The sequence below is a fragment of the Chenopodium album genome, chromosome 15 (assembly GCF_948465745.1).
Source record: "Chenopodium album chromosome 15, dcCheAlbu1.1, whole genome shotgun sequence".
In the NCBI taxonomy this organism is placed as follows: domain Eukaryota; kingdom Viridiplantae; phylum Streptophyta; class Magnoliopsida; order Caryophyllales; family Amaranthaceae; genus Chenopodium; species Chenopodium album.
Genome location: NC_137848.1, coordinates 30,295,873 through 30,367,961, shown reverse-complemented (window position 1 = coordinate 30,367,961; position 72,089 = coordinate 30,295,873). Strand labels below are relative to the sequence as shown.

At 38.1% G+C, this 72,089-nt stretch overlaps 1 protein-coding gene and 1 pseudogene across 3 annotated transcripts; one reads left to right on the top strand and one right to left on the bottom strand.

Moving 5' to 3' along the window:
• The first annotated feature begins 33,441 nt into the window (after positions 1 to 33,441).
• Positions 33,442 to 38,339, top strand: LOC145581044 (heat stress transcription factor A-6b pseudogene; annotated as a pseudogene). Its single transcript, XR_014099602.1, has 3 exons — positions 33,442 to 33,598; positions 33,972 to 34,266; positions 37,518 to 38,339. The product of XR_014099602.1 is annotated as a heat stress transcription factor A-6b pseudogene (transcript).
• Positions 38,340 to 44,475: 6,136 nt separating this feature from the next.
• Positions 44,476 to 63,080, bottom strand: LOC145583085 (uncharacterized). 2 transcript variants are annotated; one of them, XM_081640212.1, is made up of 12 exons: positions 62,363 to 63,080; positions 59,574 to 59,838; positions 58,480 to 58,636; positions 57,576 to 58,335; positions 57,032 to 57,461; positions 56,769 to 56,950; positions 56,472 to 56,628; positions 55,077 to 55,313; positions 54,633 to 54,983; positions 47,257 to 47,358; positions 46,428 to 46,667; positions 44,476 to 45,859 (listed from the first exon to the last, which is right to left on the bottom strand). In XM_081640212.1, exons 1-11 carry the CDS (start codon positions 62,869 to 62,871, stop codon positions 46,428 to 46,430), a joined length of 3,390 nt encoding a protein of 1,129 aa, XP_081496338.1. In that variant the 5' UTR covers positions 62,872 to 63,080; the 3' UTR covers positions 44,476 to 45,859. The 2 variants fall into 2 exon arrangements, with proteins under 2 accessions (XP_081496338.1, XP_081496337.1); XM_081640211.1 differs by lacking the exon at positions 44,476 to 45,859 and having other exon boundaries at positions 46,051 to 46,667.
• Positions 63,081 to 72,089: the final 9,009 nt, after the last annotated feature.

The window sequence follows — 72,089 nt, the reverse complement described above, 5'->3', positions numbered from 1 at the left end:
AATGGTGGGAGTGAGGTGCAGCAGGCTCGTTTCAACGTCTTTTAGGCTAAGGTTGAGGCTGCTGGGGAAGCTAGCCTTTTTTATCTACTTGCTGATCATCCTCGTGTTGCTAACTGCCAAGTTCCCAACCACGCTGTGCTGAACCTGGAGGTATCTTTATGCACTAACATTGCTGCTTCCATTAGAGTGGAGACTCTGGCTAATGAGCAATAAAGGTTTTGGCGGCTGTCTCCCCCTTCATCCAGCGGTTCCTCGAAATTTCCCTCACCTAGGTCTGTAGTCACTAGGTAGCTTTTGCTATTATCTTTGGGGTGTATAGCCGCCAAAGATTGTATTTTCAATGTGCTTTCCCATGACACTTTATTTTCTGACTGTTGGGACTATCCAGCTTAACTTGAATTCTATGTTTTTCTAACTATTTTGCTGAGTGTTCATCCTGGTGGATGGGGGTTCAGCTTTGTAAATGTTGTAACTTTCCTGCTGAATGTTTACTCTATCGTGGACAGAGGTTCAGCTTGTTAGTATATGCGATTGATAACTTCTCTATTATTTTGCTTATTGCTTATCTTGTTGCCTGTATGCTTGCTCAGACATGCTGCTGGGCCATGGTGTAGTTGCACCTAAACCTTAACTTAGAATCCCCTTTATTGTACCAAGTGAAGCCTCGTAGGTTGGGCTTTCCTATTGCTCTTACTCTTACTGTTTTGACCTTGTTCCCTGACTTGGCAGTATAGGGCCTTCCTATCTTTTGGCCTTTTATTGCGCTTAGTGGAAACTTGCCAAATTTTATGCCTTTCATCTTGTTTATGATGAAGGCTTATACGCTGTGTCTTTTACTTAGTTTTTGTAGAGACTTGCTTGCATACCATTTAGCTTGCTTGGCTGTATCCTGTTTGTATGTCGTTCAGCCTATACTGCTGTGACTTATTCATGTCATCCAGCTTGTTTTTCTGTGACTTATTTATGTCGTTCAGCTTTTCAGCTTGTTTTGCTGCAACTTACTTATGTTATTCAGCTAGTTCTGCTACGACTTATTTATGTTATTTAGCTTGTTCTGCGGCGACTTATTATGTCATTCAGCTTGTTCTGCTGCGACTTATTTATGTCATTTAGCTTGTTCTGCTATGACTTATTTATGTCATTCAGCTTGTTCTGCTGCAACTTATTTATGTCATTCAGCTTGTTCTGCTGCGACTTATTATTTTATGCATCTTACTTATCTTTGTAAGATCTTATTGCTGGTCCATCTCCTCTCTCCCCCACAAAAGAGGTGAGCTGGGTGGGACCAAGAGAACCTTAGTGATGCCCGCTCATCCTACCCCTTTGCTTTTTGTTCGCCTTTCCCTGCTCAAGTTGAACGCGCCAAGCCTCCCCCTCAGGCGTCCCCGAGGTGGTTCCCTGTTTTACTTTGAGCAGGCAAGTTGAACTTAGGGAAATTTGCTTTCTTTTGCCTAATGATGTCTTGCTGCACCTTGTTGTGATGTTTTCTACCTTTAATATTTCTATGCCATTTTCTGCATAAAGCATAACTCAACAAATAAACATGTTTAAACAAGATCATATGGTATACTTGCTCATGGATGATGAAAGGGCCTTCCTTGATTAACGTAACATAATCTTAAACAAAGTTCTTGCATAAATTAAACAAAGTTCTTTTATTTCTACTTAGTCATTTGCCTTTTAAACAAAATATTTCTTTAGCACATCTGCGTTAAAACTATTCCTTAAGATCTAACCTTCTTGATCTGCGAGGAGGAAGGCGCCTGGCCCTACTTGCTCATGGATGATGAAAGGGCCTTCCCAGTTGGCTGACAGCTTTCCATGCTGGTTTCCTCTCCCTACTGTTGTTGCCCTTCTGAGAACCAGGTCTCCAGGAAGCTATTCTCGGTGCTTAACTCTCTTGTTGAAAGCCTTTGAGATTCTGCTTTTTTACGCTGCTAGCTTAAGGGTTGCTTTTAGCCGCATCTCTGGCAGGAAATCTAGCTCCTCTCGCAGGCGCTTCTCATTTCCTTGCTGCTCATAGTACTAGATTCTCAGGCTGGGGATTTACACCTCTACTCAAACTACTGCGTCTGCCCTATAAGCTAGGGTGAAAGGACTTTTTCCAGTAGACTCCTTCTCTTTTGTTCTATTATCCCATAATACCTCTAGGACTAGGTCAAGTCAGAGGCCTTTATGTTCTTCTAACTTCCTTTGCAAGGCTGTTAGGATCAGCTTGTTTGCTGCTTCTGCTTGGCCATTGCTCTGCGTGTGGCAGACTAAGGCGCTTGCATATTTGGTGCCCATCTTTTCCAAGTAATCTTTGATGGTGTCACAGTCAAACTGGCACCCATGATCAAAGACTATGCACTGTGGCACCCCGAATCTTGTTATGATGTTCTTCCATATGAACGTTCTCACTTGGACTGCTTTTATGTACTTGGTAGGCTCAGCTTCAATCCACTTGGTGAAATAGTCTACTGCAACTATGAGATACTTTCTGCCCGCTGACCCAGTGGTGAAGGGTCCTAATATGTTCATTCCCCACTTAGCGAACGGGATCGGGCTGAGAATTGGGGTCAGATCGTTTGCTGGCTGGTTTATGAATGGAGCATACTTTTGGCACTTTTCACACTTTTTGACGTATGCTAAGGCATACTGCGTCAGAGTTAGCCAGTATGCTCCCCTTCTAAGCACTTCAACCCCAGGGCTTTTCCGCCAATGAGGTTGGCACAGATTTTTGAGTATGCTTCTTCCATGATTTTTTCCTGCTCCCATTCTGGAATACACCTCAACAGTGGTTTCGAGAAGCCCTTTTTGTTGAGCTCCCCGTTCATCACAACATACTAGTTGGCGTACTTTTTTACTTTCTTGGCTTGTGCCTCATCATCTGGCAACGAGCCATGTACCTTATAGGTCAGTATGTCTGTGAACCATGCTCGTTGCTGCCTGGTGCAATTCATCTGTTTGCTTTCTGCGCTGCTGCTCTCTTCTAGTACTTCCACCATGACTGTCCTTATGAGGCTTTGCATGGTGGAACTGGCTAACTTTGATAATGCATCAACTTGTGAATTTTCTACTCTAGGGACCAGGTCTATCTGAAGATGCATTAGCTGAGCCACCAGCTCTTTCATCTTGGTTGTGTACTTTAGCATTGTAGGCTCTCTAACCTCAAACTCCCCCTTCAGCTAGCTAGCTACCAGGTGGGAGTCAGTCTGCAGGTGCACTTTTCTAGCTCCTGCTGCAATACTCATTCTCAAGCCTGCTAGAGTTGCTTCATACTCTGCTTCGTTGTTTGATGCCTTGAACTTGAATTTAATGGCATACTCAAATATATTGCCTTCTGGCGATATTACTATTATTCCTGCTCTGCTTCTTGTTTGGGCTGAAGATCCATCCACTGCCACCTTCCAAACTCCAATTTCATTTTCTTTTTCTTCGTAAAAGGCTTCCACTATGAAGTCTGCTAAGGCTTGAGCTTTAATAGCTGCCCTAGGCTTGACCTCAAACTCATATTCAGAGAGCACTATCGCCCACTTCAGGAGCCTACCTGAGGCGTCCATTTTCTACAGGGCCTTCTCCAACGGGTGATTTGTAAGGATTTGAGTTGTGTGCGCATCGAAATAGGGTTTCAACTTCCTTGCTGTTGTTACCACTTCGAAGGCCAGCTTTTCTACCAATGGGTATCTCTGCTCAACCTCTATCAGCACGTGGCTTACAAAGTATACTAGTTTCTGTTGTTTTTGCCTTTCAACCAGGAGAGCTGACGCGATTGTTTGTATTGAGGCAGAGATGTACAGCTGTAGCTTTTCACTTAGCTCTAGGCTGATCATGGTTGGGAGCTTGGTCAGATGCTCCTTGATCCCCTCGAAAGCTTCTTTTTCCTACTACACCCCACTTAAATTCTCTGTTTCCTTTCAACAGCTGGTAGAATGGTAGGGCTTTATCAGCTGACTTGCTGATGAATCGAGTCAATGCCGCCATTCTTCCTGTCAGCCGCATGATATCTTTAGTGCACTTTGGCTCTGGGAGGCTTGGAACCGCCTCCACTTTCTCCGAGTTGTCATCGATTCCCCTTTCACTGACCAGAAACTAGGAATTTTCCAATCTCACCCCGAAAACGCATTTCTTTGGGTTGAGATTGATATTGTACTTATTCAACGTGGCAAATGTTTATTCTAGGTTCATGATATGCCCTGCTTGCTTGACGCTCTTGACGATTGAGTCGTCAACGTACACTTCAACATTTCTCCCCTTCTGGTGCACGAACACTCTATCCATTGTCTTCTGAAAAGTAGCCCCCACGTTCTTCAGCCCGAAAGGCATAGCTACGTAATTGTACACTCCCCCTTCAGTGATGAACCTGATTTTCTGCCTGTCTGGCGTGCAGGTTGATCTGGCGATACCCTTAAAAGGCATCCATGAAGCTTAGCAAGGCATGACCGCTGGTTGAGTCTACCAGCTGGTCGATCCGTGGCAGCGGATAGCAATCTTTTGGACATGCTTTGTTGAGATCTGTGAAATCAACACATATCCCCCACTGGACATTCACTTTCTTTACCATGACCACGTTGGCCAACCACTCTGGATAATCACAAGGCTCTATGAATCCAGCCTCTAGGAGCTTGTCTACCTCTCCCTAGATTGCCTGATTTTTCTCCGTGGAGAAGCTTCACTTTTTCTGCCTAACTGGCTTGATGTCCTCTTTCACATTCAGCCTGTGAACCATAACTGTAGGGTCAATTACTGGCATCTCGTCTGCTGAAAATGCGAAAATGTCTTTATTCGCTCTCAGTAGCTATATGAGGTGAACTCCCACTCCAGGGTCAATATCTTTCCCAATTTTTACCGTTCTAGAGTTGTCGCCCTCTATAAGCTCAACAGTTATGTGCTCCCCGCTGGGCAGTGGCCTGGCTGCCTCTTCTTTTGCGGGCTCAAAGTTTTCCATTGCTAACTTTTGCTTATCCTTTTCTTTGTGATACTCTTCTCGATTCCTCTTTCTTGATTTACTTTCAGCTTGCTCACTGGACCTTTGCTCTGAGCCTTGTTGTTGCCTGTTCCTAGTTGGCTGCATCAGGGCTGTAATATAGCATTGTTGGGCTGTCTTTTGGCTTCCCCTAAGCTTTGCAAATCGCCCATCATTGGTTGTGTATGCCATGGCAAGGTGATAGGTTAATACCACCCCACCTATTTTGTGAATGAGCGGTCTTCCCACGATCACATTGTACGGTGATGGGGAGTCTATTACCAAGAACTCTGGTCGAATATCTCGTCGCCTTTTCCTCTCTCCAACTCGAACTGAGAGCTCAATTATGCCCTCCGAAATCAGTCTAGACCCATTCAACCCGGTAACTTCATAGCTCACCCTTTTTAGGTCTTTTCTATCCAGCTTTAGCTCTTTGAATGCACTAATCTATATGATGTTAGCTGAGCTGCCACCATCTATTAGTACTATGTCTACCTCCCAGTTTGCAATTCTCATTGTCACTACCAGAGGGTCATCATGAGGGTAAATTATGCCTTTCTGGTCATACTCATCAAATGTAGCTCGTGGCTGCGGGGGAAGTGGCAGCCATCTGCACTTCTCATTGTAATTTATCTGGTGGATCATTGCTCGCAAGTCAGCCCTTGCTCTGTTCACAGTTCCACCGTGCACTGGTCCACCATTGATTACATACACCCTGCCCTCTGGTTTGATGTCTCGATCTCTGCCCTCAGTCGGGCCTCTATGACCTCCTTTGCGGTCATGGCCAAACATGTCCTCCTCTCTTCTCCTGGAGGAGTCAGAATATTGCTTGAACTGGTTCAGGTATCCTCTCCGAACTAAGTCCTCTATGTTGTTTTTCAAATGTGTACATTCGTCAGTGGTATGCCCATGGTCCTTGTGGAAGTCACACCACTTACTAGGATCACGGTTTCTATTCACCATTCTAGGTGGTCTCTACCACTTATCATTAGCCTTGTTCACGCTAAAGATATGGGGCCTCGAATGAGTGAGCGGAGTGTATTGATCAAACCTTCCAGGCCTGCCTCCTCGTTTCTGGTCTAATCTTCTTACTCCCACCGCCCTGTCTGCATCCCTGCAACCTTTTCAGTTCTGCTGGGCTGATTCACCCTGGCTGTATTTTCTGCCCGGGTGACTTAAGCCTGCTTAACTGGGTCACCAGGTGCTTTTCTATTCAGCATTGCCCTGTCGGTCTCATCTGCTTTTATGAACTCGTACGTTTTCCTAGCGCTTCAACCAGCGTTTTAAGACTCTTTCGTCCCACATACGCTCTGAACAGTGAGCCCGGCAACAGGCCGCTCTGCATTGCTAGCAGCGCTACCTCCTGGCTCATATGTGGGATGGTTGTTGCTTCTTTGTTGAATCTGGTGATGAACTCTCTTTAGGGTTCATCTTTTCCTTGCACCAGTGACATCAGCTCGGCGGTCATTTTTGTACGATCCACCAGGGTGATAAAGTGCTCCATGAACATTCTCTTCAGCTGATTATAGGAGTAAACGGATCCTTTTGAGATGGCACTGTACCACTCAGTCGCCAGCCCTTCCAAGGTCGGTGGAAATTCCTTACACCAGGCTAAGTTTGTCATGGTGTACAGCACCATGTGATTCTCAAACGCCGAAACATGGTTCTTAAGTGTTGTGGTTCCATTGTACTTGCAGCTGGGCATCTTTATTTTCTCCATCGGCTCCTCCAGAATCGCCCTGCAAAATGGGGAATCATCTGGAATAACCTAGTTTTGTGCTCGCTTCTCCCAGTCCAGACTTGGTCCTCGCTCAGAGGCTGATGACCCGTTGCGAGCGACTCGAGCCTTCAGGCTGCCCTTTTCTTAGGCTACCTCATCTACACTCCACTCTCGATTCAGGTTTCAAGCTTTTAGTTCCAGCACCTTCTTCCTCAGCTGGACCAGCTCTGTCTGCTTCGGGGTGAGAGTTATGGGTTTCGCCTTCTTTATGGATGACTTTGTAGCTGTAGCTACTGGTGGGGAGCTTGTCCTTTTACCGAAGTTGGTAAGGACTGTTGTTATGGCTGCCAACTACTCTTTATTGCACTTAGAGAGGTTCTGCAAAATGGTTGGCATATTGACGGGCTGCGATTTCTAAGTTACTAGTGTTGAAATGATGGATTCATTGTTCGCGCCTGTCAATGGCATTCTGAACTTAAAAGAAGAACTAGACCCTATCGGATCTATTGGCTTTGCCGCCGCTTTGGTTGCAGCAGACGTCGATCTAGTGGGATTAGATTTCTAGGAGATATTGGATTTGGGTTTTTAAGTTGATCCTTTTGGATCGAGAGTTATTGATGCTGTTTTTTATGGTGTTTGTTTGGATTCGTTGGTCTTAGAGACTAGTGTTTGTGTAGATTCCTCTTAAGCCATGGCGGTCTGTCATCTAGTCCTTTGCTCAGCTGGTGAACCTCAGGTTAAATTATCATACCCCTCCTTCTAGCGCCAATTGTTCCAAGTGTGGATCCAAGGGTTCTGTTGGCCTGAGTAGGGTCTCATCGACGACCTGCGCAAGGTAACACACGTAAACTGCCCTCGGGGTGGCTCGAGGAACCCCCCTCCGACGCTTGAGTTAGAATGTGTTTAGAGAGAGAAAATGTACTTAGAGAGATATAGAGAGTATAATAACTTGTGTGTCTAACTTCTTTTCCGTTGTACTTTGCCCTCTATTTATAGGCGTACGATCTCCTTTGTGGAGAGTCACACTTCCTCAGCCTGCGGGCTGACTATATCGGGCTGAGGAGCCCCTTCGACTATTCTTCCAGTCGGTGAGTGTGCACCCCGGGGCTAGTCTAGAAGCCTGGTGATAGCTTAACAGGAGCTATCCTATACAGTTATAAGTGTAACATTCAAACCAGAACGTCTGAACGTGAACTCTCCATTCTCATACCAAAAGAGAATGAAGGCTTCACCGCTTATCTGAACAGGTAGAGGGAAACAGCTACACTCTTGGTAGATCTCCCCAAAGAAAGAGAGATGGTTCGCCTCTTTATCCAGAATCTAACTTATAAGTATAGGCAACATCTCAAATTTCTCCCCTTGAACACTTTTGAAGCTGTATATGACATTGGTATCAATATTGAGGATGAGCTAATAAAGACTGCTGGTGGTAACAATAATAACACTTGGAAAAACAAGAAGAATGACCTTCCTTCTTCTTCGTCTTCTAAGCACGAAAATACTACCAACAATATAAGTCAAGTCGATCTCAATGAAGTGTTAGCTCTTGATGCTCCATTGCCGAAGAAAAGGAGAACTTACAATCCTTTAGGAATGACTTATGATGTAGCCTTTGATCGCCTTCACGGTCAAGGCTTGATCACACCTATTGGGCCATTTCCAAAGCCAAAACCTGAAGAAAGGAGCACCAAGTGGAATCCCAATGCCCATTGCAAGTACCATCAAGGAAAGGGTCACTCTACCGAACACTATTGGAATTTGAAGGACGTTATTCAAGATCTTGTTGATGCCAACAAACTTCCTGTCCCTCCAGGCGCACGGCGAGCCCTTCGTGTAGGATTTCATGATCTTTTTTCATTTCCTTATCCCCAATTCAAGTCTAGCATAGATTTCCATTTCTGTTATTTGATCATTGTGTTTGTTTATTCACCACTTCCATCAATAATATGAGCAGTATTCCTCTATATCTCGATCATGTCTTTCTTATGAAAAAAAAAATCAATTGCCGAACCAAACACAAGGTACACCAATGACTTAATGCACCTTTGCAACCCTTTATTCCCATTAACCATTCAAACTTACATTCCATTTCTTCATCAACCACTTTGAGCCTCGTCTAATGATTAGCCTTATTTATTCAACCCACATTCACCTAACCCTGGGATGGGGAGGTGTGTATTTTGTATAACATTCAAAAAGCAAGTTTAAAAAAAAAAGGCAACAAGGTAATAATAAAACAATGTCTAAGGGCAAGTGTTCCAATGTCTTTGATATGAACACGTCTCAAACTGCGTCTCTCATCGAGTGCTTGGTATTGTGCCTGAAAAACAAGAATGCTAAGTGAGTGATGGACCGCATGATCTGAGACTGCCCACATTGATTCAAAAGAATGAAAAAAAATAATAAAAATAAATATTGAAAATAAACTTGCAAAATTCAAAATTACACATCTTGGGGATTCTCTTGGGTCTTGAGCCTTTTACCCTTTCCTTCTTTTCACCTATTAGCTTAACCACATTAAAACCCTCAAAAGACCTCGTGAAAGCGTACATACACTTGGGCAAAGTTCGGCTAGAACTACGTTCGGTCTGATTCCTAACGGATACGTAGGCAACCTCACATCGAGGTGCGGCCACATTAATATTCACATGACCCTATCCATCTAGAGCTAGACTTGGGGGGCTTGAACCCACGTCACTTAGCCTACCAACACCACAGGCTTTGTAGCCAGCCTTAGTATCACTTTTACACACTTCTTTCACACATACATAGCCATATCATCTTTCCCTTAGGAACCCTTTATCATGAAATCTTGTTTCTACCGCGCATGCTTCATCATCTTTCAAGACATCATTCATTAGAAGAAACATTGTATACTTTCTTAGCTTCCTAACCTAAGCAGTATTCATTGTTTTATGCATCGCATTTTGTGCTTATCTCCTTGACCTAAGAATCATTCAGTACTTGGCATTTAGCAATCACCTCATCTATATGATGCTTAGCTCCCAGACCTAAGCAACATCCATCGTCGATTCTACTGTGCTTAGCTTCATGAACTAAATGCATTCATTGATCGTGTCACATGATGTAATTGTCCTTAGCCTCCTTGCCTAAGAACATTCATCATGCATACATTATCTTCAAGAGAAGAAATTCAATTCGACAAATAGAATATTCATGAGATTTACCTTGCTTTTCTCTATTTTCTCAACAAGGAAGTTTAAAACTTCTTCCCTTTTTCATGTTTTTTCTGTTGGGGAAGTTCAAAAACTTTTACATTTGCTTTTACATTTTCATTTTCTTGTGTTTACACACACACTCAAATCATACACATACACACACACACACAATCACAAGTCATACACATGTCATGCACTACAAGAATAATGCACTATTACGACTGACCTAATTAGTTGCAAAATGCCTTTAATTAGTCGCTAAAATTATTTAGCGACTATCAGCAACCGAAATTGTGTCAGTCGCTAAAACCTTATTAGCAAATACATATCTGCGACCATTATTTTATTGGTCACTAAAACAACGACTATTTAGCAACTACATAGCGACCAACGTTGTAGTGACCACGTATTAATTATTGCGACTGAATAGTAACTTAGTCTTTATTTATTTGTGTCTGCACAGCGACTATGGCAACCAACATTTTAGCGACTACCAATTTAAATTTGCGACCATGGTCAAGGACGGTCAATTTTTCTTTTGCGACTAAGTAGCAACTATGGAGACCGTTATTTTAGCGACTACAAATTAAAATTTGCGACTAATGATAAAGGCGGTCGCATTAGTTGCGACTTAGTAGCAACTATGGATACCAAATTTTTTGAGACTATATATGACTTTTTACGACCAATTTGAATGTAAGTCGCATTATTTTGCAACTACATTGAGACTATAGAGACTAACAATAAGAGACTACAAGTTGGTCGCTAACTTTAAGGAGTCTATTCATCAACATTCTAAATTAATATAGCTCCCGCAATGAGATTACAACGCACATTAATTTAATACTTCATTAAAAAAATCACCAATGTTACATTCACCAAATAAAATTAAATCTATTGATAAATCCAAGTAAAACTTCCTAAACCAAATCATTAATAAATTCATAATAATCATTAACATCTTTATTCTAAATATGCAAAAACCATTTCCATCTAGACATGATTCAGTAGGAGATGATTCAGTTGGAGGAGAAAGAAGATTATTCTTGAAGAACATTTTCGAAGCACTCCCCAAACCATAAACATTACCTTTCTTTCCCACCAACAGCCTCCAAGTACACTTCGTTTGGATTTTTTGCGATTCCTTTTTTTTATAGTCCTCAAGTTTCTCATTATATTCCGTAAATAATTATATAATAAGTAAATATCTCAATATCACAACATATAAAATATAAAAATAAATTATTTCAAATCAAACCACACATAATTTAACATAAATTGAAAAATTATATAATGAAAATTTTGACAGAGTATCCTTTCTATATTGGAGTATACCTCCAATAGTAGAGTGTGGCTTCAAACAAAAGTTGCATTAAATCACAAATTAAAATTGATATCATTCAATACCAAAATAACTTTATCTTGATAACCAAATTAGCTAAATACTTTAAAAGAGAACATAAGTTAATTAGTTTCATTTTATATCATAACACTCCACTAAGCTCAAATTAAGCACTTTCTTAGGCAAGTAGCTAGCAGGTCACATGTACTTAACACTTTTGTCCAATATACAATACAATCTTTTTTTGTCCTATTAGTTCAATTACATACTAGTATAAATTTAATCTCAATCAACCAATAATACAACAAAATGCTCATTATAAGGTTCTGATTATAACTTTGCTTTCGCTCGTACTTATTTAATTTTCATAGAAAAATTCGTCACATTCTAAGTAACTTTCTATCTTAAATTGATTATTCTTAATAAGATAGCCATGAGTTTTAACATTTAAATGTCTACCTAATAATATAGTACTAGGTGCACTATCTCATTCAAGAAAGCAAAAGAGAAAAATAGAATTGTTCGTATATTAAGAGGGCATAGATAATAATACACCCCAAGCCTTAAAAAAAACTTTCTGATAGCCTAAAAAAAATTTGTACTACTCATAATCAATTACACCAAAGTTACAAGATTTACTCTTCAAAAAGTTTATATATATATATATTTTGAAACAATTCAAAAAGTTAATATCATATTACTAACATGTGTACAAGACAACCTATATGCTTATAGTGAAATAAGGTGGACTATATGCTTATAGTGAAATAAGATAACATGTCAATTAGTTACAATAAATAACCCTCAAAAATTAGTTGAAGCAAAAACATATAAAATGTCAATTTTACGTTGGATTTAACGCAAAATCAAAAACCCACTAGACAAACATATCCTAAGAGAAAAATCTTTATACTTATAGTTGTTAGGCACTTACCAAGGTGACATTTCCTTTGTCACCTATCAGCAATGTGTCTCCATCAGCTAGTTCAACTGAATGTGTCTTCTCATAGACATCAGCAGTAGTAGGTAAAACTCCATCATTAATACTTGCCATCAATTAAATATAATCATTAGAATTCAAAATTATTATTAGAATGTAAATGTTAAAGAGGAAATCAAAGTGGAGAAGGGGAATACATATTAAACTTACCAATCTTTCGGCAAACTCAACTGTGGAAATGCTACCTTGGCGATGGCCAGGGTCGAACTGTTCTAGAGTTTGCCCAGATAAACGATTAGCCCTAGCTTGATCAGAACGAAGCACAAACTCCTTGTCTTTACGCTTATTGATAAAATCAGCCCGAACGGTGTCAGACGTCCATTTGATTTTCTTATGAGGAGGTATCTTGGCAGCCTTGTTCAATGTGTCCTTAAGTCGAGACATATCTTTCTTTTCAAAATCTATCCTTGCCTTAGAATCATACTCTTTTTTCCATGTAAATATACGCTGCACATAATCATACAATTACAAATTTTATAAAAATCTCTACAACTTGTTTTTGTACATAAGTTAATAGATAAAGACATTATAGTTAGCAATATCATAAAAATAGTTACACTTATAACCAAAATTAATAAACAAATTTCTGTCAAAAAAAATAACATGAATAAACAACAAAGCGATTTAAAATGAAAAGTTACCTTGAATTCTGTGAACCAACGGTCCCTTACAGCAATTGGCACTTCGGACCAATTCATGTGAGGGTGGTTATAGTGAGCCTTAAAAGATTTCGAGACATATTTAACCACCTCATGATTACTAAACCTGGTGCATGTAAAGAAGATTTAAAAATTCTCGGTGGTAACCAATAAAAATCATAATAAGTTAATTCACATAGAACAAATTATGACTCACCATAATACACCAGGTTTAAGCTCGACCTTTCCTGAGCTTGAGGAAGCACTACCATCCTGATGCGGTTGCGCTTGCACTTGTTCATCTTGAATAGGTAGATCTTAGGTCATGTCTTGATCAACTTCTACGTGATTCTCATCTACACGTGGGACACTAGATGTGGGTTATGTAGCACCACGACCAATACCGCGACCATTGCCTTTTGCATTTCTCATGAACCCTTTCATTTTTAAAAGAACTAAACATTTATTTGCTACACAGTCATGTTAGAGCTGACAATACAATTTCTTAATGCCAAATAAGGATAATAATATTAAAGTAAGAAATATAAAGTTTTAATTTATTAACAACAAAGTTAAACCAGTGGAAAAAGAAAATCAATCCATAATAAAAATTAAAAAAATAAAAAACTCATATGAAGCACACATTATAAACTACAATAAAAACATGGTAAATCCTTTAAAAAAATAAAATTAAAAAAGGTAAATTGGCTTTTTCATCATCTCTGTGTTTCTTTATCATAACCATCATCGTCATCTCCTAACTCTTCATTGTCTTCTTCTGATGATTCACTCTCTTCCCACTCTTCTTCTACTTCTTCCTCCTCTTCCTCCTCCTCCTCCTCCTCTTCCTCTTCTCCTAAATTATCCTCCTCCTCCTCCTCCTCTTCCTCTCCTAAATTGTCCTCCTCCATGTCATTCTCATCTTTGTCCTTATCGTCATCTGGATCACAAAGTGTGGGGGTCTCAACATCTTCAACCTGATAATATGACTCGTCAATTGTATCATCCACACTTGATCGAGCTTTAGTCTTAAAAACAGCCACCACTGACTTTTATCATTTTTTAAGCTAGGATATGAGGTAAAATACACATGATAAACTAGGTGTGCTAGCACAAAAGGATCATAAATGGGGTATTTCTTTGTATGGTTAACTTCAATCAGCCTATATTGTTCATGGATGTTCATACCATTCCATGAATCCATCCATTTACATTAAAAAAAAAAAATTGTTTTATAGACATTTTGGGTGCTTAAGTATACTAATTCAATAACTTCCTCTAGGATGCCAAAATAGTAATCTTCTCCTCACTTTGAACACCTACCCCATAATTCTAGTAGCCTTGTGCTTTCCATACTCAAAGGTGTGAAACCTGAAGCCGTTGATATGAAATTGTCTCCATGTTTTAACTTGCCTCGACGGACCCATGGCAAGTGCACGAACTACTTCATCGGTTTCATTAGAATCAATAACCTAATTTGAAAATTAGAGATTTAGTAAACTATTTTATACAATTGTACATTAATATAAGAATAAATATCAAAATGTTACATTACCTTATAACCACTTGGAAAACTGAAGTGCATGCCTGTTCCATATATCATGTAGGTCGATACCAGGATAGGTTTGCATCATCACCTCCTCAAACTTCCTATAAACCTCCTAATATTAATTACATCATTTAATTAAATATAAAATAATATCACTAGTTAATACTAATTGTATAAATATTTACCTTTCATACTCTCCTAGCACCCCAGAATTCGAAAGAACATAATGGTGGGCATGCTTAATTTCATTGTCATCCAGATACCTCATATGACCACCTATGCCACGACTTTCATTAAATTTGAATAATTCGGGTAGAGTTGGATCTAGTTCAACATCAACAACCATATTGCGTCCAAGATCTCTAGCCTTTGTATCAACATGGGGTTGAAAATATAGAGTACAAAAGTTAGAAATCTCTTCAGTCAAATAAGCCTTGCGTATTGAACCCTCAACCCGTGCCTTATTACAATTTTTTGTTTCAAGTGATTAAGAAATCTACAAAAGAAAATGTCAATGTGACAAATTAGTATTTATAATTTATTTTCATATAGAGAAACTTAGAAAAAAAAATTATTACCTCTCAAATGGATACATCCATCTATATTGAACCGGGCCACCAACCTTTACCACATATGGGAAATGCACAAGTAGATGTTCCATTGAATTAAAGAAGGCTGGAGGAAATATCTTCACTAATTTTCATAAAATTTTGGGGATGTTCTTTTCAAGACGGGTCACATCATCAATTTTCATGGTGTAAGAGCATAAATCTCAAAAAACTGGCTAATTTCAGTGATCGCTTTCCAAACATTGTTTGGAAGTAGCTCTTTCATTGCAACAGGAAACAATCTCTCCATGAACACATGACAATCATGGCTTTTCATCCCATACAACTTATAAGCTTGCATATCAACACATCTTCCCAAATCAGAAGCATATCCATCAGGGAACTTAAGACCTTTTATCCATTCACATATCAGTTTGCGTTGTGCTTTATCTAGAGTGTATGGTGCTTTGGGAATGGTCCATTTCTCATTTCCACATTTAATAAGCTCTAAATTTCTCCTGTTACAATACAGCTTTATGTCTTTACGAGCAGCTTCTGTATCAACTGTTCCCTTCTCATTCATCATGGTATTGATAAGTTGATCAAAAAAATTCTTCTTAATGTGCATGACATCTAAATTATGTTGAATCAACAAATCCTTCCAATATGGAAGCTCCCAGAAGATACTTTGCTTGTACCACCCTTTCTTACCCTTTTTTGAACCCATTGAAGGGACATTTGGCTCAAAGGTTTTTAGAATATTTCTCACTTGATCCCATAGTTGATGGCCCGTCAATATAGGGGGAGGAAGTCCGCTTTCTACCCTGTTCTTGAAAAATGTTGTGCGATTTTTTGAAAAGGATGATTATGGGGAAGAAATTGACAATGACTATCAAACCATGATACTTTGGAGCCATTCTCAAGCCAAAAGGATTTATTTTTGTCCATGCAATACGGACAAGCCAACTTTCCTAAAGTAGACCAACCAGATAACATCCCATATGCAGGAAAATCACTAATGGTCCACAAAAAGGCAGCTCGTAGATTAAAATTCTACTTCTTGGACACATCATATGTCATTGCACCTACAGTCCATAAAGATTTCAATTCTTCAATCAAGGGTTGCATGTACACATCCAAGTTCCCTTTTGGATTTTTAGAACCAGGAATGAGCAATACTAAGAACATAAATGGCTTTTTCATACACAACCATGGTAGCAGGTTGTACAGAGTAATGATAACTGGCCAACAAGAGTACTTACCCCCGAATTAACCATGTGCTGCGAATCCATCTGTGCATAAACCCAATCGAACATTACGAGGCTCGGTTGCAAAGTCCTTGTATGTTTCATCAAAATGTTAACAAGCTTCACCATCACTTGGATGAGCTAATGTTCTAGGAACTCTAGGGTTTTTTGAATGCCATTGCATATCTTGTGCAAGATTTGTCTTAGCATAGAGTCTCTGTAACCTTGGTGTGATCGGAAAATAGGTCAACACTTTAGCTGGCACACGTTTTCCTTGAGAAGTCAAGTTGTAGCGTTGCCCCCACATTTCAAACACTTTTCATGGTGCGCCTTATCCCTCCAAAATAACATGCAGCCCTTAGGCCATGCATGTATCTTCTCATGAGGAAGTTCAAGGCCCTTAACAACCTTTTTAGTTTCATAATATGTCTTGTCATGGATTTTTTATTAGGAATTACTTCACTAAGAGAGATGCAAACCCATCAACACATCTTTGGGGCAAGTTATACTCACACTTCTAGCTGGTTATCCTTGAAGCCATCTCTAAAACAGATAACCTACTTTTTTCATATAACGGTTCTTGTGCTACCCTTAACATCTCAAAAAACTTGTTAGCTTGAGGATTGGGTTCTTCTTCAATATGCTCAAGCTCATCAGGAATTTCATCACAATCAATTGGACCAAAAGCATCCATCACCATATCAACATAAGGATCTGTTGCATCATTTGATTGTTCTAAACAAGCAAAATCTTCCCAATGGCAAACCCATTCAAAATAATCATTCATGAATCCTTTTTTGTACAAATTCTCTCTAACACTATCAACATCTAAATATGTCATATTTTTGCACTTAGTGCATGGACATCTAATCTTTGAAGAACCTTTATAATCTTGGTGGTTCTTAGCAAAATCAATAAACCCCCGCACACCATTTATAAATTCTTTCTTTAGTAATCTACCTTCACATCTCTCATACATCCATTTTCGATTCAACCTATCCATGACCCTAACATTAAAATATTATTAGAATAAATTATAAAATGTTATTCAAGTAATAAATTAATTATATTAAATATTACTACAGTTAGTGTATTTATTTTATAATTTTCTAAGTCCAAGCAATGATTTGGCGTAAAAAAAACAAACTGTGTGAGATTAACACTTTAATGGTAAGTAATAGCTTTTGCCGTCAATATAATTCACAAAGTATGATAGTTGAATAAAATTCTTAAATTTAGAATGTGAAGTATGCTATAGTTCAATAGCTGATCACACGTACAATGAAACTACTAGAGTTTCAATACTAAATTTAGAGATTCAAACTTTCAATATACTATAAATAAAAACAAAGGCAATGGATTTATTTCCTACACACAATTTAATAGTAGGATTCTTATGTAATATTGGAAACCATTTAAACTTCAATCATAAGCCAAAGCATGAGGGTATTACCTTAATCGTCTAGAGGTGAATAAAAAAACACAAAAGTGCAGAATATGTGTATTAAGCTCCACGATCCACCAGGTTATCTTGTTCTTGACCTCCTTCGATTATCACCCCGTACAATACGACCTACGTATTAAAAGTAAATGAGAAAATGGTATAGAGTATAACAATCCAATTTAGAATTATAGAATATACAAAAATCTAAAAGTCTAGAAAAAGAAATTTAACATAAAGCCTCAATTATATCCCACCCTAAAGAAAAAGCAAGAAATTAAACATCATTATATCAGCAGTAGCATACTCGTGTACAAACAAAGATAGTCACAATATTCACAAGTAGAAGAACAAGAGTCAATTTCAATACTTGCATATACAAATTTTGTAATTAAAGATATAATATGTAAACTTCAAACAATCACAATCTAAATAACTAGGGCTTGATGCTCAAAAAAAAAAATAAAGAACTAGGGCTTAAAATTGGCTTTTTTATATTGTTTTTTTTTCTTAACAAAATTAATAACACCACAACACTCAAAGATTGTAGATTGAACTCTAATCAAACAATATAAAGAACAAAAAAAACATTAATATATATATATATATATATTTAAAAAAAACTTAGGGCACTGGGTACTTACTTCGTGAAAAAAAAGCCCTAGGCACAGTAATATTGGCGTAATCACGGGAGTGAAACTTCAAGCATGCAACCACGACTCCACGAGAGAGAAAAATATGAAAACAATGACTGAGGTATAAAACGTGGAAGAAAAGAAAAGAAATAAATAGAGGTAAAAAAAAAGGGCTTAAAACATTTTTTTTTATATTTTTTATTAAAAAACTAATGATTGGTCAATACCATTAAATTGAAATTCATTAATTTTTTTAATGTGAAGAAACATTAAAAAAATTTACTTAATATGAGAAGAATTTCCATTAAAAAAAATTCAATATAAAAAAAATATATCTGATTACAATTCTATAATATTACTGGCTTAATAAAAAAAATAGATTTTTGTATTGGATTCGTATATAATGCTCTTAATTTGGCATTCAAAAGTATATCTCTTCATATAAAATAATATAAGACTTTTTTTTTCTTTGATTATATAAGGTGATCTTGTACTAACTTTTAGAACTTTAGTCTAGATATATCTATTCTGGTCTTTAAATATCCATCATTCTATAAATATAGAATAGAAGTAACATATAATCATGTGGGATCCACTTATATGTATATCAATCTATATTTTTCAAAATATCTAGTTCTTACATTTTTTAGATACAAAACATTAAATATAGGTAAATTTTTATATGTGGTTACGTTGTCCACACCGTGTCGTCGGGTTTACTCGATCGAGTTACTTGGTTAAGGGTTACTCGAGTTACTCGGTCAGGCGTTACTTGAGGGGTTCGGTCAGGAGTTACTCAAGTTACTTGGTTAAGAGTTACTCGGTCAGGGGTTACTTGAGGGGTTCGGTCATTGTGTTGTAATAAAATTGTATCAGATGGTTAATTAAACTATTTTTTAAACTTATTACTCCCATCTTGTATAGGGATGGAAATGCGTCTCTTATTATTTTGAAGTAGTAGTATAGTTATAAATTTATAATATATATATATATATATATATATATATACAAAATTATAAAAAATTAATAAAAATCATAGATAGACTCATTTTGGACCCGTTTTAGACCAAAGACCCGCTAGACCCGATGGATCTGGGTCTGCGTCTGGGTTTGGGTCTAATTTTTTAGACGTAGTGGGTCTGGGTCGGATCTAGGTTCACCTCTGAAATTCCGAGTCTAGGTCTGGGTCTGGGTGGAGCCGACCCAGACCCGACTCATTCCCATCCCTAATCTTGTACATATAGGTCAAGAAAGAGTAGGGTGGGGAAATAGTTAAAGCTAGCCTAATTATATTGGTTTCAACATATGTTAATGTCTCCATGCAATCATTAGCTTTTGGACACTCCATATACTTCGTATCTTTCAGCAAGTATATTGTTTATTCCTAATAAATCACAACAATAAATATGTAGAATGTCTTGTATGGACTCTGTCTACACTAAATTTTTTGTTGACCCAATATTTAACACTCCCAAACAATATAGTGACATTCGAGATGATATAATCACTGTTTAGATGATTTAATAATCTTGTTGAGAGCCATATTTAGAATGATATAGTTGCATTTTAAATAATTTAGTCAGCTGATATAATTATCTTTTGGATGATATAATTATCTTTAAAATGATATAATTATTGTTTTATACTTTTTTAATAATACATTTACTTTTTGAACGATACATTTACATTGAGAATAATATAGTCAGTTTCTGAATGATATAATCACTTTTGGGTGATATACGTACACCTTCATAATAATGTTATAATCACTTTTCGTATAATATAATCACATATCTAATGACATAATAGATGGTAGGATGTACAACAAGTTATTGTATACCAAGCTAAGGGTTTGTTCACATTTACTGATCAACTGAGCTGAACTAAACTAAATTAAACTGATTGTAGTTGAGCTGAACTGGACTGAACTGAATATTTTATGTGAGAAAAAAATTAGGATATGAACTGAATTGAACTGAACTGATTAGAGTTAAACTGATCTGAACTGAACTAAACTAAACTGAACTGAAATTAAGCTGAAGTGAACAGACCCTAAGTCTGTTTATAAAGGTCAATCATAAAAATAGTTACTAACAATGCGCAAAAATATATATAAAGGTCAATCATAAAAGTAGTTACTAACAATGCACAAAAAAATATACCAATAGTTGCACATGTTGCGACCATTAGTCTCCCACAATTGACAAAGTCCACTTTAGATATGATCAAAGGTAATCGAAAAATTTGCGTCTACGTAGCAACTGACCCAACAACAGATGCCAAATTTCTCATCACAGCAAGATCACCTTTATAGCGACTGTTAATAAGATGGTCGCAAACATCAGTCGCAAAACTTGCGACTATTAGTCTCCCTTAGTCGCAAGATTACATTTTAGCGACTAATAAAGATGTAGTTGCAAACTTTGGTCGCTAATTCTACGACTACTCAGCGACCAACCATAAAATAGTCGCAAACATTTCGATTTATAGTCTTTATTGGTCGCAATATAACACTTTAGCGACTAACAATGACGTAGTTGCTACATTCAGTCACTGAATTTGCGACCACGTAGCGACCAACCCTAAAATAGTCGCAAACATTGCGATTATAAGTCTCTGTTGGTCGCAATATTATATTTTAGCGACTAATATTATGACATTCGTAAAAATCAGACGCTAAATAATGATTTTCTTGTAGTGATGTCATGTTAAGTCAAGTTTGATCAAGTTAGTTGGTCAAGTCAATCACAGTCTATACGGGTCCTTTGGCAAATTTTATTTTGCAGGTCTCACCTGCAGCCCACCTTCGGGGACAAGTGAACCATCTACAGCCCACGTTCAGGGACAACCGAACCATCTATAGCCCACAGTCGGGAACAAGCGAACCATCTACAGCCCACGTTTGGGGATAAACGAACCGTCTACAGCCCACGTTCGGGAACAAGCGAACCATCTACAGCCCACGTTCGGGGACAAGCGAACCATCTACAGCCCATGTTCAGGGATAAGCAAACCATCAACATCCCACGTTCGGGGACAAGCGAACCATCTACGGCCCACGTTCGGGGACAATTAAACCATCATCATTTTTAGTGATCATCTCCAAGGAGAAGACGATTCACGGCGCAAGGTTCTCGATAAATAGAGACTTGCAATCTCATCATCAGACAAGTTTTTCCTCAAGCATGGAAATTTGTCGGTCGTTGTCACCTCTCAAGGCGAAGAAGTCGGCGATCATATCACAGCAATCTTCATCCGGTGGATTTCTTCAAGCATAGAAAGCTACCGAACTCATCTGCTGCTGATACACTGGTGTCAGATACTATCGAACATATTTGCCACCGATACACTGGTGTTAGATACACATTCTATCCCTTTACTCTTTTATCTGTGGAACTAACATTTTTCTGCAGGTATCAGCGTATAAAGAGTGATTTAGGATCGCAGAACGTCTTAAATCATTCTCCGTCCCTATCGACTACTTTGACTATCATTTTCAAAACTGACGTTTCTACAAACTCAGTCAAAGTGGGGGCTTCTGTAGACACCTAAAAATGTCTACCCAAAACCAAACTCGATGATAAACAACCTTTCACCGCCATTATTGGTCGGGTTGAGTATTAAATCTTGGAGTGCTTAAATCCATATTCAATCCCAATACATTTCATAAACCAACCCAATTCCTAGCCCATTTCCCTAAACCATAACTCACTTTCCACTTATCGTGTCCATATCACAAAACCGATCTAAACTGATTTTTTGGCCCTATAATTTTAATCCAATTCTTATTTTCCTTGGTAGGCCTTTCAATAAGCTTTCCAACTATATATCATAAGCCCAATTCCGATTTAAACCGAAGAAGATATGAGAAAAATACTAAACTCGACCCAAGACCGATACCCTTTCACTAAAACGGCCATATTTTAAAATCTACAAAAGGTTTTGACCTGATTTTTATTGGGTTAGAAATTCTCCGTGATAAGCTTTCCAAAGATATATTATATGCCTTATTCTAAGTTACGGATCAAAGGTTATCAAAGTTTTAAAAACGCTTAAAAAATTACAACTACCGCACAACTGCTAAATTGCTGCATTGTGGCATAAGCTGACGTGTCACGGTGGTTGGTACCATGACACGATATTCTGCACCGTGTCGCGTGACACAGTGCTTTCCCGTGTCTATTCCGCGTTTTTTCTCACACGCTTATGAATCTTGACGCATTTTTAGACAAGTTATACACCGCGACACGGTGTGCTTCACCGTGCCACGATGGACCGTACCGTGTCACGGTTCCCAGCACCGTGTCACGATGCCCAATTAGGGTTTTTCCGCTGTTCTAATCTCTTCTAGGGTTCCGTGTATTCCCCTGTTCGTCTCCTCTATAAATACAAACTTGATTTCTGTAGTTTTGGGGCACCAAAAATCATTCTTTCTCTCCTTACACCAAAAATCATTCTCTTCTCCCTCTTTAGCCTAAACACTAGCCTCCTTATTCTTCCATAATACTTCCCCTAAGCATTCCAAGGAGTCCATACTTGACCCGAGGTTCCGTCCTTAAACCAAGGCGTGGAAGGTATAATTAACTGAGGGTTTGGACCAAATCAACACTACTTTTAATTTAATTTAATTTCCATTTGATTTATATTTTTATTTGAAGTTACTAACAGTTTATTCATGATGTAGCAATTTAAAGGAGCTCGCGAAATGTGAGTAATTAATTAATTTAATTACTTATTTTATTTTAGTATTGCTAGTATCATGATTTGGTTTATTATTATTTGATTTTACTAACGATATTATGGTTAAATTGCTTCCAATATTAATGTTGATTTTATTATTTTTATTGATCACCATATTGCATGTTTAAAGGGAATATTTAATTCAAAATCACGACTAATAAGATAATTAGGACAACCGGTTTAGGTTCCTTTTTAATCTTGTTATTAAATAAAGTGATCACTAATAATTAGAATTATATGTTGCATTAATATGTAACCAATTTAGCATAATTATAGTTTTGAGCAAATTGAGTATTTATTTATATGCCTTTGAGATCGCAGGAATTACTTTTCACTATAAGAATCGAGTAGAGGCCAATACGGGCGAATGTGAATCCATGACTCACTTCGTACCATCATCCCCGATCCTCCTTTCGGGGTTCCGAACCATATGGAGTTAGTAATCTCATGGATTATGAATGAGGTGTAACCTTCATGGGTCAATCGTTGTTATCTATCGTTTTCCCTTAATCGTGGTTGTCTTTTATGATCCGTGAACGGTTTACAAGTTTCTTCAAAACTTGTTGGCGGATCCCTACTTTCCTTGTCCCTAATCGTATATGTCAATTCCCACCTCCTATGAGTGCCAAGCATATTCACCACATGCTTATGTAGGCGAGCTTCAAACGACAACTATAGTCTCAAAAGGCGGTTTAACAAGAAGTTCAAAGAGGTAAAGGCTGCGAAGGCTCGGGCCGCCTCCTCATTAGATACTGCCAGTTTTGAGATTGCTCAAAACGAGCTTCTGACACTTGATATGATGTATTCCAAAGCGTCGGCCAATCTGCAGGTCAAGCAGGACTTGGATGGAGCGAGGTGGCGGATAACCAAGCTTCAAGAGGAGGTCAAAGGCCTTAAAGCCAAGCTCGAGCCCCTCGAGGAGGCGGACTAGAAGGCAGATAGGCTGCAGGGGCAGGTTGACAAACTCAAGGGTCGAGTGCAAAACCAAGAGACCCAACTCAGGGCAAAAAATAATTCCTAGGCTGAGGAGGAGAAGGAAGGCCTGGTCAAACAAATTATAGAGGATTACGACGCCATCATGCGAATGACTTGGGAGGCAGTTCATCCGGGCTCTGAATACAAAACTTGGCAGGTCAAGTTTGATGAGGCCAACGATGAGTTCAACGCCCAGCTCCTAAAGCAAGTTGAGGAAGAAGCGGCCAATGATGCTGAGGTGTCCGCCTCTATAGAGGACTCGACCTCCAGGGATGATGATCAGGAGGAGGGGGAAGAAAAGGAAACTGATGAGCAGTCGCCTAAGGGCAACAAGGAGGATGGGACTGCCAACACTGAAAACCCCACTCCTGATACTTAAGCTTTTGTCTTTTTTGCAGCCGCATGGCCATCTGTTATTGCTTCCGGCCTGCGTGCCGTGTAATCTTGTATCTTTACTGACAAGGGTATCGGGTTTATTAACAATTTCTGCCGGCTGTGCTGGTTAACATTTACAGTCGTCCGTAGGGACGGTTGGTTTATTAATGAATCCTTCGGTCTTATGTCCGGTTTCTATCATTCTGGTCTTTTTTACCTTACAAATTTTTAAAGCTTTTTTAATTTTGTTTGGAATGCATAAATTTAAGCTAAGTATTTAACTTGCTCGTATAATATGCGATTGTTTGCAATACCGGATGTCTTTGCCCTTGGCCGGATGTTCGGTTGGTTTCAAGGGTGGATTAATTGACTTGGAAATTATTGATACTTAAAAGAGTATGATTGGTTTCTAAGTCAATCAGTCACTATGGTGATTGCCCCAAACCAAGCGGACAGTCGACCATCTTGAACAGACGGGTAAATGCCAGGGATATCTGGCCATAGGCCTTAATGAGTCGTTTATAATTAAACTTTAAGCTGCTAAGTCTTTGGACTTAACTTTAAATTGATAAATAGAATATGTCCGCCTGTATTGCCCCAGAGCAATAACAGGTGGTGTTGCATAAATATTGAAGCCTCTAAAATGAAATAGTAGTCGCTTCCCACCTGCATTAGAACAGTTGAGAAGCTTAGGCTGTTTAGGTTTCAAATTAGATTAAGTCAAACAGCTGCGAGCATTATCTTAATCCAGAAGGTTTTTGGTTTATAGAGCAATGTACCACCCAAATGGGAGATGCTCTCTTCAACGAATTCACCTAAATGGGCGTCACCGGCTGTCGTACTCATGATGGAGTAGATGGTAGGTTGTTTTTAGATTATATCTAGCCATTGGCCTCATTAACTCGTTTTTGGAACAAGGGTTTAGCCGCTGAGTTTTTGAACTCAGCTTGTATAAGTAAAGTGAATGCAGGCCGTCTACACATTGTGCAGGCGGTACCTTTATAAAGAAATAGATAACCAGGATTGAAAATAAAAAGCAACTTTTTCATTGATTAAGCTTTTCATTCAAAAATTTACAAAATTTCAGAAGTAGTACTTTTTGAAGTTATCTACATTCCAAGTTCTAACTAGCTGTCTGCCGTCTGGTGTTTCCAAACGGTAGGTGCCGCCTCTTACTTCTTCATTGATTCGGTAGGGGCCTTCCCAATTAGGGGTTAGCTTTCCTTGTTCATTCACCCTACCGACTGCCTCCATTTTTCGTAACACAAAGTCCCCTACTTTTAAGGTCCGTTTGTGTACTCTTTTGTTGTATGCTCTAGTCATTCTCAAACGGTAGATCTCATGTCGTAGGGTAGCGTTGCCCCTGCGCTCGGGAAGTGAGTCCGTTGCTAGCCGCATGGCCTCCCAATTTGCCTCTTCATCATATAACATGACTCGAAGAGTCGGCTCATAGTGTTCAATGGGCAAAATGGCCTCTACTCTGTAAACCATGAGAAATGGGGTCTCTCCACTTGCCCCTTTTGCTGTTGTCTTGATGGCTCATAGGACGTGAGGTAATTCGTCCGCCCATAGGCCGCCAACTCTTTCAATTTTCTTTTTTATGCCGTCTGAGTTTATCTTGTTGAAGGCTTCGACCTGACCGTTTGCTTGGGGTCGGCCGACTGATGCAAAACAGTGTGAGATCCCCTGATCTCCCAACCAAGTCTTGAGGTGAGGCGTCTCAAACTGAGGACCATTGTCAAAAACCATAGACATAGGCACCCCAAACCGGGTGATGATGTTCTTCCAAATGAAGGAGATGATGTCCTTTGTCTTGATGTTTTTTACCGCCTTTGCCTCCACCTATTTGGTAAAGTAATCCACAGCAATAAAGATATACTGCCGTCCTCGTGATGTCGGAGTATCACTAATAGAAAATAAGTGATGGGAAGCCCCAAATGGCAAGCGGTTTTAAAAATCCGCTTGCCATATACCCATTTTTTTTGAATAAACCTGTAATATTAAATGGCAAGCGGTTTTGGCGCGAACCGCTTGCCAATATATATAATGACAAGCGGTTTGGGGTTGAACCGCTTGCCATTAGATATATTGGCCAGCGGTTCAACCCCAAACCGCTTGCCATTAAAAAAAAAAAAGAGGCGGGATCACAAACCCTAAACCCAATAAATCCCCATCTCACGGCCTCTCTCTCCTCTCTCCCCTTTCGCCCCTATTACCAGTTCGCTCTCTCTCCTCTCATTCACTCCCTCACTTCTCTCTCCTATCTCCCCTCCATTGTCACGCCATCTTCTCTTTCTTCTCAACTCTCCTTTCTCCATCTCCTTCTCTTAGCTTTCTCTCTCATCTCTTTCTTTCCTTTCTCACACCAAGACCCTCATTGGTGCTTGTGGGATTTCGAGCCAATTTCGGTGGTAGTCCGGTGGGTTTTCGAGCGAATTCCGGTGGTAGTCTAGTGGGTTTTCGACCCAATTCGAGCCATGGGTTTTCGAGCCAATTCGTGTGGGTTTAAATGGTGGTAGTCCGGTGGTGGTGCGCGTGGGTTTTTATGGTCGAATTCGACAATAAAAACTCTAGATCTAGAGTTTTTATGGTTGAATTTGACCCATAAAACCCAAATTTAAAGCCAATTTCGATTTTTTGGTGGTATTCAAGGTATTTCCTTTTTTTTTATCTTTTATTTTGTTTTTTTAGATTTTTTTTTTAATTTTATTGTGATGGGTGGTTGAATTGGTTTGTTTCAGGTCGATTTGTTGTTGGTGTGGGTCGTGGTGGGTGGTGGTGTTGGCCGGTGTTCTAGTGTTGGTGGGGGTCGTGGGTGGACGGGTGGTGGTGGGTGGTCGTGGCTGGTGGGTGTTCTGGTATTGGTGGGGGTCGTGGTGGGTGGTCGTGGCTGACGGGTGTTCTTGTATTGGTGGGGGTCGTGGCTGGTGGGTGTTCTGGCATTGGTGGGGGTCGTGGTGGGTGGTCGTGGCTTGTGGGTGTTCTAGTATTGGTGGGTCGTGGTGGGCCGATGGTGTTGGTGGTCGTGGCTGGTGGTACGAAGCAACATGAGCTTTTTTTTTTTAATTTTGATAGAGCTGATTTTATTATTTGTATTAGTTGTATTAATTTTATTACTTGTATTATTTATTTTTTTTGATGTAAATGTAATATTACAACAAATAATTAATAAAAATATTAATGTTTTTACATATGTTTGGTTTGTGTATCAATTTATGTGAAAAAATCCAAAAAAAAATTTTTTTTTTTTTTAATTTTTATACCCATAATGGGCAGCGGTTTGGCGCCAAAACCGCTGCCCTTTCTCTAGTAATGGCAAGCGGTTCTGAACCGCTTGCCATTTAAATGGAAAATGGCAAGCCCCCTAAGCCCATGCGGTTCAAAACCGCTTGCCATTACGTTTATTCTACTATATACGGCCCAAGAATGTCCATGCCCCATTTGGCGAATGGTACCGGGCTATGTATGGCCGTTAAATCCGTGGCCGGACGGTGTATTAATTTGCCAAATTTTTGGCACTTGTCACATTTCTGTACTAAAACCATGGAATCTTCCTCAAGGGTGGGCCAGAAGTAGCCCTGCCGCCTGGCCTTTTCTGCTAGAGACCTGCCGCCTACATGTGAGGCATAGAAGCCCACATGCAAATCCTCCAGAATCTCCTGCCCCTTTTCTGGGGTGGTGCATTTCAAGAGGGGTTGCAGAAACCTTTTCTTAAAAAGCTCTCCTTTGTGAATCTCAAAGTTGGCCACATGCTTTTTCAGTGCGGTTGCTTTTGGAGCTGAATTTGGCAGCGTACCATTTAGCAGATATGCCCGGATGTTATCTATCCAAGTTGAGGTTCGATCAAGTACTCCAATGGGATCTTCTTCAATGCTTCGCTTTTCCATAACTTCATAGAAGACTGACCGAGGTGTATCGCATGAGGCGGATGATGCTAGCTTAGAGAGAGCATCCGCCTGATTGTTTTCGGACCGGGGCACTTGACTCAGATTGAATTCTTCAAGTGGCCCGGCCTCAGCTTTGACCGCCTGCAAATATTTGATCATAGACGAATGAGTGGCCTCATAGTCACCATGGTATTAGCTACCGACCAACTAAGAATCAGAGCAGGCGTCAATTTTAGTTGCCCCTGCCGCCTTGCACATGCGGATGCCGGCTAGTAGGGCTTCGTATTTTGCCTCATTATTCAAGGCTTAGAACTTGAACCGTAGTGCATACTCGTACTTATCTCCTTCGGGAGACTGATATATAACCCCTGCACCACAGCCGTTCATAGTGGAGCTCCCGTCCACATACACTTTCCAAACCTAATCGGTGTTTTTCGGCATAGCTAGCCTTGTCATTTCGACAATAAAGTCGGCGAATGCCTGCCCCTTTATCGCCTTCCTTGGTTCGTAAGTGATTTCCATACTTTGCATTTCAATAGCCCATTTAAGCATTCGGCCCGATGATTCTAGGGTTGTCATTGGCCGCTTGATCGGTTGGTCGATATAGACCACTATCGGATGTGCCAAGAAGTAGGGTTTCAACTTCTTGACAGCCATAAAAAGAGCGAGGATAAATTTTTCAACCTTGGGGTACCGAAGCTCCGCATTTCTAAGAACATGGCTAATGAAATAGACCGGGAGCTGGGTGCTGTCTCTTTCAGCGAGGAGAACAGCACTGAGAGCATGATTTGAGACAACCAAGTACATATAGAACATCTCTTTGGGCAGAGGGCTGGCTAGCCTTGGCAAAGAGTGCAAATGTTGCTTCAACTTTTGGATGGTCGCCTCAGCATCATTCCCCCATTCAAACATAGCCTTCTTCCTAATTGCTTGGAAGAAATAAAGGCACTTGTCGCCTGACCAGCTGAGGAATCTCCCCAAGGCCACCAGGCAACCTGTTAATTTTGCACTTCTTTGACAGTGTGGGGTGACTTCATGTCAATGTCCGCCTGTATTTTCTCAAGGTTGGCCTCTATCCCCCTCTGGTCAATTAGGAATTCAAGAAACTTCCCTGACTCAACACTAAAGACGCACTTCTTAGGATTAAGCATGACCTTGTGCCACCTGTGTGTGGTGAATGTTTCTCGGAGGTCAGCAAGGTGATCCCCCTGCTGCTTGGATTTAACTATCATGTCATCGATGTACGCCTCAACATTCTTCGCAATCTAATTAATGAAGACTGTATTAATCATTCGTTGGAAAGTAGTAGACGCATTCTTCAAGCCAAACGGCATCACAGTATAACAGAATAACCCCTGATCAGTGACGAATGACGTCTTCTCTTGATCCTTTTCCATAAAGGAATCTGATAGAAGCCTGAATAGGCATCCATGAAACTCATCCGGGCATGTCCGGCTGTAGAGTCAACCAGACTATCGATCTTTAGAAGCGGATAACTGTCCTTCGGACATGCTCTGTTTAAGTCAGTGTAATCACACACATGCACCAGGTTCTATTCAGCTTCTTTACGAGCACAACGTTCGCAACCCAATCAGGGAAGTTACATAGCCGAATGAACCCAGCGTCTAACAGCTTTTTAACCTCGGCAGCTGCCGCCTGACTTCTCTCCTCGCCGTGATTTCTTTTCTATTTCCGGATGGACTTCTTTTTTGGATCCACGGCGAGTTTGTGGACAGCGAGATCCGGGCTGATGCTTGGCATCTCTTTCACTTCAAAGGCAAAAATGTCCTTGAATTCTTTCAGTAGAAGGTGCAAGTCTTCACCCAACTTCGCAAAAGCAACCATCCCCACCTTTACGATACGCTCTGGACGATTGGCATCCATGGCGATATCAATGTGCTTGCCAGCCAGCTGGGGACGGAGGTCCCAGTCAGTGATTGCTATTGCTTTTCCTTTTTAACCATCACCAGCTGGTCAATTTTTCTTTTCTTTGCGGCTGGTGGGGCTGGATCAAGATAATTAACATCGTCAAGGTCTATTGGCTCCTTCCTCTATCCGGCTGCTGTGGTCGTGGGTTTGACGTCTGAGATATAGCACTCTCTAGCCGTCTTTTGATCCCCGTTCAGGAAGCCAATAGAGCCATCATCCCTTTCATATTTCAGCAACATGAGAGCTAGGATGATGACGGCCTTACACTCGTTCAGAGTGGGCGGCCCAGAATAAGGTTATAGGCGGTCAGCTCTTCAACCACCAAAAACCAAACGACCATATGACGCCCTTTCCCTTTCTCCCCCAGCCGGATGGGCAGGTCAATTTGTCCGACTGGGTGCACGACTCCTCCCCCAAAACAAATGAGAGGGTGGGAGACGGTGTGCAGGATGTCCTCCTTAAACTTCAGCTTGAACAGGCACTTGTAGCTGATGATATTATAGGAGCTACCTGTGTCTATAAGGATCCGACCAACCAGTTGGTTGGTGACCTTACATTCAATGACCACTGGGTCATCATGCGGCTGGCGAACCTTGTCCTGGTCTCGTTCGGTGATGACGACATCTGGGAAGGTGCTGTTGGCAGACGCCTTCCCTTCATAAACAGCATTGACCATCTTCCTCAGATAGTCCTTGGTGCCCCGGATGGTCGGGCCACCACCAGCGAATCCTCCTACTATGGTGTAGATCGGCTCCTCATCAGTGTCCGAACTACTAGCAGGCTGGGAGTCTTTTTAGACGATTGCCCAGGATTCGTCTTGAAAGTCGTTTTGGACTAGACGGTCAAGTAGCCGCTTGAGGCTGTAGCAGTCGTTGGTGTCATGGCCGACATCCTCATGGTAGTGGCAATGTTTGTTTTTGTTCCGATTTTCAGCAAAACCTTTCTTTAGATTCGGCTTCTTTAAAGTCAATCTGTCCTTTATCTCCATGAGGATGGAGTAACTGTCCTTGTTAAACTCATACCTTGGAACGTACGGTTTAAATTCCTTCTTCTTCTTCTAGGACGGCCGATTAGAGTCATCAACCGCCCAGATCTCTTTTCTCTTGTTGGAGTAGCAGAGTTCGATCACCTGTATATAGGCTTTCGCCTCCATCAGAACTCCCCGGAGAGTAAAAATTTTCTTTCAGACGAGGTCGAACTTGAAGGTCAACCCATCCTTCAGACCCTTGAAGAAGTATGTATAGGCTACCTCATCGGACAGCCTTCTCACCAGATTGAACCGCGTGACGTAGGAACGCAGTCCTTCGCTATCTCCTTGATGCACATTGCTCAGATCGAGACTTGTTTTCTTTGCAGGGATATTCATAGAAAAGTTTGAAACAAACAAGAATGCAAGCATCTTGAAGCTGTTTATACATCCAGCCAGCAAATTGCCACACCACTGCTGGGCTATGCCCTTTAGGGTAGCTGGAAAGCATCGACACCAGGCGACATCATCCAACCCCTGTAGATACATGAGATGGGTGTATGCTAGAAGGTGATCTTCTAGGTTGGTGGTACCATCATAGGTGCCCACCAACACATTCTTAACCTTAGCCGGTTGTTCGGCCTCGGTTATCTCTCTAGAGAACGCAGATGGTTGTTCTCCAAGGTTTTGCAGCCGGAGCTGCTAGTCCATAGATTGGAAATTGTAAGCTGCCTGCCCTCCGAAGAAGGCAGGTTGAATGTAAGGCAATGCAGGCGGCCTGTATAACGGTTGGGCCGCATACTGAGCCGAATTGATTATATTGGGACCCGTGTGGGAGGAAGGACCGCCTAACGAAGTTCCATATACAGATTGTGAATTCCTCACTGAGGTATTCATGAAGCTATCTAGGTAAGTCGACGTGGAAGCTAACTCAGACAGCTGCTGATTCTTCTTTTACTCGATGTAAAACTAAGCATCAGAAAAGGTCTTTTTACTGTCGTCCGGCAAAACATGCCGGATGGATTTTCTCTTTGCCGTTTCGGGGAAATGGAATTTAGAAAAGTCAATCAAAGGTCGAGCCTTCTCCTTGGTTGCAAGGTGGGGGTAGGCTGTCGGTCTTTGACTGACTTAGCTCTCTCAGATTGAGCTGGTTTTTTGGCTGACTATTCTTTTCTAGGAGCAGCCGTCTTTTTGATGATCAGGTCCTTGATTTCATCCTTGAAACTCATCATGAATTTCATGAGCTCGTCTCGGGTGATTGGGGCAGATCCTGTCGCCTGTGTTTGAACAGACAGTTATCCAGGGGGCTTGTTGGTACCCGCCTAGTCATTATTCCGTTCCCGTTTTTCCCTGGGACGGATGCGTTTAGAGATGAGTGACCCGTCAGGGGCTACATAGGTTTCGACTTCACAGTCGTTATCAGAGTCATGGTCAGTAAAGACCTCTCCATCAACCGGAGCCCGGTTGGTTTCTGGAAGCGGTATTGGTTCTTATGAAACCATCTTTGAGGTACTCTCCCCACAGAGGGCGCCAAACATTTTGGGGTTTTTTATGTCCCTTGGGAGAGTTATAGGTCACAGACTAGATCCAATCCGCTTGTACCTACAAAACAACGGATCTTCGGATGTTCGACGGTCAAGCTAGTACGGGATCAAAGTAAAAACGTGCGAAAAGTAAATATTTTCTCGGATTCCAAGATCAGGTGTTTTCTCTGTTTTCGAGAATAATAAATAATGTAATGATTGTAAGGTGCTTCAATAATTGGGGGAATCTCCCTATTTATAGGGTCCTAGAAAGGTGTGCCCCTACCCTAGGGTTTGATGACCTAGGGATTTGGGCTGCGCCGTTTTGCGGCTACCTCGGGAGTTGGGCCGCGCCGTTTTGCGGCTACCTTGGGAGTTGGGCCTTGAAGGCCGCCAATTCTTAAGTGTTTATCTGCTTGACACGTGTCTGCCCATGGAAGGTCCACTTGGAGACCTTTTCAGGTGACACGTGTCGCGCTCTAATTGGGTCATGTGCCGGGGTAGAAATACCCAAATCATACCCTATACTATGTCTAGGTGTAGTTGAGTATATAAATTTTGTTGATGAGGTTTGAGCAATTAACGACATGCTTGAATCGCCCATCAAGCATAGCAGCTCAAAAGAATAGGGTCTAGAGGTATCAAGAATTGACTCGATCCAACCCCAAAAAAACTCGATTTAAATTTCAACTTGTATTCATACAATAATTTAGCATAACTCAACCGAATTGACACCTCTCCCGAACACTTATTACCCATATTAAGATTACCCAACAGAATGGGAAATATAGAACAATTAACCAAACCCCGTGCCTTGGACTGATTTTTTCTCAATATAATAACGCAGTCCTTCGCGAAGGGGCCAAAGAGCTAAGTGGGGTAACAGGCATCAGCAAATCCCAAGCTCTGCTTTATTTTTTTAGCATCACTTTCCAACCCTGCACCATCAACAGAGATGGTATGGTATACAAATACAAACATATTATAATATTATTATTATCTTTCACTTCCATCACTTCTTCTTCTACCCATTTATGGCTTCTTTCTTGAATCTCGTTGTTTCCATCAATTCCCTTCTTCCTTAATTCACCTCCCCTTCAAATACAACTAGTATGTATTTTATTTATAAACTACATCTTTCATTTCATTATTTTTTATTTAGTTTTAAATAATTTTGTCTACTTGTTTTCAAATTTCATCTACCCTTGCAAATTGCAATATAATACATGAAAAATCGGCTTTAATTAAATCTTACATATAATATTAGCTATGTATTTGTATCTGCATTGTTTTCATTAGCTAAAGAATATTTATTTATTTTTTGTTTTTAGTTGGTATAACACAAGAAGATCAATGAACACATCTAGTAGCTCGGCAAATGAAGCATTTGAAGGATGTTTGTTTGTACCACAACCAAGGGAAGGGCTACACGAAGCCGGTCCACCGCCTTTTCTAACGAAAACGTATGATATCGTCGAAGATCCGAGAACGGATGATATTATTTCTTGGAGTAGAGGAAATAATAGCTTTATTGTAAGAGATCCACAAACTTTCTCCATCAATCTTCTTCCAAAATATTTCAAGCATAACAATTTTTCAAGCTTTGTGAGGCAGCTCAATACTTATGTGAGTTACGTAATATGCCCTAAACTTTTAATAATTTAATTTATGGTATGCTATTTAATTTTATTTATTGGATTTAATATTGCTTCCTCAAAGTAGAAAGAATTGATTCTTACGTTGTTGATTGATTGTACTTACCACTTGCTATTTCTAGCTGTGTTTTTTGAAAAGTGCAATGTTGGTCCCCTTGACTTGTTATATTTTAGGCGTATTAGTTGTTACTTGTTAGGAGTAATGCTTTTAATTTGGATTGTCTAATTTCTTATCCATTTTTCTAGTTAGTTTTTATATGGATTTCAAAATATACTACCGTTATCTTATATTTTATTACATTTATTATATTATTTAAAGTTCTTATTACTTTAATTTATTTATTTCCAACTGTTTTTTATAACCCATTTTGGAATATCCGAGTATACATGATTGACGGTGTAAACTTGTTTCTACTATTTGTAGATATAAGTTCACCAAAGTTGGTAATAGTTACGAATAAATGAGTAAATTTTAGATTATATGATACTTTCAAGTGGTTGTTTTTTCACAAAAATAAGTAAAAATCTTAATTCCTAGTAAGAACACAAATGTTTTACCCACTATATCTATTGAAGCCCAAGATCCACCTTAGTTAATGATTTAGTGTGGAAACTAGTCACCACAAATTTAACGCAGTAACAAGTTTACAAGTGCAAACTAGACTTGTGTGCCTGACGGCCATGCCAAATTATTTGGACATAATCAATGTTATATATATTTTCTTACTAATTGTGTAATACCCAAATTATTATTATCTTCCAATTAGAGAAAATATCAAATTATAAATTAACAGAGTTACTCTTAGAATGACTGTTTGGCAACACTATTTGAAGTGAGACTAGATTAAAAAGGGTAGTAACTGAAACGGATAATATAAGGTCTTGAAAATAATTAGGTAGTTGATTAATGTTTGGCTAAGTTTATTGTTTAAGGAGTTAACTTTTCTTAATAATTAAAAAATAAAAAGTAACAAAAGACATTAGTAAATTGATATGGTACTCAAAGTAACATCTAAATAAATGTAAGGCCAATACAACACCTTAAATTTAATTTAAAAAGCCTGTCAAATACCTGTTATTATTTAAGGTGCCTTTCGGGGAGAGAGAGAGAGAGGAAAAAAAAAAAAAAAAAATCTATTTATGATGATATTAGGAAATGTCTAGTTTGTTTAATGTTTTTATTTTTTCGCATGTGAGAAGGGTAGGCAATTCGGTATCCCATCTTGTAGCTCGGTGGGATATCCATAGTGGTTCGAAACTTATTTGTATGAGTCCATTCCCCCAAAGTATTATTTCTTTGGCGAAATTTGATTTATAACAACATATGCCTAACCTTCCTTAAAAAAAAAAAAAAATAATAATAATAATAATCCAGGTCCCTTAACATTTTAGTATCTTAACACTTAAGGTACTTGAAATGAGTTGCCAATCACCATGATAAATTGACAAATATTCAATATCATTACCTTCCTCCAATACATAAATAAAATGTCTCAAGCTTTCCGAAAATAGCTAGTCACATAGATATCATGATAGATTATAAAATATTATCCTGGGCTTCAACCATTAACTTAAACTTTGGTTGAGTTGGTCTTTAAACATGGTATCAGAGTTAACGTGACATAGAGGTCAAGTTTGAATCTCATCCACCCTCCACCTTAAGTGGAATATTAAGTGATGGGTATGAGGAGGGCCCATGCTGCATCCAAACTTCAAGCTTAACGAGATCTCGTATGAGGGGGCGTGATAGAGTATAAACAATAATCATAAACTCATACCTGGCAAAGGTTGTTATATACACCCAAATGTATGGCATGGTGCACCCAATATACTTTTTAGCTATTTTGATGTGGTTGAATTAAAGGATAGTTGTAGCTCATTTACTCATCAAATGAGCAAAAAAAAAAAAAAAAAAAAAAAAAAAAAAAAAAAACATTAGTGTATCTTGCACCCAGTATGTAAAAGTTTTCACACATCTAGAAGATAGACAAGCGAGTTCATGTATAAGGCAACTTAATTGTTTGAGCATTTATGCCATGACTTAATGTCAAATGATGAATTGATCCAAAAGGTTAAGTTAATGGATGGAGTCTCAAGTTTGAATTTATAGTTTATTACGTTCCCTCACATGAAGCCCGGACCATTGAGATTGATATGTGATGCCGCAATGGCTCCTCAACCTCGTACTCAATGTTAATTATTTCATTTTGTATTGATGGCATGGTAGATCATGTTTGAACTTGAGCTTTTTTTGGCACATTGGTTCAAATACCGTCGCAAAGAATCAACTCAACCAGAGGTAACGATCTAGTTTTATTCTTTTTTTTTTTGGGACAACCTAAGATAATGGTTACATTAGTCCCAAGTTTGGTCTCTTATACTCTTAGGTAATCCTAGATAAGTTGCTTTATAATTTTGCATTGTTTAGATGAATTGAATATGACAAATTCATTTCACTTCAATGAAATGCACCCCAATTGGTGTTGCACTAGTTCATCCATTGGTGCTACTGCCAGGAAAATACAAATTGATAAGGTTGATAAACGAAATAGGTTTATCAGCCTTCAAATATAAGGTTGAACCGCTACTTGAAGCTATATCCGCATCTGTCCCTTTATGTTTTCTCTAATTTCTATTTTAGAGTATCTTTTTAAATTTGTTTCATATTAATTAATTTCTATTGTAGATCACTATATTTGGTTCTATCAATTCTCTCTTTAAACAATCTATACTAATCAACAATTTTAAAAGTGATCTATTTCAATGGAAAAACGAAAAGGGGATGAAGGGAGTAGTTTTTAAGATTATGTTATTGTGCTTGTGCTTACTTTATCATTTGCAAACAAAATTTGTTTTAGAACTTGTGTCCAAAGTATATTTCAATGAGTCATTCATCAAAAAACTTGTATCAAATGGTTCGTTGTATTAATTGATTTAAGTGCATGTTTAAATATGTGTCTCCGGCCCATTTTATATATTCATTTGGGCCTATTTTCATTCAAGTTACTCCAGTGCCCCATTATGTTTGCTTTATTTTTCCTATTAATTCATCCCTTTAATTTTGTCTCTTACTATTTTTGGCTGAAAAAATCCACAATTTTACTCTCTTAAAATCCATAATTGAAAACAAAGGTTGTACCACTTATACAATTATTTGCAAACAAATTCAATGGACATTTTTTCCTGCACTTTATCAACTACAATGGTTACCAAATTATGCAGGGATTTCGAAAGGTAGATCCGGACAAATGGGAGTTTGCTAATGAGTTATTCCTAAAGGGGCAAAAGCATCTCTTAAGGAACATAAGGAGGAGAAAGGCAGCTTCTCAACAACATCAATCTACCCATAATTTGGAATCATGTGTTGAAGTGGGCACGTTTGGATTAGATGTCGAGATCGATAGGCTAAGGCGGGACAAGCAGGTGCTTATAGCTGAGCTAGTGAAGTTAAGGCAGCAACAAACACACACAAAAACTTATCTTCAACTAATGGAGCAAAGACTAAAAGGTACTGAACAAAAACAGCAGCAGATGATGAATTTCCTGGCAAGGGCGCTTCAGAGTCCTGATTTCTTACACCAATTAGCTCAGCAGAAAGAAAGAAGGAAGGAGCTCGTGGATGAGATTTCTAAGAAGCGACGAAGGCCAATCAAACAAGGTCCTAGCACTAGCACAAGTACTAGTTTCGGAACTGAAACAACAGGGGTACCTTTTGATGTTAAGGAGCCTGTTGATTTACAGGATATGCCTAAGTTTGAAGACTCAGAATTGGATATACTCGCGATGGAAATGTCAGCAACACCTGCTGCAATTGAAGATACTATCGCGATTGTGCCTCAGGAGGAAGATGTACTTGACATAGAGCATGAGGAAATGATGAGGAGAGATATTTCGTCACTTGATGATGGTTTCTGGGAAGAATTCTTAAATAAAAAGATCGAAGAAGATAGTGGGTTGCTGAATGCTGATGAAATTATGGAAGAGGAAGACGTGAATGTGCTGGTTGAGAGGCTCGGTGAATTGGGTTCCAGACCCCCTCCTTAGATATGCTAATCGGATTTCTTGTTTGCATTCTGCACCGCTGATCCTAGCTAAGCTAGCTGCTAAATAAGTTTAAGTATTGTTTTGACATGTTGTTTGGAAATGGAATTTCTTCCTACCTGACCGTATCGTATGTAGCCTGGAAACTGATAAAAACCATTCAGAATTTTTGCTGATAATTGCATGTAATAGTAGCAATGCAGTTTCTCATTTTACAATTAGTATCTCAGCTTGATTGTCCATCTAGTAGATGGGCAACTCCAAGTGTATCTTTGTGATCGATGAACACCTTTTCATCATTTTAAATTCATAATATCCCATCTGTTATTAATAGTGTTATTGTTGGTAAACTAAACTCAAACATCATTACTAGCATCTCATCGAATAGATCATTTGTAGGAATAACCGATTTGTCTAATAGTCTGTGTTACAATAGCTGTTATTGCATCAATGTGATCGTCGAGTTACTTGACACATAACTAAAGATGACATCAGATTAGGTTGGCTTGTGGCACAATATAATACAAAAAAAGTGCAACATAGCACGAGCATGGGGTAGGCATGCATGGCATGACAAGATATTGTGTGTTGCAAACCGTGGGGCATGTTATTTTGTAGAATTACAACACGGCATGATATAGTGTAACATGACAAAACATGATAAAGATAAAAAAATTATATTTGTCTTACACATAGAGAGGGTGTTTGTTTAGAGGGATAAAGTGGGGGGGATAGGATAAAAGAGGAGGGATTTAACATGTCCTTTGTTTGTTTAGAGGGATAGGGATTATGAGGGGGGTTAGGAGAGGGATAAAACAGGGAGTTATCCCTCCAAATTAATAACTAAGGGGGGGTATAAGGGATGTGGATTATATTTAATGAGTAAAAGACATTACCCTTAATGAAATAAAAAGAAGAAGAGAGTGAAGAAAGGATAGTAAGGGTAATTTTGTATTTTTATTTGTTATTCCAATCTAATCCTAACCCATACCAAATAATGGACTACACTATTTTTATCCTTATCCCATCTATTAATCCACCTCTTATCCCATCTATTAATCCACCTTCTTATCCCACACTATCTCATCCCTCCTACCAAACGCCCCGAGAATGCACGACACATCATAGTGGCACTTGAACCTGGACTAAGCTTGAGCTACCCAGTTGAAATTTTCTAAATAACACATAATAGGTGAACTCATGGCTCACACTATATTTACTCACATGAAATTATAAGTTTAAAATTTCTTTTATAAATTGTACATTTTATTTTTCGCTTATGTTTTTGTACTTAAGCCGAGATAGGCTGAGAATAAAAAGCTACAATTTCGAATTTTTTTTGTAAAAATTGAATGTGGGTATTTTCACAACATTTATACTTATGCATGGTAGTATGGTACTGTACAGTCAGACAAAGAGTGGCTCTACAAATCTTAAGGATAATAAAGAATGAATAAGCTTTATAAGGTCTAGAACAAAGTTATTGTATTTAAATTGGTGGGGTAGTTGATGGAGAGTCCATTCCATCATTTGTGATGGAACATGGAAGTATGGAGACCATGGTCTTATGAATTCTATAAACAAATAAATAAAATCAACTTGTAAGAGATTAAATTATGATAGAAAAGGTTACAAGATTGATACAAGTTTATGAATTATGTAATGAAGAAGTTTTTTCTAATCCCCTCTCTCTAAAAGCTTTCTTGTTTGACAATGACTTATTAACTAAAAAAAAAAATTAAAAAAATAACAAGAAACTTTTAGGGACAAAGTGAATATTGGATTTCACTATTAAGAGTGTACTGACTTTGTCATTTATTAATGAAATTGAACTTATCTGAATATACTGAACTAATGAACTACTTAGAACTTGCTATCATATAGCTAGCTATGAGTTGAAATTGGATAGTATGGTACTCCATATTCATAGACCTTATAAGGACTCCATTTATTTTAACAAAACACATCTTTCAAAGGAAATTATTTTTCCTTTGTTTGTTTTCCTATAAGAAAAATATAGAAAACAATAATAAGTGTAGTAGAGGAGATAGACAATAAGAAGCAAAAAGATTTAAGAGAATTTATAGGCGGAGTACGGAGAAAAATACATATAATAAGTGAGATTCAAATTTAATAAATCAAATTATTACTTAATGTTCACAATAATTAAAAATTACATTCAAAACTAATTTAAGAATGGTATATGTTAAAGCAAAAGTTGATAAAGCTAGCCCAGTTCTGCAAATTAACACTTACAATTAATAGGGCGAAAAGATTAGTTTCCCACCAACTCCACCAACCTTGTTTGGTTGTAAATTTTTGACAAATTAATGTATATATGTTGGATGGTTTCATTATATACGGATCATTGTAGCCATCCTTTTGGACGTCATTGTTGATGTGAACCATTTGACTAAGTGACGAATTATTGCTGAAGTACTTATTTAGCTTAGAACTAGATACATCTGCAATGATGTAGTTTTCCTTCTAGACGTCGTTGTTTATAATAATGGTAGTTGGCAAATCTTAAGAAAATACCAAGTTGGAATGTGGGACCATTTGGTCTTTGCATAGATTGATGATTGTTTATTCTATTTTCTTCTCTTCTTTATGAGAAAATCCAAGTTAATATCCGTGATAAACGAGTATTGTTTATCTCGTGGTAAAGTAGTAATAAAAGTCCATTGATTTTCGTGCTAGACTAATAAACAATTGTTTTTTCAGCAAAAGCTCTGACATTGGGCACGTGGGCTTCAAAAAGTGCATTTGACATCGTTGATGCTTAATCCGTCTATCTTAACCCACTTTACAATTGTCTTTGGAAACAGTAAAGCAAATTCAAATAGTACATGAAAATGGCTTTGTAAATCCAAGCGGGCAGTGGTTGCTAGATTTGGTTGGTACGTATGAGGTATGTATTCGATGCGGTGGTTGCGAAAACACCTTTCCCTTAGGGGTTAATCATTCCCTTAATTTCTACATTTTGACATAGGGTTTTCGTTGTTCTTCGCCACTGAAAATGGTTTTGAGGTTTGGTATTCACCATTGAAGTATCTTGAAGAAGAAAACGAAGAAGATTAAGGTGTTTGGGGATCAGAGAAGGAGGAAGAAGATGCTAGCAGGGTCGGGAATGTGAAGGAAGGAGGAAAGGAAACCATGGAATAATCATGGAGATGGGTCACGGTGGAGTGAGGAGGAAGATGATGGTCATTTTTTTTAAAAAAAAAATTTCCAAAATGTAAAAGCTGAATTGAAGAAGAAACAGCCAAATTGAAGAAAAAAGAGGCTAATGTGTCAATGCTCTTGGGTTTGGGTAAGTGAGAGGCTGACATCAACTAACCATGGTTAGTTTTGTTCACTTAACGTCCATATAACAGCAGAATTTCCGTCCAATAAATGTAGACATAACTACCCTTACTTTTACACGCGAAAAGACAAATATACCCTGATATAAACACCCCCTGTTTCTATCAAATATTAAACTGGGCATGCTCCAATGTCTTATAGTGAACATTTACAAATTACAATTGTCACAAAGGGCATAATGATAATTTAGTCTTTATCTGGAAATCAAAGGTTACTACAGAGTAAAATTCACATAAGACTCTTAGAAGGAAAAAAAAATTACAATAATAAATAATAAAAAGTTGGGATTACAAATCATTAGTACCATTTTAATAATTTTGATTACCATTAAAATCGTGTAAAGTAGAGCTGTCAATTCGGGTATTTAAGTTGAGTTCGAATCGGGTCAAATCATGTCTCGGGTCAAATCAAAAACCAGGTTATGTCAGGTCAATCTAGCCTCATATCAAGTTTAGGTTCGAGTCGGGTCAATTTCAATTCAGGTTATTCCGGATAGTTCACTCTTTCGGGTGTAGGTCGAGTTCGATTCGAGTCAAATTCAGATCGGGTTCAATATCAGGTTCGGGTTGTGTTAAGTCAGGATTAGGCAAGTTAATAGATGGTACATTCGGGTTCAGGTTAGGGTTGGGTCAGATAATTTTTGGTCGGATAATCTTAAAGTTGGATCATTCTTGGTTTTGGTTCAAGTTCAATTCGAATAAATATCGATGTGGTCAAATTGAACCTATATAGTTATACCTTCAAATTAGATTTTATTAAAACTATATACAAAGTAATAGAGAACAAAAGGTATATAAGCTGAACCAAATATGTTGTTAAGTTTACAAAATTGTACCAGTATATAAGCTGAATAAAAGGTATACAAAATTTTATTCAACCTTCCATGACTCGGGTCAATAACAGGTTTTGTTGGGTTATAACCATTTTCAGGTTTTAATTGGGTCGGGTACTAGTTCGAGTTCGGATTATTGTCGGGTCGGATTAAATTGGTTGACGGTTACTATCAAGTCGGGTGCAGGTTCGGGTTTAGGTCATAAAGTATTGGATCAAATCGGTTGTCGGTTTCAGATTGGGTTATAGGCCACTAGTTTCACCCCATTGTTCGGTTACAGGTCGGATTCAGATATCGAGTCGAGTTAGTTTTTGACAGCTCTAGTATAAAGTATCATTACTCAATGTCTAATGCACCCAAATTACCCAATAAAAAATAAATAAAAAAATAAATTAAAAATAAATTAAAAAAAAATTATTTATATCATTCATTCAACATCAGGTGATACTTTGAATAATTTCTTTTTATATAATAGATGCTTTAAAAGACTTGTTAAATTTTTTAAATTCGGAATAAATTAGCATACAATGACAACGAACAATAATTTATTTTGGATTATAATAGGTTCTACATTTTAATATGTGTATGTATCCCTACCTTTTTTTTTATAAAAAATTTATAAGAAAACTCTTATGAATAGTGCATGGACATTTATATCCTTAAAAATGTTATTTTACATATTTGCCCCCATTTGATTTCAAAACCTTGAAATTATCTCTTGAATCACCTAAATTGATTAATAATTTGTAAATAAAAAGTTGTGTTTAATTCAATATTTAAAGCCATCTTTTACTCTCTCCATTTTATTTTTTTTGTTTTTTCTATTTAGAATTTAAACACTATTTAATACAAAGTATTCTAAATAATTAATTTCAATATATATGGAGTACAAAAATTACGGAGTATATAATTGTTTGATGTCTTGTTTAATTTATTAGACATTTAAATTTCTAGAAGTCAATATTTTTTATCGTTACCTCGCTAAATTTTTAGTAGCTATACTAAATTCTTAAACATTGCACAAGTACACAACATCTAACACATTTATTGTTGTCTATAAGCAAAAGGTTATACTAATTATCATGCAAACATAGGGCATAAAGGCCACCGTAATAATTCATCTCGAAAGGGCTAGCCATACATTGGAATCCCTAAGCTAGAGACGACAATAATCTCTTTGTATGCATTTTAATTTGTGATTTCATATGAATAAAGATTGTTGAATAATGATGTGGCGGAACCAGGGGGCTGAGATGGGCCATGGCCTCCCCCTTGGTATAGATTATATATTAAATGTAGCAATATGTTAGATGTTCTTAGCTTAGCAGGTTTTAGTTGGTTATAAGATGATTGAGATCTATGTTAGAAACCTAGTCCCTACATTTTTTTATTTTTTATTTTACTTTGCAGTTTTTCACTTGTATTTTTTATTTCCTTTTTATTTTCCTTTGCAAAACTTACATGAACTAATTTTACTACTTCGTATTTTGTAGAAGTTTATAGTACTGCTCCAAGCAAAATTTCTTTTTCCATATTCATTATGTAGATTTTATAATATTTTTTTTATCAGTTAAATTCATCTTGAAATCTAATTTTTAAATATCAATTTTTATAATTTTTACAAAAGTATGATTAAAGATTTTAATGCCAAATTAATACATTGATGAGCATGAAATCACTCGTGGTACAATTAAAACACGGAGAAAGTGTATTGAGTTTGGCCCCCTAAATAAACAATTACTGGCTCCGCCCCTGGTACACATGGTACATAAACATTTTTATAAACACCGTTTAATATATAGTATAGATTAACATGAAATATGGTTATGGGGTTTAATATATAGTATAGATTAACATGAATTAAGGTTATGGTGTTGAAGACCAACAGAGGATGTGATTTTTTTTTAAGGAAAAAAAAAAAAAAATCCTCCTTACAAGGGGAGTACTATGGTAAAAAAAAAGTGTAGGTGTTATGCTTTGCAATAATGAGTCCAAGTTAAATATGTTACTCAAGGGGTATTCTTGTCTTTTCATATCTACCATTCAACTTTCGCTCTCCTCACTTCTCTTCTACCTCAACCATCACAGCCACCACAACCACCACCACCATCACCATCATCACTTCATCGCCCACCCATCTACAAACTCGACCCATCGTCACTTCGTCGGCGTTAACTCGACCCATCTACGAACTGTCGAACCCGGCCCATCATCAATTGAAGGAGCTTCAATGGAGGACATGGTCACCCCTTCCCTTTGGGTTGACCATGCCCTTACCCTTCATTTCTAGGGTTTTCATTTTTTTTTTTCAGATGTGGGTAGAGATTGGGGGAGGTGGGTAGATATCGAGGAAGGTGGACATGGGGAAGCTTGAGTTTTGTTCCGCCGCGGCGTTGTGGGCTTGAGAAAGGACGAAGAAGAGGCGGTCAACCGGGGAAAGGAGATCGGAAGTCGACGGCGGAAAGAATATCGGAGTGGGAGATGGTGGCTGTGATGATGATGGCATGATGATGGTGGTGGTTGGGGTGGCTGTAAGGAGGAAAGAGGAAGAAGCAATTACGTAGTATTTACAATTGTGCCATTTGAGTAACAAATGTTGTTACTCAAAACTGGTGCTAGCTCCGCAATAATAGCCAAATAGGAGAAAGTTAAGAGAGAACATTAATGAAGTACAGAGAGAAGTGCGAGTTTGCTCTTCATAACTTCATTGGTAAGATAAGCATAAGCTAGTACACAATACTCTTAGGCTGTTAGCAAGAACTCCGTCTTTCCTTGGCAAGCTTAGAGGATGTCAAATAACGTCTAAAGGCTCCTTGACAATCCGCCTGGATATCAAGACAATTGGAGTGCTCTCTTCCTACCTGGATGCCGCACCAAATAGCCCCTAGCTCTGTTTGCAAGGCCAAGTTAGCTGTTACTACCATGCTTCCTTTGCATATGGATTCCTCATCACAAAGAACCACCCCCACCACTGCTTGATGCATCCCCTTGTTGCTCCTCTTCCAGGTACCAACAAACAAGACCGTGAAGACACGCTCATTTCCTACTTGGCCTGTGTTCCAATGTATCAAAACCATCTTCATTTGGGTCTAGATTTATTTCCTTCTCCAGAACTCTGGCAGTGTTCTTTAATCTCGATGTTGACTCAGAAATTAGAGCAAGCATACAGATGGGATTTAGATGACGGTCCCTGAAGATCACATTGTTGAGATGAATCCATATGCTCCACAACATAATCTGCCATCACTTAAGCCACTCTTTCAGGTTGCTTCACTGGAAGTAGGATGGCAAGATTGGCAACTTTGCATTCACAGAAGGATCCTTTCTGGATTAAATGTGTTTATTAGCATTCATTTGTAAATCATATCCAATATGTTTATTGGGAATCAATATAAATACTGTAATAAACATTAAGATATTGGCATAGACAATGTAGAACTTCCAAAAGAAAGGATATGACATAGAAACTCAAATAAGCTTTGCCGTATCGAAACTCAAATTAGCTTTATCCATATATAAACTCAAATCAAATCAGCTTACCCATATAGAAACTCAAATCAGCTTATACATCGTATATTACATTAGGCCTGAAACAATAATGAAAACTAAACCTAGTACTGGTGTAAAGATAATGGAAATTCACTGTCGACATTACACGAATACAAATACAACTATAATAATATTTATTGTTATTAATGGGAACTACAGCTTAAGATAACTTCCAATAAATAGAAAAATGGAATTAAACAACAGCCTAGAATTCTAGATAAATGATATCCATGAAGTGACGTGATTTCCCAATCCCGGACACTACGTCGTAACCCCCTTTATCCTATGTCTACAAAATTTGTGATGCCGAAAATAAATCTAGATTACAAAGTACATTATTATACCTAATTGGTAGCAGCAGAGAAAGAACTAGTCTTTGCAAGCAGCATATCATAAATATCTTCAGCTGTTGGGCGCTCATCAGGATTCTCATTTGTGCATTGATGGAACAGATCTATCAAGAATCTCAAACCCTCCAATTCCCTGTCTTCTCCCTCAATTTCTGTACAAGAATTTAATCCGGAATGTTCCTCCAACGACCCCAGCTTTTCAATTTCACCATTCAGTAGGGGTCTCTTGCCATTCTGCTCAAAGAACATGTAACATTAAAAACAGTAGGAGTTGAGGGGAATGGGATTGGAAGTGTAGAGTAGAGGGAGATAGGATCTTTAGCAGCATGAGATAGTATACAAAATCCACATATATAGTCTAAGCAAAGGATATTAGGGTGCACTAGCTTGAACAAATGTACAGCCCGTATATATATTCTTAGCAAAGGGTATAAGAGGACTTAAGCCTTTATCACAAAAAAGGAAATCTGATCAGATTAAGCCAAATGTAGTCATGACTCAAAAAGAACTTAGATGTTTGGCAGATATAGAAGGCTTCATATTCTCTTTGGGGCTATTCCCGCCCAAGTTCACAAACTGTAACCTTCTGTCTCCCTATTAACAAACCAGAAAAAAAAAAAAAAAAAAAAAAAAAAAGAAGGATTCTCAATACTCCTGTGGCCATGCCCTACAGCAACCACATACCACAACCCAGTCCAAGAAAACAACATAATAAAAACCTCTAACTCAGCCCATTACAAAAATCAAGAGTGCACACACACACACATTCAACAAAAAGGGTCACACACCAGAGGCTGAGAGAGAGAGAGAGAGAGAGATTTACTTGTAAAAGATCATGAATGTTTGAGTCAGATAGTCCTGAATATGGGATTTCCAAGTTTAACAATTCCAAGAGCAAGCATCCATAGGACCAAATATCAACTTCCTGCAAACAGGAAGAGTCAGCCAAAGGCCTAAATTGTGCATTTTAAAAAATAAAAAAACTTGAAAAAGTAGGCATACACCACTTCATTTATGGGGTTTTTTACCTTTTGTTTTAGAGGGGAGGGGATGGGCTAGATTACTTATATAAACACCAAAAACGTAGAAATAACGGATGCAACTAATCTTAATTAAGGTTGTCAGGATCAGGAATTCAGGATCACACTTCAAATTCAGAAGACAGCCTTACTCAATGGACACCAAAGAGTCTCTCAGACAAAATCTTCCATTAAGAAGAGTAAAATTCTTTGGTAATGTCTTGATATAAGGGAAAAGCAAAGAAGAGTTCCTTCTACAAAAGATGAGGAATTGTAAGACTGACTCTTGCCCTTGAAGTACCTTTCTGGTAATAGACTTCTGTTTTTCTCTTAAAAGAAGTCCAATTCAGTTTTCTGAAGAAATTATTTAGCTACTTATCCAGCTTTGTATCATTCTACTGAGCTCTTTTCACTTCAAAAGAAGAGTTGCAACAAATGTTTGTTTGATGAATTCACTGATTTTTTTTTTCTTAAAAATAAAATCTGATTTGACCCCATTCAAGTGTTTTACACGCCGCTCTACCCTATATGGAAAGTGACCTTTGCTCTTCTTGGAGCAATAGTGATCTTGTAGCCAGGTATGCTAATCCATTGAAAATGCACAAGAAACATCAAAGAGAGTACAATTGTAATCTTTTAATTACTCCCTCTTTCCCCAAGTAAAGCATCCATTTCTCTTGGGCACAACCACGCAACGACACAAGTCTTTAGTAGAGAATTTGTACAGGGGTTTATGAAATAACAGGTTTTTTTTAAAATATTCTTTTATTGTATGGAGAAAGAATGGAGTATTATCAATTAATAGTTTCACGAAAAAGAAGAAGTGGACCAAACTCAAAGAAAAGTGGGAACTTTAATAGGGGACGGATGGAGTATATAGAAAATAGGTACAATGATCTATTACAATGAACTAATAATGCACCTAAACCTCCATAGTCCATACCCCACCAACACACGCAAACACCCGAAGCTATATGTGGCCGTGATTAAAGCACAAAGCATAAGATTGTACTACATTAAGAATGGTCCAACATAGAAACTAGTTTAGGGAGTATATATGTATACAAAGCATTTTACATATACACAATTAGTTCAATGTTTACTGCAAATAAAAACAAATCACACCAGACAAATAAAAAAAGATTATATTGCTACATGCACAATACATTCCCTGTCTGTGATTAGGTGTTTGATAATCATGTCATTCACTAACCAACTAATGAAAATAGCCAGTTATTTGAGAAGCACAAAATATAGAAGCCTTTACAGCCTTTACAGCCTTTACAACCCTGAAAAGGAAAGGTTTGCATCTCTAGCGTACATACAGACAACATTTAGCTGCTGCTCCCAGTTAAATATTTAATACACTAACAAGTTTTGAGGCCTTTTGCAACGAAAGGCTTAGGCTTGGGCTACAAGAAGCACAAAGAATGGATCACCTACGAGCGCAGAAGGAAGACAGGACAGCAACATGGCCCATCAGGGAATGAGCCACCAAATCAGTGAGCTATAATGAGCTAATGATTGCTGGCAGTGTCCTCTCTCAGAGTGACAGCTGCTAGTATTTGTCCCATCTGTTTTGGCAGGATATGTACATATAAGAAAGGGGGAGAGGGAGTGTGTTGGGTAGGCAGTCATTTGTAAATCCCTAGAGCTAGGAGAGTTGTGCCCTAAAGGTACTCAGTAGAGAGTAGTGGCCTCAAGCCACCCTTTTGTTCAAGCTTCCATCTTTAAAATCAATTAATCAACAGCCTTCTTCCCTAAAAATTGCATCATTATTGCCTTCTTATTTCAGTTTACATTCACAGAAGAGTAGAGCGTTACAAGTGGTATTAGAGCGGTGGTCCTGCGACTGCCGGTGCCAGAAACCACCACCCCCATACTCTGTTATCCTCATTTATAAAAAAAAAAAAAAAAAAAAAAAAAAAAAAGAAGGTTATTTCAGCAACACAGAGGTGCGACACGCTGGAGGAACAGATGGCCGGAGTCCAAACTCGATTGGAAACCTTGGAAGCAGCGATGAGAACCCAGGAGGATCCATTAAGAAGACGGTGGAGGGGGCCATTCAGCGGCTCGACGGCCGCTTTGAGCTCTTCCGACAACAACAAGACGCCCAGATGACGGTGAACACCACCACCCAAGCTCAGTTCTTTAGGAGCTACGAAACCTGGTGAACCGGAGGAACCAAGAGAACGCTCAACCCTTCAACCAAGGAGGGCGCAACGGGCAAGATGGAGGAGAGCAACGCTGGAAGCCGAGGAAGCTGGATATGCCGGTCTTCGAAGGGCCGGACCCCGATGGCTGGATTCTGAAAGGAGAGAAGTATTTCCATCATTACCAACTCACGAGAGGAGCAACGGTTGCAAGCCGCCGTTTCCGCTTTGGAAGGTGATGACCTAAGGCGGTTTCAGTGGGAAAATCGGAGGAGACCCATGCCAAATTGGGAGAGCCTGAAAAGCAGAATCTTGCGCCAATTTCGGCCGACTCGCACCGGTAGCCTCCACGAACAGTGGTTGGCGGCGAGCCAAGAGACCACAGTCATGAAATATCGAAAGAAATTCATAGAATTGTGAAGATATTCCTGAGACTATAATGATGGGTCACTTTATAAATAGGTTAAAAGAGGATATTAAGGCTGATGTAAGATTAATGAATCCATTCAATCTGGAGCAAGCCATGGAGATTGCAGGTCGGGTCGAAGAAAGAAATCGGGTTGGTGGACTCAAGAAAGGGCCCACTTACTTCGGGTCGAGTAGATCCGTGGCCAGCGGTAGTGGATCAAGGGCTACATCTGGGGAGGCCTTGTAAATACATATGGGACCCCAACCCCACAATCGTCGACATCCAAAGGATGGCCTAAGGCCCCATCCGAATCACAAGCCTCAGTGAATTTCCTAAAGGCAACCAATTCTTACTCGACCAAGACTAGTGAACCACGGCGGCTGACAAATGCGGAACACCAGGAATGGAAGGCGAAGGTGCTTTGCTTCCGGTGCGATGAGCGATGGAGTGTCGGTCACCGGTGTAATAATCGGGAGATGAGCGTCCTACTCCTAGGTGTGGAGGAGGACGACGGTGCGGGCCCTTCGAAATCACCAGACTCCAGCGAGGACGAGCTAACACCCGGAGTGTGTATCTCTAACCCACGAACCATGAAACTCGAGGGAAGGGTTGGACCTCAACCGGTGGTGGTACTAGTCGATCCCAGAGCCACCCACAATTTCATTTCGGACGGCTTAGTGGCGGAGATCGGAGTTCCTGTAGAGGGCAGCCGTGAATTCGGGGTTTCTCTTGGGAACGGCGACATTATCTGGGGTAAAGGGAGATGCAGGGGAGTGAGGATCGTGTTAAGTGGTGGGTTCGTGGTGGTAGATAATTTCCTACCCCTACGGCTTGGCAACGCCGACATAATCTTGGGCATTGAGTGGCTGGAGAAATTGGGGCCAGTGGTCCATAATTGGAAGACCCACCTTATGAGCTTTAGGGTGGGTGGGGAGAAGATTACTTTGGAGGGTAACCCCGCCTTGGTACGCACACAAATCTCTCTAAAAGCCATGCTTCAAACTTTGCACCATGAGAAAGGGGTTTGTGGCTGGAGGTTAATCGGCTGGAGGCTGCTAAAACCGGGGTAGAAACTGGTGATGCTGAGGTACCTGAATGGCTAGCCAAAACTATACAACAATTCCAAGCAGTGTTTGCTCCCCCAAAAGGCCTACCACCTAAACGCGGGCTAGAGCACGCAATAGTGTTGAAAGAGGGCAACAATCCGGTGAGCGTAAGGTCATACCGGTACCCACAATTTCAGAAGGATGAAATAGAGAGACTAATTAAGGAGATGCTCGAGGCTGGGATTATTAAGCCATCGGTTAGCCCATTCTCAAATCCGGTGTTGTTGGTTAAAAAGAAGGATGGCTCGTGGAGGTTCTGTGTGGGCTACCGAGCTTTGAATCGTGAAACTATTCCCGACAAATGCCCCATTCCTATCATCGATGAGCTCTTAGATGAGCTACATGGGGCGGCTGTATTTTCCAAACTAGAACTTAAATTGGGTTACCACCAAATATTGGTGAGGGAAGAGGACACGCACAAAACCGCGTTTCGTACCCACGAAGGGCACTATGAATTTTTAGTAATGCCTTTTGGCCTTACAAACGCGCCGGCTACCTTCCAAGCGCTTATGAATGAAGTGTTTCGACCATGCCTAAGGAAGTTTTTGCTCGTGTTCTTCGACGATATTCTCATATATAGCCCGGACAAAGAGAGCCATTTGGAGCACATGAGAGTGGTGCTGTCCAAGTTAAAGGAGCATAGCTTGGTAGCCAATTTCAAGAAATGCGAATTTGGGCAATCCAAGGTTGCATATTTGGGGCATGTGTCTCAAGAGGGTGTGGCAGTCGATTTGGAAAAGATAAAGGCCATGGTGGAATGGCCAACTCCACAGAATTTGAAGGAATTGCGCGGGTTTCTAGGATTAACCGTTATTACCGGAAATTCATAAGGGGATATGCTCAAATTGCACGGCCATTAACAGAGCAATTAAAGAAAGATAATTTTGGGTGGTCACCGGAAGCTACGGCTGCCTTTGAGCGGTTGAAAATCGCAATGAGTTCTGCCTGTTCACGTGATGCCAAATTTCTCTAAGACCTTCATCATCAAAGCCGATGCTTCGGGTTACGGGCTAGGGGCTGTTCTAATGCAAGAAGCACGGCCCGTGGCATTTTACAGCAAGTTTTTAGGTCCAAGATCACAAGCTAAGGCAATATATGAGAAGGAGCTAATGGCGATTTGCTTAGCTGTGGTCAAGTGGCAGCATTACTTGCTTGGCCGCCATTTTATCATGAGAACGCACCAACAAAGCTTGAAGTATATCATGGAACAAAGAGAAGTGAGTGGTGAGTACCAAAAATGGGTTCGGAAATTATTGGGGTTTGATTTTGAGATTCAATTCAAACCCGGAGCAAGCAATCGTGTTGCGGATGCACTATCTCGGAGAGGAGAAAGGGTTAGGGAGTTGGCAGCCTTGGTTTCAGTCACTGGGATTAATTGGGAAGAGCTCGAAGGTGAGATGAAAGCTGATAAAGAACTTAGCAGAATTATGGCTGAAATAGCAGCAGGGCAAGGAGCACAAGTGGGGTTCACCCTCGAAGGGAATAGGCTGCTATTTAAGGGAAGAGTGGTAATTCCTAAAGAGTCACCCCTAATTTCTAAACTCTTGAAGGAGTATCATGATAGCCCAGTTGGAGGACATCAAGGCGAGACTAAGACGTATTTGAGAATAGCCGCGGAGTGGTATTGGAGGGGAATGAGGAAGGATGTGGGAACACATGTGAGGCAATGTGTTACTTGCCAACAAGCTAAGCATTCGCAACGCCAACCAGCCGTTTGTTACAACCTCTCCCCATTCCTGAGGCCATTTAGGAGGACGTCTCAATGGATTTTATAGAAGGGCTTCCACATTCGAAGGGGGTAGACTCGGTGTTGGTGGTAGTGGACAGGCTATCTAAGTATGCACTTTATTGGATTAAAACATCCATTTAGTGCCCTCACAGTAGCAGAAACATTCACTAAGTAGTAAGATTACATGGAATGTCAACCTCAATCGTATCGGATAGAGATCGTATCTTTATGAGTATATTTTGGAAGGAGTTATTTAGGCTACAAGGGACTAACCTCAAAAGAAGCACCGCGTACCACCCCCAAACCGAGGTTGTCAATAAAACATTAGAGACATATTTGCGTTGTTTTATCAATGGTAAGCCCAAATCGTGGGGTAAGTGGTTGCATTGGGCGGAATATGCTTACAACACCTCCTACCATGCCTCTACGGGTTTCACACCATTTCGAGTGGTGTACGGGAGGGAACTTCCAAAGCTGATTAGGATGGGCAGTGGGCAGACCCCGGTTGATAGGTTGGAGGAGTGGCTTCAAGAGAGAGATTGGGCGCTTGATGAACTGCACATGAATTTATTCGGGCTCAGCAACGAATGAAGGTAAATGTGGATAGGCGAAGAAGAGAGGAGGAATTTGAGATTGGAGATTTGGTTTACTTAAAATTGCAACCATATAGGCAAAAATCGTTGGCCAAGAGACCAAATGAGAAGCTAGCTCCTTGCTTCTATGGACCCTTCAAGATAACCCAACGAATTGGTCAAGTGGCCTACAAACTAGAGCTGCCAGAGACTTGCCGAGTCCACCCCGTGTTTCATGTATCCCAACTCAAGCGCGCCTTAGGAAACCATGTGGCGAGCCCCTCTATACCCACCCAACTGACCGAAGAGCTGGAGCTGAGAGCTGAACCTGAGAGTGTGCTAGATACAAGGGCTGCTCCGAGCAAGCCTGATATTCTTGAAGTGTTAATTAAGTGGCAGAATCTGCCCTTAATCGAGGCAACATGGGAAGAGGCAGCAGCAATTCAAGAGAGATTTCCATCTTTTCACCTTGAGGACAAGGTGACTCTCCTAGGGGGGGGAGATGCAACGAAAGGCTTAGGCTTGGGCTACAAGAAGCACAAAGAATGGATCACCTACGAGCGCAGAAGGAAGACAGGACAGCAACATGGCCCATCAGGGAATGAGCCACCAAATCAGTGAGCTATAATGAGCTAATGATTGCTGGCAGTGTCCTCTCTCAGAGTGACAGCTGCTAGTATTTGTCCCATCTGTTTTGGCAGGATATGTACATATAAGAAAGGGGGAGAGGGAGTGTGTTGGGTAGGCAGTCATTTGTAAATCCCTAGAGCTAGGAGAGTTGTGCCCTAAAGGTACTCAGTAGAGAGTAGTGGCCTCAAGCCACCCTTTTGTTCAAGCTTCCATCTTTAAAATCAATTAATCAACAGCCTTCTTCCCTAAAAATTGCATCATTATTGCCTTCTTATTTCAGTTTACATTCACAGAAGAGTAGAGCGTTACACCTTTATGGTTTGAGAGAATGGGAAGCACATCATCCCACAATATAAAATATATCAACATACACTCCAAGCCAGCTAAACAACATGACGTGCAGGTCCAACCAACAAAATCCTGCTGGTTAGAATCCCCACCAGGGTCACATCCTTTCCAAATCAAACTTGCAAGAACAATTAAAAGACTGATTCACATGCATGATTATTTCACATTTATGCAGATAGTGATCAGTCACATGTAGATTAGAGCACAAATTAATATCTGGAAGTGACACTTACCAGGCCATAGGTTTTCCGTTCATGCATTGCCTGCAATACCTCAGGAGCCATCCAGCGGGGTGTTCCAACACAAATATCAGGTGGAGGTATACCTACATGGGAAATACAACATGTATGCAAGGAGGATCGAAGAGGAACGGCTCTGTCGAAGTCAGATAGCTTGATAACAGGCATTCCATCAGCTCTCTTCTGATCCAAATCAATTAGAATATTCTCGCTCTTGATGTCACGATGAATAATGTGCTTGGAATGCAACTCCTTCAGTGCACATGAAACATCTCTAGCAATACACAAAGCAAGATGAGCAGGTACATGCTTCTTGCCAGTTTTCAACAGCTTCTCTATGTAATTCTGTAGTATGACACAGGTTTAAGTTGATGACATAAGATAATAGATTCACTAACGCAACTGACAAAAAATGTTTATAATGGAGAAAAGAGTCACCTTCAGAGAGCCCCCTCCAACATATTCCATAAAAATCGCAGAACGAAGCATACGACGCTCAGGCTTTTCATCAGATGAAGATGAAGGTATCCAGTCTGAAGAAATCTTATGCCCATAAATCTCAACTATGCATGGGTGTTTCTTTAGAGCACTCAAAATTCTTACTTCCCCGATACAGGTAAATTCAAAATTCCTGATTTCATCCAGGGCAGTTGCGGATACCTCTAAAGTACGGACCTGAAGTAATAACTATATCAGCTAGGAGTACATTAAAGACCACACTAACACTACCCCCAAGGGATAAAAACCGTGACAAATCTCCAATACATATATAATAATAAAAACAAATTTCAAAAAAAATGAAGGACACGAATAATAAAAGAATAAAAAGTATATATCAGAAAAGGATTGTTAGCTAAGGAGTTATGAGGGTAGTGATGTTGAAGATAATCAATTTTAGCTTTTAACTCTAAAAACTGTATCGACTTACTAGGCTATGCATTAGATTATTATGACAATGATAAGTTGAAAGTTTTCACTAAAAGCTACTGGGGAACATCAACACACATCCAGCTCAAAATAATCTATGCTTGAGCAAAAAGTTCACAAATGCAACATTGACTTATCATCAAAAAAATGTTAGCTAGGTGGAATAAATTTTTTAAAAAAAAAAAAAAAAAAAAAAAGCAAGACAGAGGCAAATATATATATATATATATATATATATATATATATATATATATATATATAGAGAGAGAGAGAGAGAGAGAGAGAGAGAGAACTAACATGATAACTGACATACAGATAAAAAGAACTTGTTCGAGAACCACAAATTAATTTATGAATGGTCGACCATGGACCACCTATTTTCCATATTCTCCAAAGTCACAACTAAAGTTGTCAATAGTTTCCAATTGTCCTACCAAAGTACCAAACTAATAATATTCATATACAAGACACTTGTGATGTGACAATGTGACGATCATTGTAGTTAATTATGTTTCTTTTACCATTAATGAGCTACCTGTTCTTGGCTCAAACTCGTCATTTCTTCTCAAGTATCCAAGTCAATTATTTGATACTCTAGGATATGAACACTTGTTATTAAATCTGGACCAAAGGCACATTATATTCATAAAACAGCTAAAAGTGAAACTTGGGCATCAATCACACACACACACACACACACACACACTAGTACCCGAGTCCAAGTAATATAACTTTAGTCTCCAGATAATCAGACTAGGAGATGGAAACATTCAGAGCTAAATCACGTACATAGAGTCACATTCTTCCAAAGTTCCAAAGACCCAATAGCATAGAAATTGTTCCCGATAAATAGGCTGAGTAAAACAATACATAAAATCAATAAACATTCATGTCTAGGAACCAAACCTTTGCTGCAGCTTCAACTGATCCCACTTTGCATAAAATGAGAGAGCTAGAAGCCACTTTTTCAATTTCTTCACATTCAGAGATCGAAGGAAAACCAGTCGAAACAGGATCGCTAGGAGCAAGTTTTGGGTAAATAATCCGAGTAAGCGGAATGTACCTGCAAGAATAATATTTCATGACAGCATGAGAAATGATATGAAAACAGTTCCTCTGAACAAGCTTATATGACATGATGCGGCTACAAGTTATAGAACAAAAACAAAACAAGACACAGGGCCATTAAATAATTCAAAAAACCTGCACAAGTACTCTGGATCCATCTCATCCCGTATATCATGTGGACGACAAGCATCAACTATCATGCGAACCCATAATCCACCCTTCTGGACAAGGACTGCATTCCAGGCATGTGGAGAAAAGTCCAGGTAACCTCGAATTAGCTCACAAGGGACAGGGGGCTCCATTCGATCACACAAGTACTGGAATGTGCAAGAAGTAAACAGTTCATACAGCAATCAAAATTATAACAGTAAATGAATCAGATACCACAAAATAGTTACCTTCATAAGAACTGCCCTATGTCTACATACACCAAGTTGCAGAGCCCCTAAAGGCACAACTACAGAATTGCGTCTCACTTTGATAGTTTGAAGGGATTGCTCACAGATATCTTGTAAAACAACATCTTCCACAGCATGAGTATTCTTCTTCAAGGCCACCATCCCATTCTCACTATTCCCAACAGCACAAGTACAAACAAAAGGCTTCTGATAGTTTGAACCAGAAACATCTTTTCTAACCCTATCAAGGGAATAAATCCTATCCCCACCTCCAAAATGATCCGAGACAAATAGAGCAAGCCAGGAAGCAACCAGAAAATTATCATCAGCTGTCAGGTCTCTTCTCAGCCTCAAGCCAGTCAACTTCTTCAACCGAAGAACCATTGCTTGAGCTGACAACAAAATTCCATCCAGTTCTTCATCCCTTTCCCTGAGCAAAGAGTAGGCAATCACAGATTTTATTAATTCAAAAGAATTATGATCTGAGCATCTGTAAAGACAGCCGAAAAATTATTTTGTATAGAGTTATTTAAAATGTAACAACCTGTCAAGTAGAATAACCTCACGAGAATGGATCTCCAAATTTTGCTCATAATCCCTCAGTGACATAAAAGGTCTATCACGTCCAGCATCATAAAACCCATCTGGTAGATGATCCTTAACACCACAGAAAGATGTGAAATTATATATGCGAGAAGTAGCAGCCTGATCATCAGTTGATCTCCGAGACTTTCTGGGCTTTGGGTTATCAAGATATTTATCTGACTGCCTTTTACACTTGTGGGAAGCTTTTGAGACTGGGGAAGAAATGCTTTCTTTAGCCTTATCAATGTTATCACCCAAACTGCATATGCAAGTTGATGGAGCATCACAGCAACAAGTATCATTTTCTCCTTCACTGTTGGCCTCATCTTCAATACCATTGGAGTTATCCAAATCAATTTCCTTCTTTGATTTCACACTATCATCAATGGTATCAAGAAATACTGCACCACCCTCATTTTCTCCATATATTGACTGCTTACATTGGCCCTCAACACAAGTAATGTCAGTAGCACACTCAGAAATAGAGTCAGATGCAAGTGGCGCTTGTTCGCACCTTCTGCACTTTTCACTCGATTTGATAGTGAAAGTATCACCATGGTCTTCAATTTTCCATTTTCTGCTATGATGTAATCTCTCTTGGCGAGCACGTTGCTGTAAATATTGCCTTCTCTTCCACCGCTTACCTAATCGCCGTTTACCAAAACATCTATCAATCAAAGAAGACCCAGGTACATGATATGAGGTAGAATTAGAAGATGCTGCATCATATAGAGCACTATTGGTCAATAGTCTGCTGATCGTTACAACATATGATTAACTTCAATGAACATTTGGAAATTAAAAAAAAAAAAAATTAAATAACACTCGAGAATCACTAAATAACAAACAAAAAACATGCTAACCATCACAAGAAATGCTTCCATTGTCATCAATTGTTGCTTCCAAAACATCCATCTCAACAGTAGAATTGATAATGTCATCACTGCAGACGCCACTTCCATTACCCTCCATATTGCAGCAAACCCATGCAGGTATTTCGCAACTGAGAAGCTTATTGTACTTAGACAATAATAAAAATATGAAGTAAGCATGTTAGGTTTAAACATTTAGACATAGAAAAATCTTCAAGAGCTTTGTGTTGATGGAATGGCAACCCTACTTCCTTGCTATCCAAGATTTTGTTTAATGAAAACACACAACTTTGTATCCCCCCTCTCACCCAAAACAGGCCCAGGAAATATAAAAAAGAAATGGAAAGGACAGCCCCTATCCTGGTCTAATGTATTATGATTGGTTTTGATGCCTTCATTATTTATAAGACTGCCAATCATGCTACCTAGGAAAACCCTCAGTTAGAGGAAAACAAAACTCTGTCTCAACCAAAAGGCAACAAGTCGAACGTAATAGGAACAGAATATAATGTACGTGGCAGATCAAATTACGTAAAGTTATTAAGTTGCAGGAAAGCCAAATTACGTAGAGTGTATTAAAATGTTAAGGGTGTTACTATTTGATGACAAAGAAACACTCACAACGACATTATTAATGACCTAGCCCGTAAGTGTTTTCCAGCAACTATTTGCATTAACCTCTGGCAAATCTTCCTCCCCGCCCAAATCCTCCGAGTATACGCATTCCACCGTCGCCCGTTGTTACACCCGAAAATGTACAGTGATAGTGGTGGTGGCTGTGGTGATGGTAGTTGCAGTTGAGGTGATGGTGGATGATGGACTATTTTGGGGGTAGAAGGTGGTCAAGCCATGAGTAAGGATAAGGAGTAATAACAATTCAAAGTAGGGGTAGGATGGTAATTTACACTGTCATCGTGAGTATTATTTTGTCGTCAAATAGCAATTCAAAACATTAAACTCTACACTTTTTATAACCATCAATAATCAGCAAGAAATATCAATAACTAAATATGATCAGAAGTTTATTAAAAATAAATAAATAAAAATAAAAAATAAAAAGAAAAAAGCTAGTTGTTCCTGGGTACCTGAAGATTCAGCTTCTGAAGGTTCTGCATCGAGCTAAGTTCAAGCAGTCCAAGAGATGTCAACCTATTTCTGGATAAATCTAAATTCTGCAGTTTTTGTAGAGTGGACAATCCAGCTGGTAGCTCAATTAGCTTATTATTAGCAACTTTGAGTGATATGAGGGCCTTTAATGAGCTTATTTCCTGTGGTAAACTTCTCATCTTATTGAATGACAGATCCAAATACTCCAGATTAACCAGGAAGCTAATTTCAGGAGGAAGGTATCTGCAGAATGAGCATAAAGGAATATCCATAAAACAGAATTTTCATGAATAATTAAAATGAAAATTAATATATTTAAAGGTGTAGAACAGGAATTTATAAAGCTTAGTAAAATTAAATCTGAATGACTTTCAATTTTCACATGCACAAGATAACAGTGATGGCCAGACATACTTTACCCAATAGTATGGCCAGAAATACTCTAGACACAATTATCATAACAGTGATAAACTGATAACACCTTTTGTTCATCATGAGCCAATAAAAAATTCAATGAACAACAAGTAGCACCTCCTTTGTAATCTCCTCTCCACCCCAACCTCCTTTAACCCTTTATTCTCTTAACTTTTTTTTTGTCTGCTTTTCTCTATAGTTTATTTGCAGACTGCGATTTAAAGAGAAGTTGCAGCATTTACCTTGATAAATTTAAGAAAGGAGATAAGAAAATTAACTCAAAATGGTAACATTGAAGAAAGAATTGACAAGATTTAATAGACTAAACAACTTCCATTTACTCAGTACTAATACCTCTTTTGGAGAAGTACAGAAGAATAAGTAATATTCAGATATGATTAGAGTGATTATGCAAAATGAATACAACATGTGGGGACAGGCAATGATATGAATGCTGATGATTTTTCGGAATATCATTGGTAGCTCTGTATTTTATTTTATTTTTTTACATATAATGACATTAATGAATGAAATTGGTAAAATAATTCCATAAAATTTAACTTTAACTACAGTTATTAGCTCATTCACCCATTCCACTCCCTACCTCCCTCTCTCCACTCAAAACTCAGCTTTTTCACCATCGACAAACTCTCATCACTTTCTCTTTCCACCATTAAACCCCAAGTTCCCCACCTCCCTCCACCCACCACCGGACCCAATATTGTTACACCTACGACCTACCACCAGACCCTCTACCCTCCTCTCTTTCTTCGCCCACCGCAAGAGTCATCATAACACATGACACATCACCACTACCACAAACCCAAATTCTCTCTCCTCAAAACCCCACTCCTCAAACAAATTTGACATGATAATGAGCAAATTTCACATCAACATCCAACTATTCCGTCTCTATTGACCCTTCTATCACCCCCAACACAAACCCATCACTTCTTACAAATAAAGCATGACTAGTGATAAAATAAATAAATAAATTTAAAAAAAAAAAAGAAAAGAAAAAGAAAGAAAGTGATTTGTGGTGGTGGAGATCATGTTCAATTGGTCATTGAAGCTAGCACTTCAACACATATGGAGGTTAAGGTTCATAGATTTGGAGCAATAGTGGTTAAAGGTAGTGAGCATGGAGGCCGGCATTTGTTAGTGCAATTAAGGACTATAAGGAGCGAATAGGGGCAGTTGTGGTACTGCGGTGGAGAGAGAAAGTGATTTGTGGTGGTGGAGATGAGATGCGATGAGATTGAGAAATCTAAAAAGGTTTTGGGAGGTAGTTTTTAAGGATGATAAGTAGATCATAGGGTATGCAGTTGTTGTCCTACATTGATGTGTTCTTGAGAAGTTCAAATATTAAAATTGACTTCTTTTTAGTTTCTTATAAGAAAAGTCTAATGACACATTAATGTGGGGGAGAATCCATTAATGGGGATGGAACAATGTACAGTGAAATGCGGAATGGATATTAGTTGAGTAACTTAACATTTAAACAATGAAATTAAAAAAACTCCAAACTTTAATTTAGCCCCCAAAAACTAAATACAATTAATAAAAAAATTGTCCCTATCTCCATATAAAAGCAACCGCATCATTTTTTCCTACTCCCAAACCCCAAGATCTTTCATTCCATCTTACACTATATGGTCACTTTCCTACATCCTCATATTTACTTCCTACGTTGTCCTCATTATCAGCATTCTCATTATCATCCTCTGCAAGTTTGTCCTATTCTGATGTCTCTAATCCGTGCCACAATGTATGCGATTATCTTTTAAGTTTATTTTTCCCTAGATTTCCCTATGCCTATAAGTTAAATTTTGTATTCTTCTATAATTTGTGTAAATGTTTCCAGACATGAAGACGGATTATCCTGGTCCACTTCTGCTTACACTATCAACTACTCCGTAAGAATAACGCATAAAAGAGATCACAACATTTGTTAATTTTCTAAGTCTTTTGTTTGCAAAAATATGTTCATTGCATATTGCAAATATGCAATTGAATAACCAGCATATCATCTAAACAAAGCTTGCATCTTTCACATAATTCAACCGTGAAAAACATGTATTATTCTCTCTTTGGTTTCTAATTCCATTAAACCCACTTCATCAACAAAATACTAACAACAGATATTTGAACAGGCACATAAAAAAAAAAAAATCACTTTTCACAACCACAAATTCTTCTCTCATAATCGGTGACTAGTTGACTAATTACATTAAACTGTACCAAAAACATAAGTGTAATACAGAACAACTAATTACTTGTGATTCATAACATCAAAAAATAAAAGTAATTGATCAAAAACAAAAAGAAGCAAAAAATGTATTTAACCACCAACCTAATAGAAAAATGGCAAACTGAGAGCTTGGTTAAACACTTAAGGGCAGAAATCTCAGCCATGATGGGGAACCCGGACCGCTTCGGTGGCACTTTCGAAAGCTCGAGTTCCTTCAAAGACTTCAACTTGCTAAGAGGCAAACCCATAAGACTAATTGGGGATACCTTAACTTGCAAACATTGAAGCTCCACCAAATCCCTAACCTCTTGCGGAAACAAATTAACCTCATTAGCGAAAAATTTAAGCTTCTTCAACCTTCCCCCAAAATTCCCCAACGATTTGGGTATCAAATTGAACACATTACGATACACATACAACCCTTCCGCCGAATTCTCACCATCGCCGTCGAGGAGAGAGAGAGGAAGATCTAAATTCTTGTCGGAAACATCGATAATTGAGTCAAATTCATCGGATTCTGCGCCGGAATTTGTCGGAAGAGGTGGAATTTGATCGGAGTCTAGGGTTTCGGGAGTTTGAGCTTCGGGTTCAGGGGGGGTTTGGTCTTGCATTGTTAAAGGGAGGAGAGAGAAAATGGGAGGTTAGAGGAAGAGATCAAGCTGCCGCCATTGAAGCTTGGTTTGAAGGTTGGAAGAAGGAAGAAGTGAGAGAGCAGGGCAGTTGTTGTGACCGCTGCTGCTCTTTCGAAACCCTAGAAGGTGAGAGACGATGCTGTTCGGGCATTGTTTAAAATTTGAATTTTTTTTTTTTTTTTTTCAGAAATTTGAAGTTAAAACAATGGAAAAAGGAAAGTCAAGGCTTTCACACTTGATTTCGGTACTCATACTAGTCAATGTCATACATTGAATCGAAGTGTCGAACTTTCTATTTTTGTACTACACTAAGTATTTTTTAGGAAAAATTATACTACTCCTTCCGTTTTTAAATACTTACTCCATTTCTTCAAGCGCGGAGTTTTAGGAGAAATTGGAGAAAGTAATAAAATATGGAGGTAGTAGGGTAGTTGAGAAAATAAAAAATTGTAAAAAGCAAAAAGTAATGGAAGAATAGGAGGAGAGAGAGTATTATGTTGGGTCCACCAAGTGTGGGAAATGAATTAAATATTGTAAAATCTTTCCAAAAAAGGAAATAGAGCAAGTATTTAAAAACGACCGAAAAAGAAAAGTGGAGCAAGTATTTAATAACGGAGGGAGTAATAATTTCAACTTTGCCGTATTATAGGATTAGTTCCTAGTTTCTATTATAGGATTGGTTCTCATTATAACCTGGTCATATATATATAATTGTCTACATTTTTCAGTTTCGGAACAAAAAATTTCAAAAATTTGCAAAATTTGGCAAATATAAGGTATTACATCAAAACTTAGAAGTTCATACTCTTTCGTCTAATTTTGATGCAATTTATTACTTATTTTTGTGTTTTTTGCTTGAATAGGTTAAATTTGAAGTAGCAGAAGTTGAATTGGAGTAGTTCAAAGTTCAATTTTGGTATTTTTAAGTTCGAGTTTCTTCATAATCAGGTATTTTCACAATTTTGTTTGTTTTTCTTCAAATTATGTTTGATTTACTTATCGTTTCTGTTTAAATTTGTTGTAATTTAATTTAAAATTGATTAGAAACTAATTCGAAGTTGAATCAAAGGTTTATTTATGTATTTATTTTTTTATGAATTTTGACATAAATTTATATCAGTTTTTTTTCACAAATTTTGGTATAAAATTATAACAAAGTTTTTTTGAATAATATTCATAAAACTTTAGATCTATTTATATTTATGAATTTAAGTAATTTTACTTCTATTCCTACTAATTTAGAGTAATTTGGGTTAACTTATGAGTAATTGTTGATAATAGTTAAAAAGAAATCAAATAAAAGTTGATAAAAAAATAATTAAAAGTTAAGAAAATAAAATCATATGTTTGGAGTAGTTTGTTATGAGTTTCTATGGTAGAATTCGATGGTTAAATTGTTTGGTATGATCTATCAGTTTATCAATGGTTGAAATTATAAGAATCTTTCATGAAATGTTTTATTTTAAGTTGTCCAATATGTTATCATTGTGAGCCCTAGTTTCACTAAGAATCAGTTTAACTGTCATTTGTTGTTAAAAGTAAACAGAACACATGAGATTTATAGTAGATAATAAGTCATGCCAAGGGTGCTGCTGCCCTTCCCTGGCTTGCTCCTACTTTGCTAAAAAATAATTAAAAGTCAACAAAATAAAATCATATGTTTGGAGTAGTTTGTTTTGAGTTTCTATAGTTTTCAATGGATTATTTTTACAAGTAGTTAGAAATTGGCTAAAAGTAACTTAAATTAATTAAATGTTAATGAATTACTGTGAGATCTGTAGCTATTATGGCTTGTGTATAAATCAATAAATTGATGTGGCTTTTGTATTATGGCTTGTGTATAATAATATCAAACAAGATGATCATCCTTGCTCATTACATTACCATATCTTGAATACCCCTGATCCAAATGCCCCTTTAGTTCTTAAAATGTGTCAAAACAATTTATTGTACAAAGAGACTAATCCATAAGATTTTGAAAACTAGATAGTGTGCACATTATAAACAAATGTAGCTATTATATATGGCTTGTGTAGCTATTATGGCTTGTGTATAATTGCTAAACCTAGAGTTTGAAAATACATATAGTTTGAAAGTATGATTCATTTTTGTTTGAATTGCAAACAGATTAAAATGACAAAGAAAAATGTTGCAAAAAAACCTGCAACACAAAAAGTTACAGCAAAGGAAAGTCCTGCCGCAAAGAAGGCTGCTGCAAGAAAAAAAGCTCCTCAGCAAAGAAATCTCCTGCAGCCAAGAAAGTTCCTGCAGCACAGAAGAAATCTCCAAAGAAAGCAACAAATTCAAAACAATCTCCAATTAAAGGTATAAAATCTTGAAATACAATAATTATTTGATATAGTAAATAGAAACATTTATAAAGTTATAAAGTAAAGTTTATTAAATTAGAATCTAAAGTTAGATTCATATGTTCTGTATTAAATTTGTAAAGTAAATGAATCTATTACTCCAAGGTATAAATCTTAAAGTAAATAATTCATTTTATAAAGTAAATAGAAACAATTATAAAGCAAACTATTTACCTTTATAAGTCTATGATGTTAATATAAATATTATGAATACATGATTGATCATAAAAGTAACTGATAAGTTTAATAAAGTAAATAAAAATGATTATAAAGTACATATGTATGTTTTTAAAGTTATTTAACATGTTTTTATGTTTGTACTTAACTGTATTAGGTTCTATACTTCAAAGGATTTCAAAAAAGCAATTATTGATAAAGAGAAGGCTTAAGGAACTAGAACCTTCAGAAGGTTTATAAAAAATTATTATATTAGGATCTTAACTTAGATTGATATGCTGTGAATTAGATTATTTGTTCTTGAATATTTTAATTTTAAAAGTAAATATTTTAATATCTTCTAGTTTAACAAATTATAGGAACAAAGAAAAGAATAAAAGCTGAAGTTAAAGATAGCAATTATGAACCAGAAGAAGATCAGAATGAGGAATTTGATGGATCATCAAAAGAAGACAGAAAAAAGGGAAAAGCTCATTTAAAGAAGAAAATGAAGCTTGACATTTCTGATAAGGAGGTACATGAAGTTTTTAAGGTTAAAGATGGAAGTGATGATGATGATGGTAATCTGGAAATCAAGAAAACACACTGCAGTTTTTTATTTGATCAAAGATTTCAGTGAGAGACAAAAATCAGATGTAATAAGTGTTGGTTTTGGAGGCTTGCTTGAACTGAAGTTGACAAGATTTTCAACAAAGATGCTTCCATGGCTTTGTCATCATTGCAAAACAGCTGTATGACTTGGTGAAGGAGTTTTCTGTTAGTTCCTATAATGTTCAAGATATTTTCTTGCTTTCACATGTAACTGAGAACAAGGTGACTTATCAGCTAAGGAAGCAACCTATAGCAAACATGTTGATTCAAAAGGAATGGCAGAAGAAGCTAGGAATTCCAGAAACTAATGACATCTTTGTGAATAATTTGGAGAACAAATTGAAGACTCTAAAGGAAGGAGGGGAGAATTTTAAAAGATTCTTTGTGATGTATGTTTGCAGCACATTCTTAGCCCCTGTTGCAAACAGAGTGATAGATTACAAGATAATCAGCTATGCAGACAATGTAAATGAGATACATAACCTGGATTGGTGTGGTTATGTGCTGAATAACCTGTGCAAAGCAGTGGGGAGCTTCAAGAACAACAAACACAAGGAACCAAGAACAGGAATCAGTGGTTGTGTCCTGATTCTACAACTTGTCTACTTTCATCATCTTGCATTCAGAGGGCAGCCTGAACCAACAACATTGCCCTTGATCAAGCATTGGTCAGATGAGAAAGTCAGAGAAAGAATTGCAAGTGAAGCAAAGGCATCTTTTGGTCAAGGAGAACTCCAAAAGGATATCTATCCAGTTTGTAGAAAAGTAGGTCAGCAAGCATATTTGGGAGATGTAATTGAGAATGCTTATAGAAACTTTGCTAACAGAGAGAGAAGATTAGTGTCATTCAACCTACCAGAAGGTGTCATGACAGATAGTGAAATACATGATGCTGCAAAAGATGTGAGTAATTTTTTATAACTTCCAATGATTTCTTGTATTTACTTTAAAATGAAATGTCCTTTCTTTTATTTCATGTTTGTTTACTTTTATTATATGTAATTGTTCTGCTTCTAGTAATAATAATGTTTAGTAAATGATAAACATAAAGTAAATAATGTACACTGAAAAGTAAACAAATTAACTTTAAAAGTAATGGAAATTCTCTTTGGTAACACCGTAGTTTTTAATTTTCTCAGTGGTGAATTGCAAAAAATCTTATTATCCTTGGTAAACTTAACTTTTTATAATTTTTCAATGGTGAACTTAATGAAACAATTAGTTAATTTCTAACCATGGTTAACATTTTTTTAAAATAAAAAAGTAAAATTCCTAAAATATCCCCACTTAATACACTTAAATCTCTAAAATGTCCTCACTCAAACCCAACATGTCATCATCAAGATTCAAGATCATCATCTTCATCCTCCTCTCTTTCTTCCTCTTGACAACACCGAACAACCACCACCGAACAGGCAACATCTTCATCATCAACACATATCTAGCAACCACACCACTTCAACCAAGCCACACTACCAACCCACCTTCGAACCGCCACCACCACACGAAACACCGCAGCAACCCACTGCACCTGCCAACGACAAACCCACAATAACAACAACAACAAACAACCACCAGTTAGCAACCGCTATAGCAGCCACCGAAACACACAACAACCACCAACCGCAACTATCACTTTCACACAATTCACCACTGCTTCGCGCACCAACAACACTGTCAATTACATCAATTCACCACCAAACCACCTTTGAACCGCCACCAATTCTCACTCCAATAGCTCGCTCTACAGCGCGCAATCACCAATTCGCTTACCGCAACAGCCAGCGCCACTGCCGACACCTCCACCCCCTCCCTTTCCTCCATTTCCCTCACTCTCGACACCTCCACCCCCTCCCTTTCCTCTATTTCACATAAATTCTTATTCAATTGTGTTGTCAGGATTCCAGTCGCTTTAAAATTTCGCAAATTGGTTCGAAGTTCATGTTTTTCGATGATAGTGAGGTGAGAAGGAGAGAGGGTAGAGATAAGGTCGCCGACGGTCGACTGGGGATTTCGGGAGAGGGGAGAGGTTTTTAGGGTTTTCGGGGGGAAGAGGTGGGTTTCAGGGAAGGGGGTGCTGGTTAGGGGGGGTGGGGGTGAGGCACAACAAGGTGGGGGATGTCGGTGCACTGGAGAGGGCGGAGGCTGGGCGGAGGCATGGGTTGGGGCGGCTGGAGTGGTGGCAGCCTGGTGGCCTAGGGAAAGGGGTGACTTTTTTTAAAAAATAAAATTATTTCTAAATCATTTAAATGTAAAAAAATAAAAAAAGCTAACTATAGTTAAATATTTAGTTAAAATTTATCATTAATGTTATAGTTGACTTAATATAAAAAGTTCAAGTTTACCAAGGATAATAAAATTTTTCGCAATTCACCACTCAGAAAATAAAAAACTACGGTATTACCAAAGAGAATTTCCCTAAAAGTAAATAGTATTTGTGTAAAGGCCTATTTGGTAAAGGCCTGAATTTTGTTCTGGTTCTTCGCCAACTGATGTTACAGATGCTTAGTAGTTAGTAAATCTACACTTCATGATAATCATCCTTCAACCTGCAAGTCTAGAGATATGAATTTTGTAGCATATTTTCTTGGAAAAACAAATAAGAACAAACTCAATTTGATAGAAAATGGATGCATGTAAGTACTGTAAGCTGAGGCTGAGTACTGTAAGCCTATTAGGTTAATGTATCCATGTAAGTAGTTAGATATGGCCTGTATTTTGACTATCGTGTTTATAATCTGAAATTGTTTGGCAACTTATGCTAGCTCTTAGTTTTCATTTTGTTGAAGTGTATGCTTCACTGCTTCTAAATTCTAATTGCTTCAAAGTCTATGATCACAGAAAGCGGTAATGTATTTGTGCTGTTGGATAAAGTTCTTATCTTATAAAAGTTGGAGATTGTCAATGACTAGCATCTGACTCTGTTAAATATCTTGATAATAACAATATATCTTTAATGAACTGCCTTTTTAGCTATATTTAATTGCTCTGTTTCTAGTAGTAATAATGTTTAGTAAATGATAAACATAAAGTAAATAATGTACACTGAAAATTAAACAAATTAACTTTAAAGTAAATAGTATTTGTGTTCAAAGATATTATAATAATGAATTTTTGTTATTTATTTTGAAGGAAATTGAAGAAAAACTGCATTTATTGGCTAGAGATTCAACACTCTTTGCAATGTTACACGCTGAGCGTACAACTTGCTTAACAGAAAAGATGAAAAAGCAACAATTGAATGTGTCTACATCAAATTCTCAATATTTTCTAAAACATAAAGGCTGATGGAAGACCCTAAAGTACAAAGGGCTATGGATGAAATAGTAAAGCTTTATGATGATTTGAGAGATGTATCTAATGTGTTTCTGTCAACATGGGAGGATCATCATAAAAATTCTAAAACTGATCCTGAAATGGATGGAGATAATCAAGAGGATGCAGATAATCATAAAACTGTCAATCAGGATGACGAAAATGAAGATTCTGAAAAAGAGGATTCTGAAAAAGAGGACGACAAAAATCAGGATGATGAAAATGAAGATTCCGAAAAAGAGGAGGAAAAGGATCTGGATAATGAAAATGAAGATGAGAAGGAGAAAGAGAAGAATGAAAAGGAACAACAAAAGGAACAAGAGAAAAAGAAAAATGAAAAGGAACAAGAGAAGAATGAAGAGAAACAAGAGAAGGAGGCTGAAGTTGATGAGCAGACAGTTAATGCTGAGCTTACTAATGTAGTAAGATCAGTCACTAAAAGTATCCTAAAGCATACTGTTGAAGAAAATCAGCCAACACTTATAAAGGAAGCAACAGAAAAAACAATTGAAAGTAAGTTGTTAACAAAAGTTAATATTAAACAATCCATAGTGGTTGGTGTATGATTTCTTTGAAATTACATCTGCTGTTTTATTTTAGGTGATGCTGATAAACAACATGTTGCAAAAACAACCATTGTGCTTAAGGACATTCACCAAGAGATAGTTTCAAAGATTAACATCAATTTAGATTGTGGAGAAAAAGATGTTGAAGTTGATTTTGTTTCAAAGACAATGAGAGGAAACAAATCAAGAATGAATGAAATGCCAGAGCCGTACCAAGTAGTGGCTGATTACTGCTTTGTGAAGTATAGTCCATTCAAACTGTAAGTTATGAAATTTTTTAATTTTAAAAATATTCTATCTACTTTAGTTAATATTTAATTTACTTTAAATAATATTTTATTTACTATAAATATTTAAATGTACACAGTGAAGAGATTGTGAAATATGAAGTTTTCTCATGGTAACAAGAGATGACACAACATCCCTAGCTCCAACAGGCCCCCCTCAAATGATAAAATCCAATGTAGTTCAATGTTGGTCATTTCTTATGAATGATTCTCGATTGAAAGAAGATCCATCATGCTTTTTCTTTGGCATTGACCACAATGTAAGCGTTAAATTAAATGTTTAGCTAAATTCATAATTAAATGTGTATGATGTAATTAAGTAATATGTTTTATGTCCTCATTAATACACAGAGACCTGTAGAGCTGTCTCTCATGTCACAAGATGCTTCCCAGACAACAAACAAAAAAGACCAGAAGTCTCCTTCAGTACACACAACAGAATTAAATCAGGCATGGTAATGCAGAGGAGAAAATTATGACAGCTCAGTTGGTATGTTTTATCATTCATGTCAATTAAACTACATTGTAGGGCATTATGATTTTGAATTTGTAGACTAATAAGTGTAATTTTATTGACAGATCTTTGTTCTAATCTGTCTGAGTAACCACTATAGTTTGATAGTGGTTAAATTTTTGAAAGAGTCTATTCAATACTTGGATAACAAGGAGTATGATGAAAAACATAAGCCTTTCTACAAAATTCTTGGATCTCTTGTGGTAAAAATTTTTTGATTTATTAAAAGTAAATTATTATTAATATAAAGTAAATAGCATTACTATTAAAGTAAATAAGTTTGTATTAAAAGTATACATTATAATGCCTTAAAAAAAATAATATAAAATATAAAATAAAAGATGTTCTCATTAAAGTAAATCATATGTTTATTAAATTAATCTATACTTTAAATTTGTTTTACTTATATATTGCTTTACACATGTTACAGGTGGAGAAAATGTCAAACTTTCTAAAGAGAATTAATCATGAAAAAGCTGAGGAAATACTAGAATATGAGTTTGATGAAATTAACTTCAAGTGGAAGACACCAAGATATACTCTTGATTGTGGTGTTTTTGCAATGATCCATATGCTGTGTTTTTCTGGAGACACTTTTGATTTTGACCTTGATTTAAGCAAATAGGAGAAAGGTGTATCGTGCAGAAATCTGTGCTGCACTTGCTTTGGCAGAGATAAACAATAAAAGAAAACAGCTTGTGCAAAAAGTTTCAAGGTTCAGGGTAGTTAGAAAACTTGAAAAGGAGAAAGGGGTGGAAGATATGATATATGATTCTAATTTCTTGAAAACACACAAGGAAGTAATGAAAAACATGAGCTTGAAATGTCACCAAGTGATTGACTACTTAGCAATCAATAATGATGAAAACTTTCCAAACAAGAGGTATGTTTTATACTTGCAAAAACATAAATACTCCTGTTGTATTGTATATAAAATTGTTTGGCATAAATTTAACTTTAAATTTAATTGTATAGATTCAATTGAAATAGTAAGGCAAGATTATAACGCTTTGCTCAATGAATGGAAAGTTTTAAGTAATCTGATCACTGCTTGGGCAAACCCACCTCAATAACATTGAAATGCAAAAAGACAGGTCTGAAAATGACTTAGTCAGATTCTTCTTTGGATTTGACTTCATGGTAAGTTTTTTACATTTACATTTATAATATAAAATTATGCATTGAATAAATATTTGAAATAATCTTGGGAATTTTTTTGCAGGATGCTTTAACTATGTGTTTGAATGCTCATGGGAAAAAGGGAGTAACAAGTTTGCAAAAACTATGGATTGATTGGAACAGTTCACAATCATTGGATTTGGATGCAGCTCAATGTGTAAGACATAGAATAAATATTTAAAGTAGAAAAATATATGTT

What these genes read in the sequence shown, in the direction of transcription:
- LOC145583085 (XM_081640212.1), bottom strand. Translation starts at nt 62,871, where the DNA reads ATGCAAGACCAAACCCCCCCTGAACCCGAAGCTCAAACTCCCGAAACC. An exon ending in GATCCAGAGTACTTGTGCAG is followed by an intron (nt 56,629 to 56,768) that starts GTTTTTTGAATT and finishes TTATTCTTGCAG; the next exon opens with GTACATTCCGCTTACTCGGA. An exon ending in CAGTTGAAGCTGCAGCAAAG is followed by an intron (nt 55,314 to 56,471) that starts GTTTGGTTCCTA and finishes TTATTACTTCAG; the next exon opens with GTCCGTACTTTAGAGGTATC.